At 35.1% G+C, this 51,324-nt stretch overlaps 1 long non-coding RNA gene across 4 annotated transcripts; it reads right to left on the reverse strand.

The window, feature by feature from the left end:
• Positions 1-4,013: 4,013 nt before the first annotated feature.
• LOC143231005 (uncharacterized) lies at positions 4,014-20,093 on the reverse strand. 4 transcript variants are annotated; one of them, XR_013016745.1, is made up of 3 exons: positions 19,606-20,093; positions 13,916-14,042; positions 4,014-5,756 (listed from the first exon to the last, which is right to left on the reverse strand). It is a non-coding gene; the product is annotated as an uncharacterized LOC143231005 (long non-coding RNA). The 4 variants fall into 4 exon arrangements; XR_013016743.1 differs by lacking the exon at positions 4,014-5,756 and adding an exon at positions 10,594-10,916 and having other exon boundaries at positions 19,606-20,091; XR_013016746.1 differs by lacking the exons at positions 4,014-5,756; positions 19,606-20,093 and adding exons at positions 10,594-10,916; positions 15,866-19,595.
• Between the last annotated feature and the right edge of the window lie 31,231 nt (positions 20,094-51,324).

Below are 51,324 nucleotides of genomic sequence, written 5' to 3' on the forward strand. Positions count from 1 at the left end.
CTTTCAAACCATTGATACTTTTGTCTTTTTTTATAAGTAGAACTGAGTTTACAGGTGATGCAACTCAGTCACCCCTGAACCTAATTAATTAACATTTCATTATCTCTACTTATCTGATTAAATTTTTATTGTGTACACTGTTTTATTTTTTTATGTTTATCGCTTTTGCCGCTAGCCAAAGAAGAGATTTGAGTAATTCAACATAAAATAACAGTTTAAGTTGTTTACATATTACAAGTACAATATTAGAAATGTATTTTAATAAAAGCATTCCAAACTCAGTCAGTAATAAAGGAATGTATCTCGTAGTCATGGCTACATTACACGTAGAAAGTAATGTGTTTGTTAATTCGATAACCGACGTAACGGTGAGATTGTTTTACACATTTGTTAGCTTGTTGATTTCAAGTTTTGGGCATTGGTGTACATTAACTTGTTTGTTAAAAACATGGACAATTCAGTATTACTTATTACATGAAGTCACACAATGCAGGAGGAACAATAGTTCTTCCTTCTGCTATAAAATTGGGCTCGGCATGGTGAAGTGGTTTAGTCACTCGACTCGTAATCCAACGGTCGCGGGTTCGAATTCCCTTCGCACCAAACATGCTCGCCCTTTCAATCGTGGGGGCGTTTTAATGTGACGGCCAATCCCACTATTCACTATTTTTTGGTAAAAGAGTTGGTGGTGGGTGGTGATGACTGGCTGTCTTACACTGATACATTAGGGACTGCTAGCACAGATAATCCTTAGTGTAGCTTTGCGCGAAATTCTAAACAAACAAACCTGTAAAACTGTGTGATATCACGCAGGAAAAGAGGTATGGTATCAAAACAGTGATCTTGTCTGCGGGTCGAGGAAAATCTCTGAGTTGATGTGTCAACAATTCAGCCAAGCTCGAACCCATTTTTACATATCAAACGTGGGAGTAAACTGAAACTTTTTGCTTTAAAACTATGTACCATTTAAGACTTATTTTATTTTAAAATTAGATGTGATGCATGCAACAAAGCACTTGTTTAGACAGGGGCACTAGATAGACCTGAGGTATCACTTTTGACTTTCCAAGGGAATTAGACAGTGACATTTTCCACTAGTAGGTGAGAACCTCTTTTAGTGTTCAATAGGAATGACTAACAGTTACGTTTGTAGCACACAGGAGATGAGAGAACCAGTACTGTTGTTTTGTCCGAGACAAATATATATATTTTGAGAGATTCTGCACATAAATAGAGTTCTCTTTAGCCGTTCTTTGTCCATAAACATATTTTTATTGTCTTTGTTTGAAATAAAGATTATTTTCTTTTTTCATACACTGTACTGATCTCTATAATTTTCCAAATTTTTTCAAAATTTAAGAAATTAAATTTTGGTGAGTGATATATTTCCAGATCGACCTCCTGTTATTCTGTTATGGAAATCTATGGTGTAGTTAGCATCAAATACATTTAAATAAATAAATGCGAAGTACAAGAAGAAGATCGGTAGTAGGGGCACGTCGTTATAGTCAGCGGTATATTGAAATAAAATTTAAATGAACGAATGGGAACACATTACTTTTGTATTTCTTTATATTTTGTGTTTATACATTAAACATATACATATCTTGAAAGAAAATTGCAAAATTTATGTAGATGCCTGAACTTACATGGTAGCAACTTCACTGGAAATTAATGTATCTGAGAATACCACAGAATACATAGAAAAGAGAAAAAAAAATTGATGTTATGGTCATAGGACTGTTATTGTGGTGTTGTCTGTTTTCTTCTGATGTTAGCATTTAACAACTATTATCTTGTGTTACGAAGTTTTAAAAAAGTTTCATGTTTGATGAATGGCATTTTTGATGAGTTAAATGATTTACAATCGAGAGGAATAATCAGTCACTATGGAGAATTCGTTGTCAGGTCTAAGAGAAATCCTCTTCTGTGTGTCAGACTTGTGCTAATGGGGTTATACTTAAATCACTGCAATGAGAGAGGTGCCTAATATGTGCTGATGATGTATCACCACTTGGCTTCACATTCAAGTTGCTTTTATCTATTGAAAGTAATGAAGGTAAAGGTAGTCAAGTGTTTCTTAGCTATGTATTAGCATTATGTATGAAATACGTCTATTCTTGATAAGTGGAATGTGTTTTGGAAACTGGGTTCTGACTGTTGGCGATACCTGTTTACTGGCCTAGTCTTTGATGTGTCATATACAAGCGTATATAAGAGATGAAATATAGCTATCCTACGTAGATAACTTGTATTAAATGCTACGCACCTAGTTTCTAATTATTTTTTACATTAAATAATAAAGAAAATTGATAATATCAGGGTTAGACATTTGTTAGGTCAAAAAGATTGGTCGATTGGCTGCGAAAACACATTACATTTTAACATACGTATTTATGAAATTTATTAGTTTACATGCGATGTGTTAGTAATAAATTTGTTTCTCAGATGTATATACACCGTTCGCAACTGTAAACAAGTTGATAAGAGTATTTCATGTATTTCATATTACTATAAAAATATGCATGAATTAAAATTCCCCATTCACACAAATTAATTTATTTCAAAACAAGTTTGAAGGGTGATGGTAAAATATGTAATAACTTCTCTTTTCTCTACAAGATGGCGAGACGAACTCCAAACGAATGTTGTGCAGGAAAGTTGTCGATGCACGCTGCAAACGGTGTTTAAATATTACATAGATACTGGTTATAAGAAACAAAACACCAGTACCTGAAGTAATACTCATCCACTATTTGCTCTCCAATTATGCTTTGAGAAAGAGTACAGTTCCAGTGGTAAAAATTTTTTGTATCCGATTTTAATTTTTTTTCCCAGGTGGATGGAATCAAAGGCATGATAGTCTACTAATTTTAACAAATCGCCTTTTTATTTTGTTAATGTTACTGTTCTAAGTCTGCTAAAATATTCTCACAAAGCAGCTTGATGACAAAGCTTTTATTCAAAGTCATTATAACAGTTCAAGTTTTGGCATTTGAAGCATCCATGCATCCGAAATTCAAATACTTATAGAACGGCGTATTATATATATTAAAGAATTACAAACTGTGTAATAAATAGTATCACATCCTAAAACATATATAAAACCTGGCAAACATTCAGTTTTACAATACATTATTTGGGTAAATTCTAAATTAGATTCTTAGAATATCCTCTTAGAAACGTCACGTTTAAAAATGACGCAATACAAAAACTAATTGCTCTATTTTAATAAACTACACTGATTTAAAGAGTAAATGCGTCATCACTTGCGTCAATAAAGTTAACAATAAATTTATATGAAATAGTAAAAAAAAACATTAAAGAGAATAATATATTCATATTTCTGTGTTTGTACTTGAAAATGGCCGCATTAGTGATTATACGTTGTACTTACATATATAAAAATTAAATTACCCGCGATGAATTGAAATATTACTATTTGATGGGAAAACTTATCTTAATATCATTCTAATTCTTGTTTTAATTTATTAAAGAAATAATGAATAATTTTAGTATATTGGGCGACCATTTGTATTATCTTTAACTGTTATCATTGTATGTTATGTATATAATACAGCATAAACCTATTAGTTTAATTATATTGCTATATCTTTTAACATACTTTTAGTCGTCGTATTGACCATTGTTGATTTGTAAGTTATAAAAGTGGTAATACAGGTATCTAAATATACATTTCGGTTGTTATTTAGTTTTTAAATTTATTTATTACTTGTGGGTACTCGTCAAATTGGTGAAGACATTTAAACTCACTACTCATTATACGGTCTGTAACTTTTCATTGTTGTATCTATTTGATTAATTTAATTTTATAAGTTATTTTTCACAAGTTATTTAACCATTTTTTTATTGTTGATTTTTTGACACATTGTGCCTCTTAGAAGCGAGAGGGCACCCCATCAAAATTTGGAGGTATTCACGTTCTACGACTCAACGATTACTGACACCAAGTTTAAAAGAGAGGTGGTTGCGTTTGCCCAAGGTACTGTAAACGGTAAGTGGGGGGAGTAAAAAAGATTGAATTTATTAATATAAATAATCATGAAATTGGACTTTTTTACTTTGCTTTCCATAAATAACTCCATTCTGGTAACTTTATACGTAAATAGCAACGTGTGCTAAAAATCGTTTAAATTTGACGTCAAGCTTTCAAAGTCGAGAACTCGGTTTTGGAAAAAACAACAAACATATTACATATCGCATTTCGTTCAATAACTACTATTTTATAATTTCGCTCAGTCCATGGAGTAATTTGTAAATAATACACATTCAGCTAAGAAGGATTATATTATGTCCTCATTTGTACACTCCCCGGTTACAACCTTTAACAACCGTTCATTTTATCCAGTATACTTAATACCAAACTCTTTTCCATTTTATTTGAAAAAGTGAACCAGACAGTTTTTAACTGGTGTATTATAAAAATATTTCACTTTAATAAATTTGACCCCACAATTTACAGTTTAATTATATGAGTATTATTATTTTATTAAGTTAACGTTTGTTGACAATTTAAAGTAATTTCAATAACTTCCTGTATGCATTGAGAACTATTTTAAATATTTTAAGTTGGTCTAATATCTTGAGATATTACTGCAATTTCGATAAAAATATCGTTAAAAGCGAGGTCATACAATAGGTGTGTTAATGCATTATAATAATAGATTTTAGTTTTCTTGTGTACGAAATTAAGACATTACGTAATTTTTTTCAGTTTGTTTTATGAAGTGCTTATTTAATTTTACACTTACTGTTAAAGACTAAATCTTAAAAGGCATTTTCATTTTTCCTATCTTAATAATAATTTGTGTTGTAATAAAATACACTATTGCAACTTCAATGAAAATATTTGTATTTAACGTTCACGTTTTAATTTTTACCTTGTATATTTCTTACATCACATACTATAACTTGTAAGAGAACTTTTTACGAAAAAACACATGAACTGTAATATTAGTACACAAAGGGTTATCTGATTGTTGCACTAGAATCGATACCAAGTAATTACATTTAATTTTAATAACCACTACTTAAACACGCCATCTGCATTAAAAAAAAACAACGTAATTCTTAATGTTATAAAACATAAATAACTGCTGTACTATAATCTTTATAAACAATTTGTAATAGTCATTTGGCTTAAGTTTTTAGTGCAAGGATTCAGAATTATAATATTTTGCAAGGTAAAATTTCGTAAATCTTAAAATGAATTATTTCACCATAATGAAACTGTAAGGGTATGAGCAAGCTGGCACAGAAAAAAAAATCATACAAAATATAACTGATAAGTAAAAGGTAGAACCTTCGTGAAAAACTAACGAATAATTATCATCACTATATGGTTTTAAATGTTAATTAAATCCAGAAGTTTCAGCTTCTTCCTTATAAACTAATAAAAAGCAAAAAAATCTGAGTAAAACCATCCCAACTGTAAGCCGTTTCCTTCCACCGCCGTTAATAAATACAAGCTGGATGATTACATGGTGGTACTTTCATTTCTGTATTTATACTGGTGAACAACATGGTGCCTATCACATCTCAGCAGGTACTCCGGAATAAGGCTTATCCAGAGTTACCTCATGAGATTAGACCGCCACCATTATAAACAGTGTGGAACTGGGTGCAAGGTGCAAGAAGAAAAGTGGAAGTGGGTGCAAGGTGCAAGAAAAAAATCATGCAAAAGAAGGGATATATATGTGCAAGTTTTCCAAACCATCAAGCGAAGTATCTTCAACCTAAGAAAAAGTCATTAAAGTACAACAAAGTCTATTATAATTCATACAGTAACGACATCAGTTTAAAGAGATTATTTGACATAGTATTTCATGTATTTGTTTGGACTTAATGTTAATATACAATTGTTTTCAAATTTCGAAAATCAGTTTTTTTTTTCATATTTAAGAAACGAAATTGAAGCCAATAATAAACTAGTTGACATAGAACACCAAATCTTTAATAATAATAAAAATCTTGGATATAAAATATATTAATACAAATATTATTATTAATTTTATTTTTGCAGACGCTTTAGTAATTTTGAATTTGATTTTATTAGGGTTTGGGACGCCATGACCAGATGGTTAGAGCGCTCGACTCGTAATCTAAGGGTCGCGCGTTCGAATACCCATCACACCAAACATGCTGCGTCCCCTGCTAGTACAGCGGTATGTCCACCGATTTACAACGCTAAAATCAGGGGTTCGATTTCCCTCGATGGGCTCAGCAGATAGCCCGATGTGGCTTTGCTATAAGAAAAACACCCAAACATGCTCGCCCTTTCAGTCGTGGGGGCGTTATAATGTTACGGCCATTCCCACTATTCGTTGGTAAAAGAGTAGCCCAAGAATTGGCGGTAGGTAGTGATGACCAGCTGCCTTCCCTCTGGTCTTACACTGCTAAATTAGGGACGCCTAGCACAGATAGCCCTCGAGTAGCTTTGTGCGAAGTTCCAAAACAAACAAACAAGTTTTGCGCAAAATTCTAAAACAACCAGTCACTGGGATTCACACATGATGAGGGCAGAATTCCTTAAATGTCACGACAGTTTTCCTTGAAAACGATAAACCAACCCCGCGCGACTGATGCGGTAGAAATGCTAGGTAATAAATACTTAATAAAATAGATAAATAAAAAACAACAACAAAACATTGCTCGAAATTGGGACAAGTACGGTTTGTAACATGTTTTATCAAAATCTGCTTCCCACATCATATCTAGAATACACAAGTACGTTAACACACTAAATGGAGCACCTTTATTTGTTTATTTCGCGACTTTGGATAACAGATCGTTTTCAGACTATGATAAGTGTCTTATCGGACATTAAGATACACGAACCTTTTTATGAGTTCAAAAGGTGTTTTAACGTTTTCCTATTTTCTTTCCTTCAGTTAATTTCCAACCATGACTTGCAAATCAGAATAACAAAGGAATTTCACCCGAAGCTAGTTATCTCACGTACTTAAGGCGATTACTACCATATTACAAAGTATTTTAAACAGAGCAGCCTTCAAAATGTTTCATTAGCATAAAACATATCGTTACTAGTGATGTGGACTTTGATCGTGGAGTAGGTTAAATAAGTAAGAGAACTGGGAGAAGAAATTACCACTTGATATACAAAAAACGATAAGTTTCGAAGAGAGGCCTCTCCTTTGTTAAGGTTTGTTTTGTTTTTAATTTCGCGCAAAGCTACACGAGGGCTATCTGCGCTAGCTGTCCCTAATTTAGCAGTGCAAGACCAGAGGGAAGGCAGCTAGTCATCGTCACCCACCGTTAACTCTTGGGCTACTCTTTTACCAACGAATAGTGGGATTGATCGTTACATTATAACGTTGCCACGGCTGAAAGGGCGAGCATGTTTGGTGCGACGGGGATTAACACCCACGACTCGCAGATTACGAGTCGAACGTCTTAACCCATTTGGTCATGCCGGGCTTTGTTGGGGGTTATCCAGGGAGGAAGCATATTTTCAAACACGTTGAGCTTTGTTTGTTCCTTGGATTAAGACCTCTTTAATAGTGTCTAAGTGAACGTTATTTCTCATGTTATATTCGCTTCAGCGTTTCACATGGGAGCTATCTGTAAGAAAGACTCCAGTTAGAAATTTGTCAGCTACCATGGAAACTGTACTACTTATTCATTTTCACGAAAGAACATCTACAGGGGTTGGATTTTCGCCACGTCCTTACAGTACATATCGCCAAGTCCAGTCATGCTTTGTCTTACAAACGTGTATCTTAACAAATGCTCTGGAGCGTAAATTGCATTGCAAAATGGTTTGTCGGAAGGATGTCATAATCAAAGCAAACCACTCCTTCCTGCATGATCTCTTTTATCCATTTAATGTACAAGGACAATGGTTTTCGAGTACCCAAACCATCAGTTCAATCATAAAGATTTACATAATCGCTGCATCCGACGACTTAATGAATATGTCTTCTAAAGTCTTTGTAAAGAAGTTATAACTGGAAAGTTTGTGAGCTGAATGTTGTTGGCACTGTTTACAAACGATCCTTCTTGATTATGTTGTGTATTGTTGTCCTAGTCATGTGCACTGCTCGTGCTATTGGGTATTTACGTTGTTGGATTCTGACTTCTTAAAAGGTGCCACACTTTACTTACAACTGTTTACAAATTTCCCGCCCAGATGATTCTGGTGTTCCATAGTTTTCCAGTGCCATTAAGTACAAGGGATACCCCAATCTTGAAAATTGTAATGCATTGGTATGAACATATCTTTATAATCTTAGTGTATGAATATTTTGTGTCGGTGACATCACATTACTTACGTAGCGCAAAATAAGGTCAAACTGTAGTTCTTATACACTCTATTCCAATGCTGCATTATATCGGCTGTGATTTTCACGACTTTTTAATCTGCATATTTAAAATAATTTTAATATATTATACCGAACCTTTTGTATTTTTAAAAGATTGAATTAATGATACTGAAAAAGCAGAATAGGAGTCACAGTAGAATGCCTGATGTAGTGTGTGTGTGTGTTTGTGTAATTTAAATAAAAATGACATATGAACATTGTTGAACCAAAAGATTACGTATCGTGTAACAAGGTGATTAGAAAACTTTGTTTCTTTCTCTTCGAATACCGTAAATAGAGCAAATTTAATGGAAATATATGGCAGCTTTAATCAAGATTTTGTTACATTTCCAGGAGACTGATAAAGCTATTTTTATATTTATGACAAAGATATTAAGGCTATCTGTCGCTATCACTAATTTTGAACTACTGGAAAGCAGCCAGCCAGCCAGCAACTCAATACCACCCACCATCCACGCTAAGGGATTGACTGCCTTTCTTATAATGCACCCATCCACAGCTTAAAGTGCAGTGAATATTTTGTTTTCCATCACCTCTGCCTTTTAATTATGCCAATGACTATTTTCACACTTGAACATAGCACTCTTTGAGTTAGCGCAGCCTGCTTTACAGACAGTGAACAGTGTGCTTTATGCATCAGTTCTATCTCCACAGAAGAGGGTGGCAATACACTATACAGTAGGACATCAAGGAATTCAACTCACAAAGTTAGGAAAACTACCAGTTTTCCCCCGAATACACGAGTGCAATCCAATGATCTTGGGCATAATCTACTTAGCACTAAATACTGTATTGCAGAATTGCACTTGCTCTGCTGCATAAGCGAAACTTGTTGACCATTTCTCAGTTAATTTGTTTCTGAGATATTAATACCTGAACTTAGATTGTAGGAGCTACTTATGATATGCCATAACTTATGATATACTTATTAGATATGCCATAACAGACATGGATACGCCTCTGATCATGTCTACAGTTTTGTCGTTCATCAAAACAAAGTTTGTACTAACTGGTCACACTGTGAGTAAAAACTGAGAGTAATGTTATGGTTACTTGTCTTGTCCATTAAGAGCTCAGCCTTGGTCATACCATATGACACCCAGTCCGGGGCTCTCTGAAACAGCCATTATGACCTTAGGTGCAAGCTGACTACTGCACTTCTCAAGTAGAATGTAAGATGTGACTCAGGTTCTACTAGTATAAAACAGTAAGTACTACTGCGGTCATTGTCGAGCTTCTTGCATTTTTTATAGTGCTGGCCTGAAAGATGCGTGTACTTGATGGTTCTGTGCGACAACAGTATAGGGGCATTCCCATGATCAGTAATCAGGTGAGTTTCAGTCGTGAATTTGTGACTACAGCTGCATTAAAGGAGATCTTGCTGATCCATTAGAACCATGATGCTTTGAAGAATTTACTGCAGTGGAGCTAGCGAGAATAGGCAATTCATTTTTTGTGTGCTTTAGATGCTCTGAAATTTGTTTTGGAGCAAAGTCTATAGCTACATATGCTTCTGTGAGTGACAGTTCTCAGTACCATATGGCACTGTATGAGTTTGCTCGGTAATTCTTTAATACACACGTCAATGAACACCTTATTACTATTCCATAGTGGCTCAGTAGTAAATCTGTAGCTTCACGACGCTAAAAATCTGATATTGGTACTTATGGTGGGGAGAGATTTTTGCTCAAACACAGATAAACCAAATCTCTTCACCATCTTCAGAAAATGTCTTTCTATGTAATCACCACAAATTGTCTTCATAATCAGCCGCATTCTCATGGGGTCCTCGCCTTCAAGCTTTGAACTTAGCCTTGTAGGTTTCTTAACACAAAACACATTGTTCTATATATTGTAGGTTTCTTAACACAAAACACATTGTTCTATATATTGTAGGTTTCTTAACACAAAACACATTGTTCTATATATTGTAGGTTTCTTAACACAAAACACATTGTTCTATATATTGTAGGTTTCTTAACACAAAACACATTGTTCTATATATTGTAGGTTTTTAAACACAAAACGCATTGTTCTATATATTGTAGGTTTCTTAACACAAAACGCATTGTTCTATATATTGTAGGTTTCTTAACACAAAACACATTGTTCTATATCTTGTAGGTTTCTTAACACGAAACACATTGTTCTATATCTTGTAGGTTTCTTAACACGAAACACATTGTTCTATATCTTGTAGGTTTCTTAACACAAAACACATTAACACGAAACACATTGTTCTATATCTTGTAGGTTTCTTAACACGAAACACATTGTTCTATATATTGTAGGTTTCTTAACACAAAACACATTGTTCTATATATTGTAGGTTTCTTAACACAAAACACATTGTTCTATATCTTGTAGGTTTCTTAACACAAAACACATTGTTCTATACCTTGTAGGTTTTTTAACACAAAACACATTGCTCTATATATTGTAGGTTTCTTAACACAAAACACATTGTTCTATATATTGTAGGTTTCTTAGCACGAAACACATTGTTCTATATATTTCCAATAGTCACCGAACTTTTTCTGTCTCCTCTGGTTACTAGAGTCCAGAAGAATAAAATAAAGTGATGAAAAGCAAGAGACAAAACAAAGAGAATAAAACAAAGAAATTCTGATATCCCAGACGTCCACAGGTTAAGTACTACAATGAATAATTTGCAAGAACTTTTAAGCCAAGCCAGATGTATGGTTTCTGTACTGTCCTTTGAATGAGTTATCATTCAAGAATGCCACAGAGAAAGGAAAAAAGTCACCTTTACTTGTTTGAAGTGTTTAGTACATATACACGATATTGAGATGACCTTTGAAAGAAATATACCTAAATAAAAATATAGTTATGAAAAGGCGGAACTAGTTGTTATACGGTTATATTAAATTTCGGTAAAATATATGAAAAATGCGTACATACGTGACTACTGTTGACGACAATATTTGCCAACACTCACACATTACTGTTTAGTACTTTATTATGACTAATAGTTAAATGTAAATACATTTCATCATAGCGGTCTTGTTGAATTATGCTCACACCTTTTTTGGTCTCATGAAGCATTCGGGCCTTACTAGGCATAACAAAAGTTGTGATCATACAGTACATGTGATCGTATTGACAGTTTTAAACTAATTCATTTGCTCTTCGCAAGTAAAAGCAAACATATGACACAAATGTATTTTAAAAACCAATCGTTTAATGATACACAAATATTAATAAACATGTCTGTTCCGAGTCTCAAAATACAATAAAAATTAATGTTTTTTTTTCCAGGATATAGATTGCATGCAACGAGACCGGGAACATTCTTACACACTACGTGTTTTATCGTCTTACTGCGTCGTCAGGAGTGCGTGATATATTGTTTATATTGTAAACTATTAAATAAAACAATTGTTTTATTATATTTTGAGACTGTCCCCAGTCTCGCGTTTTAAGCATTTTTTTGTGTATTATTAATTTTTTTATTTTTTTTATTTCGCGCAAAGCTATACGAAAGCTATCTGCGTCAGTCGTCCCTAATTTAGCAGTGTAAGACTAGTCATCACTGCCAACTCTTGGGCTACTCTTTTGCCAACGAATAGGGGGATTGATCGTCACATTATGACGCCTCCACGACTGAAAGAGCGAACATGTTTGGGGTGGATGGGGATTCGAACTCGCGACCCTCTTATTACGAGTCAAACCCCAACTGGCCATGCCGGACCAATTTATATATATATATATTATTGAAAACGTACGCAAGTGTGGTCCTATCTGAAATTTGCTTTGTTTCAGCGTAAGCTACACGATAAACTAGTTTTCTGAATACTGTTCACTGCGAGGAATCGAACCTTAAATTTCAGTGTCGGAAGTCAATAAATTTATCGCTGATCCACGATCGTAGAAACGTGACTTAGAGCTTCCATTTAAATCCTTCAGATGTATTGTATGTCACAGAAGGCTCCTTGTAAACGTATTATTATTACAAACGGGAAGATATTTTATAAATAGTAGATCCTTATTGCAAGAAATTCTTGTGAACAGAATAAAATATACAGACTTTTGTATGGAGCTGTTTAACTCCGTAGACGTGAAGGATCAGAAAAACTAATACTTCTTCATTCTACAGTTTTCTAACAATGTATCTTATATAAATATACGTTGTTTTATATAGAACTGATAACTAAAACCAACGTTGTATGTTAACATACAGGGTAAAGTGTTATAAATTCAGTTCCTGATGGGAAAGTGTTTTTTTTTTTTTTAAATGATCATAAGAAAAATAATAAAATAAATCGAGCTCACTGTGCTATGGCCACCGTCGGTATCGAAACCAACCAAATTTTTAGTGTAATAAGCCCTCAGACTTACCACAGAGCCAATATTTGTTTGTTGTTAAGTACAAAGCTACATAATGGGGCTATGGGTTCTATGCTCGCTGCGAGTATCGAAACTTAATATTTAAGGTTACAAGTTCTCAGACTTACCGTTGCACCAGCGGGGGTACGGCTGACGGGAAAGAACCATTTTCCAACATTTTCGGTAATTAAATTTTATTTGTTTGTTTGAATTTCGCGTAAAGCTGCACGAAGGCTATCTGCGCTAGCCACCCCTAATTTAGAAGTGTAATACTAGAAGAAAAGCAGCTAGTCATCACCACCCACCGCCAACTCTTAGGTTACTATATTACCAACGAATAATGGGATTGACTGTCACATTATAATCCCTCCACGGCTGAAAGGGCGAGCATGTTTGGTGTGACGAGGATTCGAACCCACGACCCTCAGATTACGAGTCAAGCGCCTTAACCACCTGACCATACGAGGTCATTTCGATGATTAAATCTTTTACTTTCATTTTTCTGGTTTGTCTCTGCTGCTTCGTTCCTGAGATACATGGTTTAGGGTTACTGGTCACCGAATAACTTTTTTTTTTTCGAAATAAAATCTAATTACACTTTGCAGATAAAATTAGTGAAAGGGCACACCACATAAATAATATTGAAAACAAAATAAAGCCACAGTGTGTTGAGAGTTTATCGAGTTTCAACATCAGAGATGCACAAGCGCAGTTTAAAGAAGAAAAAAGAAAATCAGATGACCGACTACATAAATGACTTCATAGTTATAAACGCTAAGAAATGCTACATGTAAGGAACATCCATCGTAATTAAGCTTGGTATTACAGCTTGACATGTCGTATACGTAAGTAGCCGAACAGAGTGACACAGTTAATATATGAAACCAAATATTGTTCTTTCAGGGCTAGATGTTAGTCTGCAATGATTAGCGCATGATCTTTGAATATATATGAATGTATGCATGGTTCCATTACTTGCAAATTACTTTTTTGATTTAGCCGATGTTAAAGGCAGTTTGGCAATACATGCGTTACTGCGATAAATAGATAAAAAAATCGTCGAACTTATTTTTTTTAGAATGATTTAAACATCACGTGGTAGTCGACTCTAACGTGATAAATGTATAATAATTTAAAATTCAATTATCAGCTAATGGAAAATTCAATAAAAGAGTAAGGAAAGTTAAAAGAACGCAGAACATTACCTCAGTAAAGCAATTATTTTGTTTGTGGTCCCCCGGTAGTACAGCGGTATGTCTCCGGATTTACAACGCTAAAATAAGGGGTTCGATTCCCCTCGGTGGGCTGAGCAGATAGCCCTATGTGGCTTTGCTATAAGAAACAAACAAACAATTTTGTTTGTGAGAAGACAGAGCAGGATAAAGTAAACAATTTTTTTTATAAATATAGCAAAAGTAATCACATAACTTACATCTCTTATCAAAATATATGAAAGTAGCCTCTGTCCTGACCAGTTCAAGTTGATTTAGCAGTTCCATATGCTGACACACTTTAAGTTGTATTTACTTTGGTTCTTTAATTAGGAATATTGTATCTAATTTCCTCATTCTACAGTTCCTCACTTGACTTCTAAGAATCAAGTGAACTTACACTGCAACACTAATACGCGGAAAATGTATCCTATTCGACCAGACGTTTTGTTTATTTTCACTTTATTATACTGAACATAATGTTGTGGCCAACGTTCCCTGTGCATTCCATATTTCTGACACTTATGTTGTGTGCAATAAATAACAGCCCAATGTTAGGAACGTACTTTACGATATTGTGGTAGAATACCAGTAAAGTTATGATAATAATTAGAGTACTGTGCAAAAGTGTTAGGACTAGAGAATATTTTGTCATTCTTTCCATTTTATGGGGCTAATTCTTCTATACCCTTACATAATATAAATTTCACTACCATGGTAATGCTCAACTGATCCCTCTTGACAAGTGAACGAGCCATGGTGAGAATACTTATCATTCTTTAGAATTCTCACATACTTGTACCAAGGGCATGTCATAATGGTTCTGATTTAATGGACATACTGATCCAATTTAAGGTCTGAAATAACTGTCATGGTACAACATGTAGTGTCATAACAACATAGAGAGAAGCTAGCAAGGAGCTAACATATGGTACCGGTATATGCTAGAAGAAACCAATTTAACAGTACTCTACAAATAAACGTTGATAAAACGTTTCATCAAATTTTATTTTCATACCACGGCCCAAAAAGCGTAGAAAATTTTCAGTAGAGCAAAGAGCTCTAAATTCTACTGATAATTTAGACATACAAAGAGGTGCACAAGTTGTGCGAGCAGCGTTATTCATTTTCACGTCAGAATTAGATATGACAGAGGTAACGTAGTTCGTATGTCGTAACATATTCCTCCATTGCTTTCACTCACAGGTTCTTAGAATAATATATATTATATACATTTTTCACAAGTCTTCCTGGGCGAGTGTTTCTCCCTGTTGTACGGCTCTAATTTAAAACACGAACAACTTTAGGTACACAGGTAGTCTTTAACCTGTTCAGTGCCGTAGACGAGATAACTCGTCCAAGCCGATCGATAACACAATGCCACGGACGAGTTCATTCGTTCTCAATAATACGTAACTTCGACGCTAGATGTCAGCACCATACATGCAGTTGACCTACTTACAAATTGTTCACTTTCGATCAAAAATGGCGTCACGAAAATAGTTACAAAATGAAGAAGCAATTCAGTTGTATTGTAGCAGCTGAAATACTTGGCAGTCAACAGGTTAAACATGCCTTGTGAATACAAAGATCCCTTGGATACTTAGGTTATATGCATACAATACATGAAATTCTAAGATTAAAGTTTAACTTATCGGTTACCTTTAGGACCTCCAAGTCAGGACACACATTAATGACTAGTCAAATACTATAATGAGTTACTGCAGATAATAGTTAAAAACTGTGTGGTGGGATATGAAGTGTGGACATACTTAACACTTGTTTTTCGCATGACTTATTAAAGGAATCTTACGGGACAAAACTTAACTGGAATAGGCACTTATTCTATATTCTTTTGTTGCAATTAGAAAGTAGTTAATGGGAAATGAACCATTTGTGGTTCGTTGTTAATATGGCCTTGGCATGACTTATTAGTTAACGTACCTGAACAGTGAATCCAAGGATTCGTGGTTTTCCGCCCGATGTCGCAAAACCGTTACTCATTGATATTGGGTCCGTGAGTATCCTATAACATTATGGTTAAATCGTACTAATACATCAAGTAAGAGCATCTTTAGGATTGACAGTGCGTGTGGTTAGCTAGCTGTAGCTCTGCGCGAAATTCAAAAACGAAACGAAGAATAATCAAACCTCACACATTGTTGTAACAATTCCAAAGTCACTTTCTCACATAATATACGACAAAAGAATACGACTTTCGGCTGCACCTGTTCAAGCAACAAAGAACATTCATGTCTAAAACTTTGGTTGTTTGTTTATAGTTTGTTTTGTTGCTTTTTTGAATTTCGCGCAAAGCTACACGAGGGCTACCTGCGCCTGCCGTCCCTAATTTGGTAGTGTAAGACTAGAGGGAAGGCAGCTAGTCATCATCACCCACCGCCAACTATTGGGCTACTATTCTACCAACGAATAGTGGATTGACCGTACCATTATATCGCCCTCACGGCTGAAAGGGCGAGCATGTTTGGTGTGATGGAGATTCGAACTCGCGACCTTTGGATTACGAGTTGAGAGCCTTAACCACCTGGCCATGCCGGGCCCTTTTTTTATATAATCCTTATCACAGAAGTTTCATTTAAGTGATTTAAACAAGGATTCTGTGATACTGTTTCTGAACAATGCGTTGTACGAGGAACAAAACATTTTACCGTTGCTCCATCTGTATAACAGGTGTGCCTGTCCCTATAAAGGCCTTTGTGCAAATAACTTTTGAGTAAGTGTTGCCATAGCAACATACGCAGGCCTTCTGAAGGTGGCAAAGACGACATATTACTTTGGAAACAAGCCAACAGTAATTTCCTCTCTAATATCACTTAAACACCTACATTGCAGTCGTACAACAATGCGGACGTTCAAGTTGCTTTCGATTATTGTAGTATTTTGAAATTCGACGGCCAACTCACTATGTTATTTGAAGCTCGGTTATCTAAGATCAGATATCTAAACAGATATTAGAAGTTAAATAACTGAGGTTGTAAATAACTACGTAGTTTGTTCGATTCAAGTCACGTGATCTATATAACCAGGAAGGAAAAGCCCTAGCTCACACAGAAATATATTTCTTATGAAACAGGAGCACAAAAATTGTGAAACGTCTTCCTACCTAAAAACAGGATTATAGTAGCTCAGATGCAGAATTACAGTAAAAGTGGTTTACGTCTGGCATGGCTAGTGATCAGCGCGCTCCACTCGTAATCTGTGGGTCGCGCGATCTAAACCCGTCACCGAAACTGGCTTGCCCTTCAACCGTATGGGAATTTACGATGTTGTAATCAATCCCGCTATTCGTTGGCTAAGGGTTGACGGTGGGTTTTGTGACTTACTTCTAAGTATCCTTGTGCGAAGTTCCCCAAACGACGAAACAAACAGAAAAACATAATGCTTCAGGAAAAATGAAGTTCGTGAAAAACTTTGGATCATCTGTAAGTGTTTGTTTGTGTTTGAATTTCGCACAAAGCTACTCGAGGGCTATCTGTGCTAGCCGTCCCTAATTTAGCAGTGTAGGACTAGAGGGAAGGCAGCTAGTCATCACCACCCACCACCACCTTTGGGCTACTCTTTGACAAACGAATAGTGTGACTGACCGTAACATTATAACGCCACCACGGCTGAAAGGGCGAGCATGTTTGGTGCGACGGGGATTAGAACCCACGACCTTCAGATTACGAGTCGCACGCCTTAACCCACCTGGCCATGCCAGGCCCAACTGTAAGTGAAGGGTTGATATCTGCTGCTCGGCATACGCCTTCAGATGCTCAGCTCCAACTAACTCCATTTAGATAAAACTGGCTTTGGTTTATTGTAACACGTTAAGTTTCTCTCGAAGATAAGAAGTTATTACATGGAAATTTTATCTCTTGTGGTGATATATTTCAGTTCACCAAGACCGTGTCTCTAATTCATCACTAAAACAGGAAGAGCATATGAAAACAATATATATATATATATATGTATAACCGAGTAACTAAAAATGACATGTTAATATTCTGAAGTGGTTTATCTTAACTGTCACACTCTTTTAACTGGGTTTCGAATCTAAATAACGATAATGGTAACACACACCCCTAGCGACATCTCTTGGTCTAATACACAGTTAACATATTAATAAGTGCTAAGTAATTTGTAAGTTATTTTACTTCGATTTTTTTAGATCGAAGCCACTGTGAGGAATCTAACCTTGGAATTTGCTTCTGACGTGCTTAAGTCTGATAATAAAATAATTATCACAAGAATCACAAGACAGATCGAAGAATTTTCTGGGAAGTGGAGCTACTACATTTGCTAGTTTTGGCACATATACAAAAAATGAATACATTATTTTTTCCCGAAAACATAGTGCTGGCAATGATAAACTTTCTTCTGTTAAGAAATGACGTTTCATGTTGGCAAGTAAGAATGTTTCAGGATCTGTTTTATGCTTGTTTGTGATTAAACACAAAGCTACACAATGAGCTGTTTGTACTCTGCCCACCAGGGGTATCGAAAGCCGTTTTCTAGCGGTATAAGTCCACACACGTACCACTCTGCGACTGGGGGTATTTTGTTTACTAGAAATTTGATTTTCTATATATTGAATCCATTTTTTTTTTATATACAAGCCGTAATCCTTCACTCTTGACTCTTTCTAAGAATTAAATAAAATCGAAGATTTCACTATTTTCTAATATCGCTGTGCCACTAGGGGGCATATTTTATGTTTTCTGTAGATATATATCGAAATTTCTTTTTGTCTAGTTGTCAGGTTACTTTGTTCAAAGTCTGTCCTTTTATATAAAAGTCTTAACTTCGAAGTTCGTTAGACTGTCTTTGAGTAATATTTTAAGATTTTGATCAGTTACTTACCAAAGAAGGAAAAAAAATCATAGGTTGGTAAAGTTTCTAAATCTGCGCTAATAATAACTTTCAGCCGTGAATTACATATGACGTGATCAGTAAATCGCTATATATTTTTGCATTTGTACTAACTTCTTTGTGACGAATATATTATTTTTAACCCTTGAACTTCGGGATATTATAGAATCCAACCACTGTTTGTTGTAAAGCAAAGATACGCTAAGCTATTTGTTGTGTCCACTACAATGAATCGAACCCCTGATTTCATCATCGTAAGAGTGTAACTTGTCCTGTCACACCGGGAGACTTTCCTTTTGCCATGAACTAATTTTTATATTTCGTTATGATATTACAAGTTGTTTTCTCATATGTCAGTGGAAGCTTTTGAAAATAAAACGTTGGTCTTGGTAATTATACACTGTGACGTATCCTATCAATAATGCTGACTGTCTTAGCTTCTGCAGAACTATAGTTCTTCAGTTATATTCAATGACCTGCAAAACTGATTTATAACTAATACATAGAACTAAAAGTTTAAACGAAAATTCGTATGAATTAAGCCAATAACAAACAAATGGATCCTAGACTTAATCTATGAGTTAACGCTTTACCCTGAAAACTGAGAAACTATGTATAATATAGATATAAAAACTTTAAAAATATATTTGCTAGGCCCTATTCTGCTTTACGGTGTAACTATAAACGCTTTACCATAAAAACTGAGGATCTGTGCATAATATAGGTTTAAAAAACTTTAAACATGTACTTGCTAAGCCCTAGTATGTCTTACAGTACAACTAAAAACGTGTTAATTATAGTAGTTGTCTTACCTCGAACCATATTACTGGCACATTCCTATTCCTATCTTATTCCAGTAGTAACAAAACTCCAATTGTAAAGGAAATTCGCGAGATAATCTTGTCTTATAGGTTGCTCCCTTTCGTATAGTCAGCCAATCAGTGATTGTAATGTAAACGGCAGATCGCAAGCGTCACATATGGAAATACACCTGTGTTCGCCAACGCAGGATTTCAGTCAGGTGCTTAGATATAAACGTCTCATGTGACCAGAATGAAAACTAAAACAACAACAAAGAAAAAAACCAGTGACAGTTGCAAAAGGCGCCACAACAATCATCTAATAAATAGAGTTTCAACCGCCTGCTTGACTTTCAGAACTTATGAAAAGTCTGTTTTTTTGTGATATATTGTAGAAACAGATAGCAGGTAAACATTATAATGACTCGTCTGTTACTTTCAATTCAAAAATGTTTTATGCTAAATTATAACGTGGCTAATAAAGATCAGTTTTAGAGCTCTTTATACCAGAATAAAACTAGTAACGCAAAACAAGTTTCTAATGATAGTTGGATCTATTAATTAATACAAACACAATAAAAGTGTATGTATCTGATAACGTACGATAATGGTGGCGACTTTTCTATTGCTGAGGCCAGGTGGTTAAGGCACTCGACTCATAAATCTGACGGTCGCGGGTTCGAATCCCCGTCACAACATACATGTTCGCCCTTTCAGCTGTGGGTCATTATAATGTGACGGCCAATACCACTATTCGTTGGTAAAAGAGTAGCCCAAGAGTTGGCGGTGGGTGATGATGACTTGCTGCCTTCCCTCTAGTCTTACACTGCTAAATTAGAGACGGCTAGCGCAGATAGTCCTCGAGTAGCTTTGCGCGAAATTCAAAACAAACCTATTGGGGAAATACATGTGGATTTATAACTGTAAAATGAATGGATGAGATTTATTTCATCAGTTGAATAAAGTTGATGATGTCAAGAAGAAAATTGAGTTTTGAATTCATAATTAACTAAAATAAAACAAACCACAGTTGAAACAAGTTATCTTTGATTGTTTTATGTGTAGAAAGTGAATATAGTAGACCAAAGGTAAAAGAAATGGATGTAAGAAAATTTAACTTTCACATAACTGAATGTAACTTTTACCAACTGAATTATATTTTCATAAAATTTTAGGATATTTTATTCTAGAGTTTTGATATGAGTTTTAAAACACAAAGTCAGAATAAGTTTTCGGAAATAGGCTTATATATAGCTAAATACTTAAACATTCTGCAGAATAGTATTCCTCCACCTAAAACTGGTTGAAACAAAGAAAGATAAAAGATATTTCATATTATATACAAATTTGAAATATATTTTATGTTATTCTTAAGTTTGCTTAAAAATCTTTAGATATTTTAGTGTAAGGCGTGATGTACAATTTTGCATATTATTTCAGTGTTAGATAGAGCATTATCAGTTTGATAATACAAGGTGTGATCAAAAAAGTCTGAGACTTCACTTTTACATTTACGACAGAAAGTGTTTGTACACCTGCGTCGTGAGTAGTTTTTTCCTCATAATTTAAAAAGTATCACGATTAGGATAATGAAAGTAGAGTATGTTATAAATATTATACTAACACACATTTACATAAATTTTATTTAAATTGAACGACAAATAAATTGTTATAAACAAATAACCAAACATAGGAGGGGCAGAAAGTGTTCGTGCGTCTACTTTAATGGCCAGTTCTGTAGCCTTTCAGGTGAATTACTTGATACCTCATAGTCCTCCATGATCGTTTCATAGTACTCGACTGGTATTTTCTTCCATTCTTCTTTACAGAAGGCCTCCAACTCTTGCAAGTTTTTCGGATGACGCTGATGAACACTGGTCTTCAACTCATGCCAAACGTTTTCAATTGGGTTGAGATCGGGTGACTACGATGGCCACTCAGAACGCTTGTATGGTTCCTCTGCAACCAGGATTGCACATATTTCAATATGTGCTTAGGGTCATTGTTGTGCTGGAAGATTCAATGACGTCCAAGCCGCAAGTTCCGAGCATCATTCTTGATATAAGTGTCTAATATATCAACGTACTCTTCTTTTTTATGATTCCGTTGACGCGGTGAAGGCTGCCGACACCAGAAGAGCTGAAGGAACCCCATAGTATGATTGAGCCACCTCCGTGTTTAACTGTAGGGACGGTGTTCTTTGGAAGATTTCATTCCCCCTTCTTACGGAAAATATAGCGAACATCATTGTAGCCGAAAAGCTCGATTTTAGTTTCGTCTGACCAAATAATACTCTTTCAATAGGTAAAGGGTTTATCTACATGCTTTCTTGCATACCTCAATCGTGCTTCTAAATGAACAGGCTTTAAATATGGAGTTCTACGAGGACGGCATGTTTGAACCCAGAAGAGCGTAACATGTTCGTAACTGTAGAGGTGCTTACTTTAACCCCAGTTTCCCTTATCAGTTTCTGTATGTCATTATGTGTTAAACAAGGGTTCCTACTAACTTCTCTGAGAAATTTCCTCTTGGTTCTCTCTGGAATTTTGGTGGGACGTCCGGAACGAGGGAGGTTAGCAGTTGATCCTGTAAGCTTAAACTTGGCAATTATGCTTTGAACAGTAGATTTCGGTGCATTAAGTTGTGTAGCAATACCGGAAAGAGACACACAAGACTTGTATTTTACAATAATTCAATTTTTAAATCACTAGACAGTTGTTTCCTGTTTGCCATGATGACCAAGCAGATAATGACGAAGACAGTGCTAAATTGCTAGAAGTACATTTTTTGCTGGCTAAATTCCAATAATTATGAATCCAGTGTCTAGTTCTGGAATGGTATAATGTAGTTTATTCACCAAACTAAACGAAACTTTCACGGGAATATCAGTTTTTTTACACATTCTGAGCTGTATGAACACTTTCTGCTCCTCCTATTTTTGGTTATTTGTTTATAAACAGTTTATTTGTTGTTTAATTTCCATGAAAATGTATGTAGATGTGTGTTATTATAATATTTATAACATATTATACGTCTATTAGCTTAATCGTGATACTTTTCAAGTTATGAGCAAAAAACTACTCGGGACGCAGGGGTACGAATACTTTCTGTCGTAACTGTATTCCGAAGAATAATGTTTGATTTGGTTTGTTTTGAATTTTGCGCAAAGCTACTCGAGGGCTATCTGCGCTAGCCGCTCCTAGTTCAGCAGCGTAAGACTAGAGGGAAGGCAACTAGTCATCACCACCAATCGTCAACTATTGGGCTACTCTTTTACCGACGAATAGTTGGATTGACCGTACATTATAACGCTCACACTGCTGAAAAAGCATGTTTAGAGTGGCGGTGATTCGAATCCGCGACCCTCGGAATACGGGTCGAGTGCTCTGACCACCTGGCCATGTCGGACCAAAAAATAATGTAGATACATCAGTATTATACGCTACACCCTTCTAAATAATCTCTCTCAGCTGATACACACTTGTTTCAATGTTCCTGCCATTTTCGGAAGCTGGAACTTTTCAACCGTTATGCGACTAAGTTCTACTTTCACATTATTATAGATGGTTGGAATGTCATCAAATCTTTCTCCTTTCAACTTAATTTTCATTTTTAAGAACAGAAAAAAATCACACGGGGCAAGATCGGGAGAATACGGGGGGGGGGTTATCACAGGATTGTTTTTTCTGCCAACAATTCTTGAACAGTTACAGCAGTGGGTGAAGGTGCAGAACGTGGGTAATCTTTGACCGATTCCCGGCCATCCTGACTGTTGCATCCACTGATAAATGACAGCCTTACTTAAGCAGTCATCACCAGAGGCAGTTCTTAACATTTCGAGGATTTCTGTTCCTCCTTTACCATTTTTAACACGAAACGTGATGCAAACAAGTTGCTCTTCTTTTATGTTCATTTTTATTACGACAGGGGCAAGAGATACGTCTGTCTTTAAACACGTTTATCGCAACAGTGGCATAAGGTTTGGAGAAATGCCTTGTTCGTAGGGTAGATTACTGTTTGTACTTTGTACACACCTCAGTGAAGCTCACTGCTTCTGTACTGGCACCTATAACGGAAGAAGTCTTAGAAGTGTTTGATCAGACCTTATGTTGTTCTTTTGGGATGTAATTACTATTGTGGGGAAATATGGTATAACAAAAGCCCATTTTTGAATCAAACAAAAGTCGAGCAAAAATGTTCACTGTTCTTTATTGTTTTGATATTTAACTCTTAGCCAAGTAAATTAGAGCACAATCAGTTATTTCCGGTATTGAAATTACTAACAATAACTTTAACGTTACACCATTAAAAAAAGTTATATCGATTGCTAGTTTTAAGAGATCTTGTGACCTTCTTGTCTGGAATGAAGAAGAATTTAAACACAGAGAACTCCTGTTTCAACTATTAGACACAGAACTTCTGTTTCAACCATTAGACACACAGAACTCCTGTTTCAACCATTAGACACACAGAACTCCTGTTTCAACCATTAGACACAGAACTCCTGTTTCAACTATTAGACACAGAACTTCTGTTTCAACCATTAGACACACAGAACTCCTGTTTCAACCATTAGACACACAGAACTCCTGTTTCAACCATTAGCCACGGAGAACTCCTGTTTCAACCATTAGACACAGAACTTCTGTTTCAACCATTAGACACAGAACTTCTGTTTCAACCATTAGACACACAGAACTCCTGTTTCAACCATTAGACACACAGAACTCCTATTTCAACCATTAGACACAGGGAACTCCTATTTCAACCATTAGACACACAGAACTCCTGTTTCAACCATTAGACACACAGAACTCCTGTTTCAACCATTAGCCACGGAGAACTCCTGTTTCAACCATTAGACACAGAACTCCTGTTTCAACCATTAGACACACAGAACTCCTCTATCAACCATTAGACACACAGAACTCCTGTTTCAACCATTAGACACAGAACTTCTGTTTCAACCATTAGACACACAGAACTCCTGTTTCAACCATTAGACACACAGAACTCCTGTTTCAACCATTAGACACACAGAACTCCTGTTTCAACCATTAGACACACAGAACTCCTATTTCAACCATTAGACACAGAACTCCTGTTTCAACCATTAGACACACAGAACTCCTGTTTCAACCATTAGACACACAGAACTCCTGTTTCAACCATTAGACACAGAACTTCTGTTTCAACCATTAGACACACAGAACTCCTGTTTCAACCATTAGACACAGGGAACTCCTATTTCAACCATTAGACACACAGAACTCCTGTTTCAACCATTAGCCACGGAGAACTCCTATTTCAACCATTAGACACACAGAACTCCTGTTTCAACCATTATCAGTAAAGAAAATATCAGGTGAAAAATTGTTTATACAAACTTTCTTTGTGCATTTTAGTAACAATAAAATAAACTTAATCAAAAAGCCATAAATGAAAATGATTTGGCAGAATACTAGTAGTAAAAACGTTGACATTTCACAAATATCATGTGTGGGAAATGTTTGGTATTCTGTATTTTCAACCAGAAGGATGCCTTCTGCAACATATGGGTTAAAAGGCTGAAGATCCCAAGATTTAGATGTAGCCATTCCCAATTTAGAAATGCTGACAAGGTAAAGGAACAACCAGTAGCACCCACCACCTACAAAGCGTTTCATAAAGAATACGGAGTAAAGATTCCAGAATATGTAAAACTACTTTGGCTTCTACGAGGTTCGTATGACCTAACTATGCACTAATTTGTTTTTCTTACTTAACGAATCACTTGGACAGGAAATGGTAAATGGGGATACAAGTATTAATATTTTAAATTTCTTAAATTATATTACGACATCACTAAGCTGCATATCGCAAGAGAGAGGTGGTTCTCTCTCTCGGTGTTTGGGTATATGTTCGTACCCTGGAGGGTCAGGTTCTCTTTGACCTCTTCCTCCTCCCCGTACTTATGTGGTCTTGCAGTATTTGATATTGATAGTTACTTCATTTTTGGGTCAGAGTGAACTGGATATTTCTCCAACCCTTTTGAGGACAATGTCCATGTGATACATATGTGGGTATTATTTTGTCTTATCAGCAAGATGTCAAGATTGTTGGTGGCACTTTTTTATTATTTTTTTAAAAATTCATTATATGTATATATATATATATATATACATACATTTTTATTATATATTTATTTTTTATTAATTGATTTATTTTTATTAATTAATCAATTTATTTATTTTTTATTAATTAATTTATTTATTTTTTATTAATTAATTAATTAATTTTTTATTTTCATTTTATTTATTTATTCTATGTTTAAAATATATATTGATTGGGGAGAGGTGTTTTGGACTATCTCCATCATGTATGAGGTACATGTCTAGTTCGCATAGTAATTCATTTTTCATCCAATTTTTATCGAAGTACAATATTGTGTTATGTAGGAGTCTATCTGGTATGGTTGGTATGTTCGAATATTTGTGTATGAATTGAGATAATGTAGTTCTTGGAACTCTGTATGCAGTTGTGAGGAGTGTGTTTTGTGTTGTTTGTAGTTAGGTTTTAATTATTTTATTGCTTACAGTTATCCATGCTGTAGCTGCGTAGTCTATTACTGGTCTAATATATGTTTTATAAATTTTTAGTATATTGTCTGTAGATGCTCCACTGTTTTTGCCAGTTAGACTCCTAGCCTAGTTGGTTCTTCGCCGGACTTTTTTTTTTAAATTTCGTTTACATGATTAATCCAAGTTAATTTTGAATCATAGGTTAGGTTTAAAAATTTTGCCGATGTGGCAGTCTGAAGTAGTGTTCCATTCATATATATTTCAGGCTGTAGTTTTTCGTGTTTTGTTAATTTCGTAAAGACAACGAGTTGTGTTTTTGCTGTATTTATTTTTATTCTATATTTTTGACAGTATTCGCTTATTCTATTTAGTTGCGGTTGAATGTTTGTGGCTGCTATTGTTGGTGCTGCGGCACTTTTCCTGAATGCCACATCATCTGCGAACTGTGAAGAGAATCCATGATTTGGATCCTTCAGTGGGATATTGTTTACATCCAAGATGAAGAGTATAGGGCTAACCACCCATCCCTGAGGGACACCAGCTTCTGGAGTAAAGTACTCGGAAAAGGTTCCCTCTACATTCACTCTAAACTTTCTATTTTCCAAAAAGTTAGATCACCAGCGAATAATTCCACACGGTAGTCCCGTTTCATTCATTCGGAATCTTAGACCATCGTGCCATACAGTGTCGAATGCTTTCTCGATATCAAGGAAGCAAGCGACAGTGCATTTTTTTTATTGAAGCTATTTATTATAGTTTCAGTTAATATAATTAAATGATCTGTCGTTTATCTAAATTTTCTGAATCTATTTTGTTCTTCTGGTAATTCTGATGTTATCTCCAAGAATGTGGAGAGTCCATTACTGATTATTCTCTCAAGAATTTTACCTATACAGTTGGTCAGGCTGATTGGTCGGTAACTATTAAGTTTATTTGTTGGCTTTCCTTCCATATGGAACATTAATATATTAGTGAGTTTTCAAGAAACTGGGATGTATCCTAAGGATAGGAATAGGTTAAAAAGTGTCAAACAATTTTGGAGTGCCCTTTTTGGAAGGATGGCTTGTATTTCATCTTCACCTGTTTTTTATTGCTTCAATAAGTTCTTGTAGGGATATTTCTTTCGTTAGTAACGTGTCTTCGTAGTTTTCATGGTTTGTGATGTGTCTTGTGTTTGTCTCGGATATGCTCATTGGGAAAATTGGTTCAAATGTTTTTTGTTGTTTAGTATATGGTTGGTGACTTTATTGTAGAAATATGTATTCATATCTGGATCAGAATGAGTTTTAAATGTATTTTAAAGTTGAGCTTTGAAAGCTTCGGTTTTTTCTTTATTTGTGTATTGTTGTTTTCTAGTGCAGGATATTTCATTACGGCTATATTATCGGAGGTGAGTCTTTTAAGGTGTGTCCAGAATTTTTTCGGGTCAGTTTTATCATTCAGTTTTGAGCAGAAATTATCCCATTTTTCTTGTTTTTGTTGTTTTATTTGTGTTCTGATGTGATTTCTTATCCTGTTTATTTGCGTTGTTTCTCTGTGTCTTGTTATCATGTACTGTCTTCTTAATTGTCTTCGTTTTTTGATTAGATTGATTATTTCTGTGGTGGGTTTACATGTGTTGTTTGTTGTTTTATGGTGTTGTTAACTTGGCTGCTTTCTGAAGACACTCCGTAATTGTTTGACAGTAATTATCCAATTCAATATGTGTTTTAACTTCTTTTATAACGTTAGTAGGTAATAGGTTGTCTAATTCCTGTTTATAAGTTTGCCAATTTGCTTTACTATAATTAAATTTTTCTTTCCTGTACGTTATATTTTTATGAGAAGCGAGATCAAAGACGCAATATATTGGTAAGTGATGACTATCAACATCTTTTCCCACCTGGAATTTTATTAGGTTTTGGCTCATGTTGCATGTGCAGAGGCAAAAGTCAAGTATTTCACTAGAGAGGTGGTATTACAGGATTGTTTTTTGTTTGAATTTTGCGCAAAGCTACTCGAGGTCTATCTGCGCTAGCCGTCCCTAATTTAGCAGTGTAAGGCAGCTAGTCATCGCCACCCACCGTTAACTCTTGGGCTACTCTTTTACCAACGAATAGTGGGATTGACCGTCAAATTATAACGCCCCCACGGCTGAAAGGGCGAGCTCGTTGGGTGCGACGGAGATTCGAACCCGCGACCCTCGAATTACGAGTCGAACGCCTCAACCCACCTGGCCATGCCGGGTCGGTATTCCAGGAAACAGAATAAATAGATTAATGAAGAACCTTTACTTAACAGAAACATAAATTAACGGGATTAATCATAAAAACACGAAAAAATACACATACAAGAACAAGAACCAAACGTGGAATTAATTAAATTGTGAATTGATTGATGGTGCAAAACAAAACACAAATGAAAGGCACTAATAGTTTATATACGAACCCTTTATTTTACACAAAATATTACATCTTGTCTTCAAATTGCCATATTGTTTATCAATGTACGTTCGTGCAATATTGTTCTTAGCGGTCTGCATTAATCTAGCAATTTATACAAGTTGTTTGGTCGTTTTCTCAGCACTGAGGGTAGTAGCATCAGATCTGTATAGGTCACCAACACTGTTGAATGAGATACAGTGAAAGAGAGTCTCAGTCATTCCCCATCCTATATTTTTTAATTCACTCACTCCTATGTTACATCTTTAGAGGGTTTACCCCTTTTGTAGAACTTAGCTATTTTTATGTCATCTATTTATATGGCTGAGTCTTTTGTTTTCTCCTGGCTGGTTTTGTACATCTAAGGTGTTTGAATTAGACGTTACAAGTTTCAACAACACAAAACTGAAAAGTTAATGAAAATATACTATTATTACCCATTGGTCCTGAAGCCATCATTTTAAACCAATAACTTTGAAGACTAATTCGAATGCATATTAGAAGAGAACATTAAAAAAACACTTTATTATATTTACTACATGTGTTAAAACCAGCAGTATTACTTAGTTAATATTAACATCTACCAGTGTTTCATACCAGTCCTCACTTGTTTCCTTCCTTTAACAAATAGAAGAAAACAATAATTTCACCAGTTTTTTTACTGTTCATTTCTTCTCATTTAAAACCACTACTAAGCTGCATGTCTTAATGAGATGTCCATAAAGTAATGATGTTCCAGCATCTGAAACAGATGCAGTGAAACTTCAGATTTGCCTGACTGTTCGGTCCTGTATACAGAGCAACAACAGCGTTAATTCATTTTTCTGACTCGGCAGGAGTCATTACTGTACCTATAGATATATCAAAGAGTCATCTGGAAAAAATGGTTCATTTAATTTTTAAGCTGTGAAGTTAACGAAATGAATGGACATTTTTACGCCCAAGTGTTTGGCTTCATCACTTGTTATTGTGTTTCAAAATGTCATCCCTGAACTTGTGTTCACTTATTCTACCTATTCGCAAATATATCTGTCACTGTAAAGTTTTGAAGCATCTTGGAGCAGTTACAGTCTAAACTTTACACACTGTTAAGATTGTTCAAAATTCGCAAGACCCGATATAGGCTTAAAAATGTTATGTTTCTTAGAAATGATTTTTTTGTATTTCAATCACTCAAAGTTTACCTAAAATGTGGTATATTTACACCTAATATTCTTCACAGGTGAAACATACTAAAAGTTCAGTTGGGATTGAACTAGTGAAATAGTGTCTCATGGACAACTATAACAAAAGTTCGTACGTGTTTTACAGTTATCCTGTTATAAGCTACATCAGTTTATATTTCTAAGAAATCAAAGCGACAATTTCCGCTAGGCTGAAATGTAAAAGAAGTTGTATCAAAAGGCACGAATATTTACGAATCACGACTAACCAACAAAGGAATGCACACCGGTCACACGTTTAGAAAAAAAAAAAAAGCGATCCCAATTAAATAAATAATATACAAGATGCATTAATAACGAAGTACACAGAGTGGCTTGTAAATCCGTACCCATCCATATATCATATTGTATCCAGGGTGTCACCAGTCTTCTTGTGCTCATGTACCCACGTACTTGTCACAATACGCTCTTTAAGTGTAAATGGGCTATCAGTCATATTTCTCTGAAAAAACAAACAAACAAATTTATAATACATGTATTACTGAATATAACATAATAACATATGGATGGGTAGGGACTTACGGGCCACCCTGTGAAATGTAATCCAGTTGAGTGAAGCAATTGAAATCACTGAAATGTATACATGTTTTCCTTATCTAGTTATCGAGCAGCAATTTAAGTATTAGCTACTTCTGTGTGTGTATATATCTATATATACATACACACATGCAAGCAGCGAATTTTTAAACTTATATTATAGAATACGAATAAGCTGAATTCGACCCTACACACACACACACACATATACGTTATACATCTGTCCTGAAACACCACGCATCAGTTGTTTTAGAATTTAGATCCCTATCACCTAGTAGCAGGATGAAATATCAGACACGTTACAGTACCTAAACAAACAGTCCAAACGTTTGCTTAACTAATCAAACAATTTTCATTAACAATGTGAAAAGGGTGATAGATAGTCGACAGCCCTTGTGTATAATATACGTATATATGTGTATCCTATTTTTTAAATCTATACATGTAATATGAAGATGGTGTATGGGTATAGTTTAATTTAGTTCGCACCAAAGCAGTTTACAGTAAAAGTTGATATAAATAACGTCTCGACTGGTAGTATGTCTGTATCCCAGCTGGCTCGCCAGTGTGTGTGTTTGATGAACCTTGTACTAGCGAAAGGTCTCATCCGCTCTGAATATGGCAGATATAATGCGCCATATCATTAGGCTATTTTTGTTTTGCTTTCACTCGTAAATTACTTAAATCGACAAGCAAGCATTAGTTTGGATGACAGTCGTAAACGGGTAGATAAACAATGTTCGTATTCTCATAAATATATAATACGCAGCAACTTAATTTTTATCTTGTTTGCTGTGATTGGTGGTTTAAATTTTTCGTCATTGAAAGGAACAAGCAAGCAAAATGTAAATGAGAAACTTCCGGTCCTTTCTCCTGGGAACTTCCGGTTACCTTTTCGTTGTTGACTGTGGAAAGTTGATACCATCTTTGAAGCACTCGCCAGCAAGGGCGTTGTTACAGAAGCGGAAGCCAGAACTGTAATTCCTAACTGGTTTGTTTTAATACACACATACAACTAAATATTTTATCGAAATACCATGAACTGTGACTGTTGTTATTCTATAAAATGATACTGATTCGCTATACGTCTTAAAGGCGAAAGTTTAATCTCATTTGAGTTAAATCACGCAAATATTTCGTAACGAAAGAAAAACGTTCGAAGCGCGATAAAAACCAAGTTGTTAAATATCTGGTGATCATGATAACTTGTTGTTGTTTTTTTTTTGTGTGTGTGAAATATACGTTCAGATAATCACTCCAGTTTGTTATCTTGTAATATAAAACTTTCATTTATGGTTGAAAAGAAATAAAAGAATCAGGAACAAAACAACATTCCTTGGGAAATCAAATAAACAAAGCATTAAAGTTAGTGGCCCGGCATGGCCAGGTGATTAAGGTTTCCACTCGTAATCTGAGGATTGCGGGTTCGAATCCCCGTCGCACCAAACTTGATCGTCCTTTCAGCCTAAAGTTAGTGTAGCTAAGCTTATAATACAAGTACACACAAGGAACGACTAGGAAAACGTGATATGGGTTCACGCCAACTTTAAGAGTACTTCACAAATAAATTTTCGGTCTTCTTGGAACTTTCTTCAGTGTAACTGAATATTTTACAAAATAAAGAAATGAAAAAAAGTGAAGCATTTAAAAGCGAGATAAATTGTACTTCGTGTCAAATTCTTTCAACAATATACATTGAACAATAGACTAAGGTATGTCCGAGACTTTATAACATGAGAAATGTGAAAGTTATACAACATATTACAAAGCTATTGGCCCAGAATTGCCGTGTGGTTAGGGCACTCGACTCGTAATCACGGGTTTGAATCCCCGCCACACTCAACATGTTCGCCCTTTCATCCGTGGGGGCGTTATAATGTGACGGTGAATTCCATTATTCGTTGGTAAAAGAGTAGCTCAAAAGTTGGCGGTGGGCGGCGATGACCAACTGTCTTCTCTCAAGTCTTACAATGCTAAATTAGGGACGGTTAGCACAGATAGCCCTTGTATTGCTTTGCGCGAAATTCAAAACAAACCAAACCTTTTTACAAATTTTAATAATTTTACTTTAATTTTGGTTGTTTAGAACAGATAATTTTGCTTTGCGCCAAAAATCAATCAATTATTCTGTTACCATCATTGTTCTTTCTTCATGAGGTAAATTTGTATTTATATTGTATTTTGAGCGTATCTATTTGATTTTTTGCAATGATTTATTGTTCCAGATTACGATATTTAAGTTATTGCTAGAGCTTACATTATTTTGTGACGTATACAAAATTATTGGACAAAAAAAATGTAACATCGTAAAGTATAAAGTCACTCAGTATAGCGCATGTCTCCGCTACGTAATGATCATATTCAACTCTCAAAAAATACCAAAATATGGTCGTCATTATGATAGAACACGGACTGTGATTTGGCAAGATAACGAGGCATAATATGTTGCACGTGTCCGCCAAGTTTGAGCGAAATTCAAAACAAGCCAAACTAAAACTCAGTAAAAAATTATCGAATTTTGTTCTGCAAAATTAGGGACGGCCAGCGCAGAGTAAGACAAGAGGGAAGGCAGCTAGTTATCACTACCACCACTAACTCTTGGGCTACTCCTGTACCACCAAATAGTGGGATTGACCGTTACATTTCAACGCCCCCACGGCTGAAAGGGGCGAGCATGTTTGATGGGACGGGGATTCGAACCCGCGACTCTCGAGTGCCTTAACCACTTGGCCATGTGAAAATCTGGCTCCATGGTAACAGATAGCGATTTTATTATTATTTTCATGACCTTGCACCTCCAAAAACTAATTACTTCTTAGTTGAATTATAGTCCAAATGTATATCAACGTTCACTCAAATCTATTCAATCGTTTTGAGAAATTTTGCTGGCATACATCTAGGGTGGCGGAGGTTATTGTTATTATTTTAATTTGTATAATGGTGTTAACATTTTCGTGTTATAGTGATTGAGTAATAACACGTAGACATTTATCTTCCATGTGACAATACCAATTTTCTGAAATATTTTTAAAATCTTTATTGTGTTTTGTAACAAATACATTATTTCTGGGAATGAAAATAGTTTATTGTATTTATATTTTTTCTAATAATGAACCTTTCTAGTATGCTTTAATACGAATTCTATTTTAATAAATTATGGTTTTTAGTTTTATTCCTTTTGGTGAAATGTGATTTTATTTAATTATAGGATGACTGGTAGAAAATAACGTAAAGAATATGGTTAAATCTATAGGAAAGCACAGTTCAATAATATTATAAAAGATGACACATTAAACACGAAGATAATAACCTCACTTTGAACTCAACCCTTCACACGTCAGTACTTTCAACATTAGGTCTTCCACCACTCTTGTAAAGCACTCTTTATCAGTACCTTCAGTGTCAGACTCTCCCTGAGCCACAGCGTTTATTGTCAAAGAATTCTTGTTCACTATTTACAGTGTCGGACCCTTCCTAAGTCGGATCGTTTATTGTTAGTGCCATTCGCATCAGAAACTTTGACACGTGTATCGGTTATGTCAGAGCACTCTACATCAGTACCTCTATCTTCTTACAAAATGAGACAATAACATTCAGATTGGACGTCTCTCTTCCACATAACAATTGAATGTCGTTAATCTCGCACGTTATAAATCACACTTGGAAACAGGGTAGAACAGTTGAAAGGGTCACAAATCCTATTAAAATGCTATCCAATATTTAGACAAATAATTATCAGATGATATCGAATAAAACATACACCTTTCGACAAAAGCTGTGTCTTAAAATCTTTGCGTCTGAATTACAGTAGCATGACGGTTTATGTGAGACCTGTCTTTTATTTAGAAACTATGACAAACACTTTCACAAGGCAGGTACAGTAGTTTAAGTTTCTTTTTCGATGTTCATGATACTCTTCACTTCCACAAAAGTTATTTGATTTTCGTCAAACTGAGGTGGGGTAAAAGTTGTTGAGAAAGACAAGGACCTCCCTTTGATTACTATACCGAGAATGTCGCTACCCTTTGATTTGTTACACCTTATAAACCTCATTTTAACGAACCTTTTACCAAATTCATTATTTTATTATTGATAGGAATTTTAAAACATGTTAAATGCACGTGAATTGGTATTTTACACGTGTGCTTTCTGTTTTTCTTTTACTAAAATACAATTTTATTGACAACTTCATTACGATGCTAGCGCCCTCCGTGGGTATAAAAACACACAAGTTGTAAGTAATTCCTAAAGTGTCGATATTCTAAACTTTTAACAAGTTAAAGAGTCAAGATAACCAAAAATAGCGAACCGACAGTTGCTTTTTATCATAAATTACCAAAGGTCTCCGTTACAGATTTTTGCTGTTTTTTTTAGGACGTCCATAATTCGAAAGTGATAAATCAGAGAAAACCTAACTAGTGAACACCAACTTGTGGGCAACTCTAATCGAATTACTAGATTTTATCGTCTGTATTATAAAGCATCCACGGTTCCAAATGTGTGGAGTGTGAATTTTGTGCAATAATGAGGCCCGAACGCTAGCTCCTTGGATCTATAGTGCGACACGCTAATTATGGACCGCGCTGGACCCTTGGTGTTGATGTAAGAATGTTGATTTACACTGTTTATGTTTTATATTAAACGTTTTTCGGTAATTAACGTAAAACATATTACTATGTTCCTGCTCTTTAAAACTTAAATAAAGGCTTTTCGATGGCTCATAAGTAATTGTTAGGGCTTATAACACTAAAAACTAGGGTTTCGATACTCGTGATGGGCGTTATAATAGGACAGTAAATCCCATTATTCGTTGTTAAAAGAGTAGCCTAATAATTGATAGTGATGACTAGCTGCCTTACCTCTGTTGTTGTTTTTTCACTGCTATTTTTTTAAATTTCGCACAAAGCTACTCGAGGGCTATCTGTGCTAGCCGTCCCTAATTTAGCAGTGTAAGACTAGAGGGAAGGCAGCTAGTCATCACCACCCACCGCCAACTCTTGGGCTCCTCTTTTACCAACGAATAGTGGGATTGACCATAACATTATAGCGCCCCCACGGCTGAAAGGGCGAGCATGTTTGGCGCGACGGGGATGCGAACCTGCGACCCTCGGATTACGAGTCGCACGCCTTAACACGCTTGGCCATGCCGGGCCCCACTGCTAAATTATGGACGGCTAGTGCAGGTATCTCCCGTGTAGCTTTGCGCGAAATTTAAAACAAAACAAACCAGAGCCATTACATTTATAACACCCCCCATGGTCGAAAGGATTAACATGTTTATAAATGTGTTTCAATCCCACGACCCGTTGATTAGGAGTAAAGCCACAAACCACCAGCCCATACGTACATGAAACGTAGTTCAAGGACTATTTACGAGATCACATTTCTATCAAATATCATAAATAAATCATTTTATACTTAAATGCATGTAAATGGAGTAACTATGTCCTCAACTTCTTTGAAATTTGAAATATTTTATGAAAGAAAGAAATATTGTGAAAATACAATAATAAACAAAATTCCTGCCACTAAAAATCGTATAATTATTTTTTGTTGTTAAAATGCCATTGTTGATAGCAGAGTTCTTTCGATATAATATTGTTTTAATCTGATAACTCTTGAGTATTTAGCAATCTACCGATGTAAGGTGCCTCACTAGAAGTGAAGTGATACTTTGTTTAGACAGTATAATTACGAACTGTGTTGAATTGAAAAGGCTTAAATCTCGAAAAATACAAAAAGAAATAGATGATGGAACATGGACGCGTCTTATAAAGATTGTGTGGTATTCTAAAACCAACTGGTAAAGCATAGGTGATAATAACAAGAGAATCTATAAGTTAAACTCGATAATTATGTAAGCAATCTCACACACAAATGTTTCGTATAGAAACAAAGATACTTTAAATTCAATGCCCATGAAAACAGATGCAGCTAGTCATCATCACCCACCGCCAACTCTTGGGTTACTATTTTACCAACGAATAATGGGATTGACTGTCACATTATAACTCCCCGACGACTGAAAGGGCGAGCATATTTGGTGTAACGGGGATTCGAACCCGCGATCCTGGGATTGCGAGTCGAGTCCTTGAGCCATGCCGAGTCACAAAGAGAAGATTGTTACGGCTTCTTGTTTCTCAAATAATCAATATTGATCTCTAAATCTGTTATTGATAAGAGAAAATATTCTTATTTAAGCTTTTAAAACAATATAATATTTTTCATTGAACTCGTAACTCTTAAATTTTGATATTTAATAATTAATAATTTCTAAATTTATTATATCGGCTTTTATTCCAAACTTGGTCCATCTTTGGTTTTATTCTGGATTAGAATTTTTTTTAGGCTTTACAACTATGCAAGTTGTTGAAATTTCGTGAAATTTTATATTTTGATGTTGGGTTAAAAATGCAATTGATGTATGCTTTACAAAACGGTACTCTTTTTCACCAAAACTCACAATATTTAAGCCTCGATCTGTTTTAAAAGGCCGGTTCTCTTCGATTGTAATATAATTCTTAAGAAAAAAAGTTAAAACAAGAATTTCAGTACGAGCAATTTTTATTCAAATTGGAGAATGTTATTACACTATTTTTCCAAAATTTAGATCATCTTTAACTTTGGCCCCCCAGTGGCTCAGCGGTATGTCTGCGGACTTACATGCTAAAATCCGGGTTTCGATACCCGTGGTGGGCAGAGCACAGATAGCCCATTGTGTAGCTTTGTGCTTAATTCAAAACACCAACACCTTAACTTTGTTTTTATTCTGGGCAAGAATTCTTTTGTGTGTGTGGACTTTTAAGCAATATAATATTATTTTTTAAAGTCGTAAAGTTTTTGAGTTTCTTTAAGGAATCACAGAATCGGAAATTCAATACTTAATTTTGTTTTAAAATAAAATATTTTTGGCATATTTTATTAAAATCTATTTTTCATAAAAAACAAACAAGACTTCAATTGTTTTCCAAAACTTTCTTTAAAATGTCGTTTTATTATAATTAGAATACAAAGACGGACCTGATGTATGCCTTTGAAAATGTAATTCTTTTAATTAAAACTCTAAATATTTATGAATATTAGGCATTGGAAACAAAGAATTTTCAGTCAAAATTTTTACACCTGGAAGGTTAATCTGGCTATTTTCCAAATTTAGACCATCTTTAACTTTGTTTTTATTCTGGTTAAGAGAAAATTGTTTTTGAATATTTTGAAGCAATATAATATCTTGTTATTAATGTTGGGACGTTTCACCTTGAAGTTTTTATAGGAAATAAAGAGAATAGGAATTTTCCCACTTTTCTTAAATTAAACATTTTAGCGTGTTTCAAAATTATTATTTTGTCATCAAAATACTGTTATTTTTCAAAAACTTCTTTAAATGCTGTTTTCTTATTAATGAAGCAGAAGGATGTACTTGGTGTATTCTTTTCAAAACGGTTTGTTTGAAGTTAAGCACAAAGCCACACAAAAGGCTATTTGTGCTTTGCTCACCACAGGTATCGAAAGCCGATTTCTAGCAGTGCAAGTCCACACATACCATACTGCCACTGTTCAGAAGAAATTTGATTTTCTAGAATTTGAAGCGAAATAATATTTTTATTAAGGTTTCGATGCTTCATTCTTGGCTTTTCCTAATAAATAAAGAAAATCGAAGATTTCTCACTTAATTTTCTTTAAACATTTTTAGCGTGTTTCAAAAAAATAATTTTTCGTTAAAAACATACCAAAGTTAAACCTTTGAAATTTTTAAAAACATTCTTTAAAATTTTATTTCCATATCACTGGAATATATAAATGCACTTGATGCATGTTTTTCAAAATGGAACTATTCTTTTCATCAAAACTCTCAATAATTAAGCCTTGATTTGTTTTGAAAATTTCGACTCTCTTCGAGTTTATTGTCCTCAGCGGCACAACGGTATGTGTGTCTGCGGAATTATACTGCTAGAAACCTACTTTCGACACCCCTGGTGGGCAGAGCACAATATAGTCCTTTCTGTAGCTTTGTGCTTAATAACAAACAACATCGATTTAACTATATTCATCAAGAAAAGAAAGTTGATATTAGGGCTTCAAAACGAGGAATTTTCATTCAGAATTGCTGAATCCAGAAGGCTATTACGGCTTTCCTACAAATTTAGTACATCTTTAACTTTGTTTTGGTTCTAGTTAAGATACTTTTGTAGATTTTGAAGTGATATATCAGGTCATCCCTTAAGTAATGTCCGATTTTAGGTTCAGAAAAAAAGAGAAATTATTTCAAACGCTTTTTAATGTATGTTCCACTATTATTAATTACTTCCTGTCAACGATTCACAAGTTTCTGAATGCCACTTATATAAAATTCTTGGAGTTTGTAGGAAAAGAATGTAGAGAGGATAATTTTGACATCTTCGTATGTTCCAAGCTCTTTCCCATCAAGATAGTTCTACAAGCTTCGGAACAGATGATAATCCGATGGGGCAAGGTCTGGAGAACAAGGAGGATGTGGAAGTTTTTCCTAGTCTTTGCAGATGTGATCCTTGCCGTTTGGGACCGTGCATTATCGTAACACCTTTACGACTGATCAAAGCAGGCATCTTATCTTTCAGTGAAACATTCAAGCACTTCAACTGTTGGCAACAGAAGTCTGATGTAATCGTTACATTGAGTGACAGCAACCCAAAGTGGATCACACCAACAATATCCTACCACACGCTTAAGAAGGTTTTCCTAGGTGGAGGTCCATTTTATGCTGTATGTTTTAGCCAGTTTACCCGCACTGAGTCATTGTCTGCGGCGTTTAACATTTTTATAATATATCCATTTTTCATCTCCAGTCACTAAACTGTCCAAAAAAGTGAGTTACGTTCACAAGAGTGCAGAGAAGTGCAAATGTCCACTCTTGCTCTAAGGTTGGCTGCTGCCAACTCATGGGGTACCATTTTCCAAGTTTTTACACCTTTCCAAGCTGTTGCAGATGAGGGTGAACTGTTGAATGGGTTGAATTAAGCTTCTGCACTAGTTCTCCAACTGTTACAGCACAATCTTCATCAAGTGCAGCCAGCAGCAAGTCATCATTAAACTCAACAGGACGACCTGAACGTGGCGCACTACTTAAGCTCTAGTCACCTGATCTGAACTTCTGAAACCACCTTCAATATTTTCTTTCATTAAGAGTCTCCGCGCCGTAAACACCTTGAATGTTTCGTGTAGTTCCTACTGCACTATTGCCTTTTTAAAACTCATAAAGCATTATATGCCTAATGTGCTCCTCAGACACATCCATTTTCATAACAGTTTATTTGATTAATGACCTGAGAAAGTGTAGTTGGGTTAGCTTCTTTTATTTGTCTGAGTATTTGTATACACGAAATTCTGCATATTTTAGTCATTAAAGCCTTCTACAAAGACAGAAACGATGATGCACCTTCTGTATTATATTTTCGAACATTACTTATGGGGTGACCTGATACATATATTTAAAGTGGTAACGCTTCATTCTTACTATTTTCTAAGAAATAAAGACAAACGGATATTTCGCATTTAGTTTTCCTTTAATATCAGGAAAATTCAAAAATTTTCAAAAACATTTTTTTCAAAAATTATTTCTTTCATCCTAATAACCAATGTTAAATCCTTTTAATTTTTAAACATTTCGTAATAATATTACTTTCATAATATTGGAGTAGAAAGATGTACTTTATGTAGGATTTTCAAAACAGAATTTTTTCCGACAAAACTCTTTGATTTGTTTTGAAAAGTCCGGCTATCTTCAATTTAGTATTTTTTTTTAAGGAAAAGAAAGTTAATACACGTGTTCGTAAAATATTTTTTATTTAAAATTTCTAAATCTAGAAGATTCTTTCATTTATTTATTTTTTTACAAATTTAGTTAACCTTTAACTTTGGTTTTGTTTGTTCCTAATCACGCACAAGGCAACACAATGGACTATCTGTGCTCTGTCCATCATGTACATCAAAATCCGTTTCTAACGTTGCAAATCCATAGACATCGTTGTGCGGTCTTTCTTTTTATTCCGAATGAGAGAAATTCGTTTTTTTTAGCTTTTAAAGCGATAAAATACATTTATTCAAGCGGAACAAATTTCATTTGTGAGTTTTCTAAAAGGAGAATAGGAGATTTCACACTTTTGTTTTAAAATTACGCACTTTCTGTGTTAAAAAAGTCAATTTTTCATCAAAACTACCAAAGTAATTTTCATTCAAAATATCTAAGTTTAGAAGGTTATGAGGCTTTTTTTTCCCATCTTTAATTTTGTGTTTATTTTGAATTAGACATTTTCTTTTCTTTATAAACTTTCAAACTGATATAATAGTTTGCCTTAACGTGATGTTTTTTATGAAAGAGACATAGAAAATAACAATCAGTTGTTTGTTACATTTGAGAGTCCTGACCAACTTGTTTGTGATGTCTACCAACTGTATCTCATTATAACATATCGATAGAGCTACCTCGTGGTGGTCAGATGGGAAATACTACAAATACGATATAAGGCCTTCCGCTCACTGCAGATGTATAAAAGTGGTTATACGTGAAAAGAGATGTTATGAGGAAATAGTAGCGGAGTGATAGGTCAAGCCTGATGACAGTGTATGATTGTTGTACTTGTCTGTACTGCGAAATCAATTCAGTTCAGTTCAGTTCAGTTCAACTATGAATTATAATAATAAGATGGTTGCGCATATATGCGCTAACCATCGACAGTCTAAGGACCTACATTGCTAATGAAACTCTTTAGAATTGATTATTCCGGAGATAAGAGATAGATACGTACGTTGATTGGTCATCAGTGTATTGCATCGTATAATCATTTCTCAGGTGATGATGAGAAATACAGTTGTAAACATATCTGGCTGTTTTGGAGGAAACACACAAAGAAATGCTATTATTAGAGCATTCTATCTGCTCTGGCAATCGACCAAAACCCTGGCGACGACCTCTAAATCGTTGTGCCTGAAATTAACTGCTTGAAAAACAATTAGGACAATCACGTCATTGGAATATCAATGATGACATTTAGTACTCCTTACTTTACTAGCTGTGAAGCAGTGTTATCATAATAGAGTCTACAAAAACCAAAATATAAGAAAGCCATTTGTTTACTATGTAGTTAGAACAGTTAGCTGGCAGTATTCTCAAGACTGCTGGTATGGATATTAAAACTTTGATTAAAATAAAATACAGAACAATGTTTTGACCTTCTTAGGTCATCTTCAGGTCAAAACGTTGTTTTGTACTTTATTCTAATTAAAGTTTCAATACTCATAACACCGTCTTGAAAATACATTTTTACGTCAAATGGGTTTCTGGTCATCATAAGTTGAATAACTGAAAAATTGACTTTACGACAGTTACTTTCTGATCCATCAAGTGATATTTAGTAACAAAACGTTTATCTGACGTTAAGAAATAAACTACCCAATTTGTCTAGTTGAGTTTCTCCGAGTTTTCTCTGTAAACCAGGCCATGTGAAGTGAAACTCTCTAGATACAAAATAAGGACAGTTGATTTCATCAGATGAAACTCCTGATTAGAGCTAGATAAACTTGTTAAAGATTAATGAGAATTCTGACGACTACGTTGAAAGAACTTTGAAATACTACTTTCCACACACACTGGGAAAGTTTTGTGACAAATATTGACGGAAGTTTGCCCATACAAACTTCCTGAGTAAAATCGCAATCTATTGCGTAAAACCACTATCTCGTGCGTTAGTCTGCGCAAATTTATGTTGTGTATCTCTGTGAGATCGTGCCTGATGGTCTGATTGGTAAGTATCGGTCTTTCTGAAACATGCATAATTTTCATAGATTTTGTCTGGGTTATATTCGTGTATTTCACGAACCACAGATATCAGTGCGAACAGGATAAACAAGGCGATTCGTGTGTGTATATGCGTGTATTTTGTGGTTCACGACACGAAATGTGATTTGATGTCTGCATATAACAAAATTCCTTGTCTATATCCTTACTTATTTTCACGACACTGCTCGAGTTGGGATAATATTGATTAATTAGGTAACGTTTGCACGCGCCTGTCTCCCTCCTTGAGTATTTTGTCATTTCACCTTAAAGTACTTATAAAGAAGCACCTGAAATAAGCTAGCTAGGAGGTTGCTATAGAAACTGTGAAGCCACTCAGCGGTGACATCATGCGTTATTACAATATATGAGTTGGTTGTTACATGAAGCAGAAATAGAAGCGCGATCGGAGTACGCTCTGTTTTCCATACATATTGAACTCTAGTATAAACGAGAGCAGTTATTCAGGAAAATAAAGAATTTTGCTTGAAAAATGTAAATGGGATTTATTTAATGAGAAATAAGATAAAGTGGCAGTATTAATGTATATCGTGATTTTATTTATCAGTTTATAAATGGACATTCCACATGCTACATTCTAAAGCCATAAAAACTAAGTGTTAAAAGCTATAAATTGCATACAAAGTGCTTAAAGGTAGAATGTGGTATACACCATTACCAACAAAACTGAGTTGACAACAGAATTGTGTTGGTTGAGTTTATTATTAATTAAATATTTTCCATTAAATAGTTAAACTTTATAAATTTCACATAAATCAAACATATTTTTTAGATATTTGAAAAAACAAAACTTGCGTAATAATTTGGCACTGAATGGTTAATATAGTTAATATAGAAACACTGAATGGTTAATATAGTTGTTTTACGTACTGACAGAAGACAGTAAAGGAAACTGTATTCTATTTCACAAACAGGCACATTATTTTAATAAAATGTCAAAGCTACAACGAACCAGTAGTGCAACATTTTGACATTATCCATAAACACCAATTACGATATAAAACACAACTGTAAGTAAAATACAGCCTATACTTATTAGCAAGCGATCTCTTTTCTTTCTTTTTTCAATAGTTAAGGCGCTCGACTCACAATATGCGGGTTGCAGGTTCGAATCCCTGTCACTGAAAATGTCTCTTCAGCCATGAGGGAGTTATAATGTGGCAGTGAATCCCATTATCTGATAGTAAAAGAGTACTCCAAGAGTTGGCTGTGGGTGATGATGACCAGCCACCTTCCCTCTAGCCTATTCCTTCTAAATTAGGGACGAAGAGCACAGATAGCCCTTAAGCTGCTTTGCGCAAAATTCAAACCAAACAAATATTTTTAAATGGCAGCAATAAAAGGAATCTTCCTTCAGTTGCGAAAACCTAAGAGTGAAATGAATGGTTGTGTAGGACATAGACTGACGGTTATTTTCTAGTGTTGTTTTTTATTTTATACTCCAGTGGTCATTTGGGTGCTTATATCCTACCAAAGAAGCTCACCCGCTCGTGGTCATGCTGCATTGCCACAATTTTTCACCCTCTTTTCCTTGCAATATTCTTGCACTTCATTCACAAAATGTATTTTCCGTTCCTTACCCGATCGAAGATCGTTTTCCTCTGTCGCATCTTCGAAACTCGCACCAATCCAAATCGTTTTTGCTGTCTACCCTATTTGAAGGCAAACCGTTGATACTGCACGTGTAAGTTTGCTGCTCCTGTGCGCAGGCGTACTTCTCTATGAAGAACTTCCTCCGCCAAGGCTTCTCTGACCATCTCAAGGCTAACCTTCTGAGCATCTGGTGCATCCACTCCTGCTTCACCTGACTAACCTTCTGAGCATCTGGTGCATCCACTCCTGCTAAACCTGACTAACCCTCTGAGCATCTGGTGCATCCACTCCTACTTCACCTGACTAACCTTCTGAGCATCTGGTGTATCCACTCCTGCTTCACCTGACTAACCTTCTGAGCATCTGGTGCATCCACTCCTGCTTCACCTGACTAACCTTCTGAGCATCTGGTGTATCCACTCCTGCTTCACCTGACTAACCTTCTGAGCATCTGGTGCATCCACTCCTGCTTCACCTGACTAACCTTCTGAGCATCTGGTGCATCCACTCCTGCTTCACCTGACTAACCTTCTGAGCATCTGGAGCATCCACTCCTGCTTCACCTGTAAAACTTCGGACACTTTGATACTTTGTATTTGAATCCAGCATCGTTTCCGTGTCAACAAAAACGAATACTCAGAGATTCTGTCTCGTTGTCTGAGCAGTTCCTCAGGTGTTGCACAGAATGCTTGGGAATCATGAGTGCTCCACATATAATGTTTTATAACAGTGCCGTGATTATTCTTTGAATTAGGGTAAAACAAATCATATGGATTTTATCAAATCAGACACCAGCGTATACATCTGGATTCGCCATAAAGTATTTATCATAAACCGTGTGACTTATTTTTTTCAAACTGTACTGAAGACATTGAAGGAACGTAACCATCATTACTACAGAATGGGGGAGTCTTTTTCCAAACAAATGTGGGTCCTTTCTTCTGTCCAAATAATTAAAGTGGTTTACTTTAGATTAAATTAAGCTTTTAAAATAAAACATTGAAAACTTAAAACAAAATAAAATCAGAATATAGATGGCGTTTTCTACTTTTGAGAATAGTGATGTGATCATTCTTACTTCCTTCGCAGCTCTGCCCCTGAATAATATAGAGAAAACTTACTAGTTGTTCAAATAGTTATCACTCAGTCATCGAAACACAGTTCGCTCAATGAGCGTGAGTATGTTGTTACATAATTTATGATACAGGGGCCCGGCATGGGCAAGCGTGTTAAGGCGTTCGACTCGTAATCCGAGGGTGGTGGGTTCGAATCCCAGTTGCACCAAACATGCTCGCCCTCCCAGCCGTGGGTGCGTTATAATGTGACGGTCAATCCCACTATTCGTTGGTAAAAGAGTAGCCCAAGAATTGGTGGTGGGTGGTGATGACTAGCTGCCTTCCCTCTAGTCTTATACTACTAAATTAGGGACGGGTAGCGCAGATAGCCCTCGTGTAGCTTTGCGCGAAATTTAAAAAAAACAAAAAAAAAACATCATGATACAGTTGCGTCCATTTTGATAGCTGAGAAAATTAAACCTGTGATACAGTTTTTAACGTTTCTCGAGAATCACATTTAAAACGAAAGTTTGTAACCATACTCAATAATACTACAAAGTTTGTAACCATACTCAATAATACTACAAAGTTTGTAACCATACTCAATAATGCTACAAAGTTTGTAACCATACTCAATAATTCTACAAAGTTTGTAACCATACTCAATAATACTACAAAAAATGTTTTCTCACCCTACGATATAATTTCTGGTTCGGATCCACCTCAGAATAATGGAGAAATTTAATCGCTACATTGGAATTTCTGTGATTCATGAAAAGTGGGATCTTTTTATATTAGTTTTGTTGTTGCTGTTCACCTTTTTTTCTAACAAAGCCACTTTGGGCTACCCGCTGTGTCCATCAGATTTGTGGTTGTAAGTCCATAATGTTACAGCTGCCCCATCGGGGGACACACTAGTATTTATAGAATCCAATACTTTGTTCTAAAATTTCGCTTAAATGATTTTCGTTTTTTTTGTTGTTTTTTTTTTAATATATACCCTTAAGTTCTATCACATATTATTTACAACCGGTTTTCCCTGTATAAAATGCTGACACATTTTAAGCGCGTTGCCTTGCTTACAGTATTTTATTACACAGGCTTTGGAAATGTCCTGATAACATATTTTAAATACATTTCCAGTAGATGAGAATGTAGATATAACAAAAAAAAACATTGTACACCTAAGAGTTGAACCGTATGAACGGAAATATGTCTTAATAATTTGAGCGCCCTAAAACTACCTGAGCCAACAATAATATTTATCAATACGCAATAATGTACGTGAACGGTCACTGGGCAAATATTACTTTTTTTAGCGCTTAAGTTTTTCATTACCAAAAATTGGCGAAGGGAGTATTGGAAGAATTGTTTTTATGTCAAAAGTAAATTATTCCATATATTTTCTTTATTTGTCAATGTTTGTTTGTTTATTTTGTTCTTAGTGCAAAGCTACACAACAGACTATCTGCGATCTGTCCACCACCGGAAATCGAACTCGACATTTTTGTATCGCAAGTCTCTAAACTTGTAGCTGAACCACTGGGGACTGTCAATATTTATAAGATATTTTAGTTGTAATCACACTTAAAAGATATATTATTCCAACTATGATGACAGGTTTGGAATTAGTTTTCAAAGTGTTCTTTTTAAATTTACAAAAAGGGTTTACCATCAAATTTTATTATGACGACAAGAGTTGAAACACGCAATATTGGAGGAATTTCAATAGTTGTGTATTACACGACAACTATTAATCACTGTTACCTATAATTTTTTTTACAAATTTTTATCCTGAAGTTAGAGTTTTTTTTTCAAAATAAATTAGTATTGCTAAGCGTAGACAAGTGTTAGAACCGCCAGCTAAGGAGATCACTGGCTACGATACGTATTAATGTCTACGGTAATATATTAAACATTCAGCGTGAGCTACAACATACCGTGAATAATCAATCACCGGTTATTTCTGTTTGTTTAGAATTAAGCACAAAGCTACACAATGAGCTATCTGTGCTCTGCCCACCACGGGTATCGAAACCCGGTTTTTAGCGGTGCGAGTCCGCAGACAAACCGCTGTTCCATTAGGGGTTATCACCGGTCATGATCCACCATCCTGATGTTTACAGAAATGTAATAAATATGCAGCTGAAACTGGAGCATACCACGGATAATTACTGGTTATAATTCACCGTCCTAATGTTGGTGGTAATATAATAAACATTCAGCATGGGCTACAACATACCGTAATTTATTTTTTGGAATTGCAAGATAATTTCATCTTAAAGTCAAATAAGATGTTGACTTGCACGTAATGACATGAAGGAGTATTTGGTCCTTTTGATAAGAATTACAAATAGTTGTCTTATTAATTTGTGTGCGATACTTATATAGGAGAATTACAAAATTTAGGTTCTTGTTGTTACTTTAACGCAAAAATACACAACGAGCTCTCTGTGCTCCATCCACCGTGAGAAATCGAACCTCGTTTTTTTAGCTTCGTAAGTCAGTACGTTTTTCCGTTAAATGATTTAGGAATACCATAATGATAGCATAATCCTTTTTGACCATTTTCCAGCGTGTTCAGTAAAAGTTATTTCTATATAAAACAGTGTTCAGTCTTTACTAAACTTTACCAGATGTATTTGTAACCAGATTTTGTTATTTGGTCTACACGTGTTAACTACTGTGTAGCTGTAATGTTACAATCAAATAGTTATACTGACGTACACGTGTTATCTATTGTGTAGCTGTAATGTTACAATCAAATAGTTATACTGACGTACACGTGTTATCTATTGTGTAGCTATAATGTTACAATCAAATAGTTATACTGACGTACACGTGTTAACTACTGTGTAGCTGTAATGTTACAATCAAATAGTTATACTGACGTACACGTGTTATCTATTGTGTAGCTATAATGTTACAATCAAATAATTATACTGACGTACACGTGTTAACTATTGTGTAGCTGTAATGTTACAATCAAACACTTATACTGACGTACACTTGTTACCTATTGTGTAGCTGTAATGTTACAATCAAACATTTATACTGACGTACACGTGTTATCTATTGTGTAGCTGTAATGTTACAATCAAATAGTTATACTGACGTACACGTGTTATCTATTGTGTAGCTGTAATGTTCAATCAAACACTTATACTGACGTACACGTGTTATCTATTGTGTAGCTGTAATGTTACAATCAAATAGTTATACTGACGTACACGTGTTATCTATTGTGTAGCTGTAATGTTCAATCAAACACTTATACTGACGTACACGTGTTACCTATTGTGTAGCTGTAATGTTACATTTTTTGTTTTTTATCAAATATATTTTTGCATTTGATGAAGTCATAAAAATATATATTTAACACGTGTTTGAATCTTCAAGTATTTTTTCCATGTTTAGCCCAGATTTTATCGTTGCATTTCAGTTGATTTGTAAATGTTCACCTCCTTTTTATATTTCTCAAATATTCTTTTTGTTGTTGTTTACTCTTGAGAAAATGAATGCATAGCTTACGAGTATTAGCTGAAACTCTAAAGACCTGGTTGCAGACAAATTCGGTAATTAATGTATAATAGGACAGTGAATGTTTTGTTTTATAGCTATATTGTATGAATATATGTGACATTTGAAGTATACCCTGTGATACGAACTTTCTGTTTTGTCACATACACACAGAAAAATAACTGCTTTCCGTAACTATTGGTCTTAGTTGGTATAAATGTTATTATAAAAGATAATCGCTGAATGAAAGATTTTCCGTGTGGAAATGTTTATTTTCAAAAAACAAAAGAAATGCATTCTTCCAAAATGTTACGTTTTACAAACTAGCTATTTCTTTGGATGAATCAAGTTATGATTGACGGGCATAAGTCACACTTCCATAAATATGACATTTATGTTGTTTGTTTTGAGTTTCGCGCAAAACTACTCAAGGGCTATCTGCACTAGCTGTCCCTAATTTAGCAATGTAAGACTAGAGGAAAGGCAGATAGTCTTCACCACCCACCGCCAACCCTTGGTCTACTCTTTTACTAACGAATAGTAGGATTGGCCATTACATTACAACGCATCCAGGCTGAAAAGACGAGATGTTTGATGTGACGGGGATTTGAACCTGTGACTCTCGGATTACGAGTCGAGTGCCCTCACCACCTGGTGATGCCAGGCCGTTGGGAATAATCTGGACTACAACTCGTAAAATGCTTCATTTTAAAATTTGATTTTAGTTTTTCCTATTAGAAAATGCTTTATTTTAAGTAAAATCAATTTTATTACACAGTATACTATTTAAACTATAAAATGCTTCTTTGATTTTCTGATGATTTAAGTGACAGTGAAATCAAATCAAATCCGTATTTATGATCTACTTTATATTTTGTTAAACAGGAAGATTTGTTTTTAACTTCGCGCAAAGCTACACGAGAGCTATCTGTGCTAGCCGAACCTAATTTAGCAGCATAAGACTAGATGGAAAGTTTGTTCGTTTATTTGTTTTTGAATTTCGAGCAAAGCTACTCAAGGGCTATTTGCACTAGTCATCCCTAATTTAGCAGTGTAAGACTAGAAGGAAGGCAGCTAGTCATCATCACCCACTGCCTACTCTTGGGCTACTCTTTTACCAACAAATAGTGAGATTGAACTTCATATCATAACGCCCCCACGGCTGAAAGGGCGAGCATGTTTGGTGCGACGGGGATTCGAACCTGCAACTCTCAGATTACGAGCTGAACGCTTTAACCCACTTGGCCATGCCGGGCCTATATTTATAATACACCTTTAAAACGATTACATTAACTATGCATAACAGAAACAACTTATTAATTTAAATAATTATTATTAGTGTTTTTATTATTTTCTGTGAACAGAGAATATAAACTGCAATAACAATATTATTGTTATTTGTATTTAGGAAATTTTCAAGATGTTAGAGCTTGCGAGCATTAAAAACTAAAAATATTACGAGAAATAACACATAGCTTTGAAAAATCACTGGGGTAGAGATTTATGATGATTGAAAGTACAGTAATGTGGTCCTTACTTTTGGGTATCGAAGGGGATTCTGGGAAATTATGCGACTAGTAGTTTGAATTCTATTGTTAGCAAAGTATTGGAGTTTATTATCTGCTATCACAGGTAGTTTATGGTATCTTCAAAGCTAGCGTTTAATGAATGATTCCAAACGAGGCTTAAAAAATGATCTCTTCGATATATCCAAGCTTTGCTTTCATGAAAGGAACCATCCTTGTTTATGACGCGTATCTCAATTTTCAGAAAGCCTTTGATAACTCACCGCACAAAAGGAAGGTTATTTAAAAAAATCTGGTTATTACCATATTGCTGAAAAAAAAGCTGAGAGTCACGTAGAAAATAAATTGGTTGAAAAACTTTACTGAGAGAATAACAATAGTTACGTTGCTAAAGGGTCTGTATGGCGAACCTTTGATATTCATTACTTATGTCAGTGAGTTAATAAGGAATGACTAGAAAATCATTTTTAAAAAACGGAATTTAATAAACATTATTTAGTCGGATCGAGTTTTGTGTCTCAAAAAGAAAGAGTTGTTTGGTAAAGTTTATCTTTTTTGTCTTTTTTTAAATTTAGATACTGAATATTTTACGTTCAAAACAACTCTGATAAAGTGGCTTAGTAAATCTTAATTATGATCTTAAATTTACATACATTTATTTACAAACTTTTGTTTACGACTTGCAAAAACAAAATAATACCCCGTTAATCTTGTTTTAATTTTTCTCCTAGTTATACTGAAAATAAGTATTTTTTGCCACTAGACAGTTGATACAAGATCAAAACTATTTGTCCAAAAATTACTTGAGAGAAATAAACCTAAGCCTAAACTGAGTGTACAGAAAAAGATACAAGTCTGTTCTACATAAGGCAAAATTGCTATATATGTTGATCTGTAACTGTTCAAAAAATTTATATATTTGAAAAAAAAACAACTTAAACCGCAGCAAGTTAAACAGCTTACTTTTCTAAATGATAAAAAGAAAGAAAATATTATGCGTTTCTCAGGTTTTGTTGTTGTTGTTTTTTTAATTTCGCACAAAGCTACTCGAGTGCTATCTGTGCTCGCCATCCCTAATTTAGCAGTGTAAGACTAGAGGGAAGGCAGCTAATCATCACCACCCACCGCCAACTCTTGGGCTACTCTTTTAACAACGAATAGTGGGATTGTCCGTCACATTATAATACCCCCACGGCTGAAAGAGCGAGTATATTTGATGCGACGGGGATGCGAACCCGCGACCCTCAGATTACGAGTCGCACGTCTTAACGCGCTTGGCCATGCCGGGCTCGTTTCTCAGTATCATAAAAGTATCAGTGCACTTCCAACATGACCAGATGGTTAGGGCGCTCGACTCGTAATCTGAAAGTCGCGAGTTCGAATCCCCGTTACACTAAACATGCTTGCCCTTTCAGCCGTGGGGGCGTTATAATGTAAAGTCAATCGCACTATTCGTTGGTAAAAGAAT

Source organism: Tachypleus tridentatus, chromosome 10 (genome assembly GCF_004210375.1).
Source record: "Tachypleus tridentatus isolate NWPU-2018 chromosome 10, ASM421037v1, whole genome shotgun sequence".
NCBI lineage: Eukaryota > Metazoa > Arthropoda > Merostomata > Xiphosura > Limulidae > Tachypleus > Tachypleus tridentatus.